The 62,582-nt window shown below is 50.0% G+C and overlaps 3 protein-coding genes and 1 long non-coding RNA gene across 9 annotated transcripts; 2 read left to right on the top strand and 2 right to left on the bottom strand.

Annotated features, from left to right (window-relative positions):
- The first annotated feature begins 5,330 nt into the window (after positions 1–5,330).
- Positions 5,331–14,371, top strand: HPX (hemopexin). Its single transcript, XM_004683632.2, has 10 exons — positions 5,331–5,433; positions 5,576–5,640; positions 5,739–5,810; positions 5,965–6,092; positions 7,905–8,103; positions 8,697–8,909; positions 9,166–9,267; positions 13,519–13,649; positions 13,730–13,892; positions 14,031–14,371. Exons 1-10 carry the CDS (start codon positions 5,351–5,353, stop codon positions 14,288–14,290), a joined length of 1,416 nt encoding a protein of 471 aa, XP_004683689.1. The 5' UTR covers positions 5,331–5,350; the 3' UTR covers positions 14,291–14,371.
- A 4,864-nt stretch (positions 14,372–19,235) lies between these two features.
- Positions 19,236–23,328, bottom strand: LOC105853679. Of its 2 annotated transcripts, none has more exons than XR_001145473.1 (3): positions 23,274–23,328; positions 20,063–20,220; positions 19,236–19,788 (listed from the first exon to the last, which is right to left on the bottom strand). It is a non-coding gene; the product is annotated as an uncharacterized LOC105853679 (long non-coding RNA). The 2 variants fall into 2 exon arrangements; XR_001145472.1 differs by lacking the exon at positions 23,274–23,328 and adding an exon at positions 23,019–23,127.
- On the top strand, positions 22,307–43,422 carry APBB1 (amyloid beta (A4) precursor protein-binding, family B, member 1 (Fe65)). Of its 5 annotated transcripts, none has more exons than XM_012725421.1 (15): positions 22,307–22,399; positions 28,983–29,726; positions 35,058–35,236; positions 35,344–35,400; positions 35,484–35,569; positions 35,683–35,746; positions 36,153–36,302; positions 36,629–36,756; positions 36,861–36,866; positions 37,165–37,279; positions 37,422–37,506; positions 37,762–37,845; positions 42,334–42,449; positions 42,589–42,765; positions 42,845–43,422. In XM_012725421.1, exons 2-15 carry the CDS (start codon positions 28,997–28,999, stop codon positions 43,010–43,012), a joined length of 2,145 nt encoding a protein of 714 aa, XP_012580875.1. In that variant the 5' UTR covers positions 22,307–22,399; positions 28,983–28,996; the 3' UTR covers positions 43,013–43,422. The 5 variants fall into 5 exon arrangements, with proteins under 5 accessions (XP_012580875.1, XP_004683156.1, XP_004683155.1 ...); XM_004683099.2 differs by lacking the exon at positions 22,307–22,399 and adding an exon at positions 22,695–22,803; XM_012725422.1 differs by lacking the exon at positions 22,307–22,399 and adding an exon at positions 22,863–22,972.
- A 147-nt stretch (positions 43,423–43,569) lies between these two features.
- On the bottom strand, positions 43,570–47,922 carry SMPD1 (sphingomyelin phosphodiesterase 1, acid lysosomal). The gene is made up of 6 exons (XM_004683631.2): positions 47,517–47,922; positions 45,875–46,647; positions 45,189–45,360; positions 44,822–44,898; positions 44,487–44,632; positions 43,570–44,345 (listed from the first exon to the last, which is right to left on the bottom strand). The coding sequence occupies exons 1-6, from the start codon at positions 47,796–47,798 to the stop codon at positions 43,936–43,938; spliced, it is 1,860 nt and encodes a 619-aa protein (XP_004683688.1). The 5' UTR covers positions 47,799–47,922; the 3' UTR covers positions 43,570–43,935.
- Positions 47,923–62,582: the final 14,660 nt, after the last annotated feature.

Below are 62,582 nucleotides of genomic sequence, written 5' to 3'. Positions count from 1 at the left end.
GTCTGCCGCGCCATGTGGTCACCTCCGGGACAGGCGGGAATCAAACTCATGAGGAAGCGGCTTTAGATTCTCAGTGCTGTGCTTTTAACCCACTGCGCCACCAGGGAGGGCCTCTAGGGATATTTTTAAGAAAATAATTGAGCAAGTGTGTGCACCAATGTTTATCACAGATATATTTATATTTGGAAAAAATCCCAGAAAACCTAAATACCCATCAGTAGAGAATAGTTATGTAAAGTCTTGGTTAAATGTATAATGAAATAATATGTACTTTTTAAAAATAATTGATATTTAACATACACTGTTAAGGAATAAAAGGCCTATAAAATAGTATCTTTGTATTTAAAAGATTCCAATAATGGAAAATGGCTGGGATAAATAAAATGTTAGAGTGGTATTTTTTTATTAGAATTAAAACTGATTTTTGTCTTTATAGAAGAATTTTAAAAATGAGCATAAGCTGGTCTCAGATGTATTTTTGAAGATTACTGAGTTGCTATGAAGAATATTGTTGGACTACTTGCTATATTATTCTGCTTGCTGGATGGGATGCTGCCTGATTCATGAATTGCTTAATACAACCAGTTAGAGTTTTAAAATTAGAAGGGGAAGAAAGAAGTCATGGAGAGTGCCAGGAAAAGCAAAGAGGCAGAGGCTATTTCAGTGGTCAGACAAGAAATGATGATGCACTGTGAGGGAGGCAGAGAGAATTGGACAGACTTTAAGTCTATCGGGAAGTAGAAACACGCTGATTTAATGTGTATTTAATAGTGCCAATAAGCCCTGTGTTTCAGGCGCTGTTCTAGGTGCTGAAGCTCTATCATTGAAAGCAGCAAATAAGATTCTTGCCCTGTTCATTAAGACAATATATACAGTGGACAGTGGTCTGCTGGAACTGGCTTGTACTGGCACTCTAGAATTCACTGTCAAGTTTTCAAGAATGTTGACCATAGGTTATGAAAACTTAGTCATTCTTTAAATTATGTAAACTTTAAATGTGTTATTAAAAATTGAATTTAATAAATATTCAAAGTGCATCCCTTCCTAACTGCTGTATTGCACTCTCTTATTACCTGTGCTCTTTTGAGTATTTACATCTCTTGTGTCTGTTTAGCAGAAGTACCATATACAATGCTATGTTTCTGTGCATGTCCTGCCGACTCCACAATGAAGACTTGTAGGTCATCTTATACTTAGATGGCTGTGATAGGCATATTCACACGACAAAAACAGCAAGTTCTACAAAGTAGGACTTTTTCTTCCCCAGAGAGCTGACTGTTAAACATTGAGCAGTTTGACCTTTGATAGGATAAAGAGCACCCTGAGGAATTAGGCACGCAGAGCTCAAATGCTTGGTCACAGCTCCACAACTTAATAACAGTGGGTGTGGCCAAGATACCTAATATTCACATATTGGTTTCTTCATTTGAAAAATGGAATTAGTAGTAGCCTATACATAGGAATATGTGTGTATGTGTATTTAATAAAATGATCCATATCAGCATATCCACATGCACAACACCAATGGATATGAGCAAATTATTATTGTAAATATTCATAAAGAAGTAAGAAGTTACTATTCAGGAAGTTCCTTTACAGAGAGTAAGAGACATTGGATTTGTTGGAGGAGTCAGTTAGAAGCAGAAGGCTCTGTCCTGGTGGCCCAAGAGGTTAAAACACAGCACTATGAAGCTATCACAGCCACTGCAGCAACAGTTCAACCCTCAGCCAGGGCGGTGGCCCACATGGCACAGCAGACCTCTCCTGACCTGCCTGCTGTACCCCTCAGCAGTGTATTTCAGTACATCTGCCTGTTCTGCTCCCCACTATATCTCTGGTGAATCCTCTCATCCCCCACCCCCGTATCTCTGGCCTGTACCCCAATTCGGTATGCATAAATAAATAAGTCTTTTAGAAAAAAAAGCAGAGGACTCTTTTTGGCTCCTAAGTCTTACCTAAGTCTTTACCTAAGTCTTCTAAGACTGAGGGCAGGGGGATCCAGTCTCTGCTCTCTGGAGAACACAGCCACAGGCAGCAGGCCTACACAGCACGGTGGGCCTCAGAAGAAACCATTGAAGTCAGAACTCAGATCAATGGCTGGGCAGGCTGGACATAGCCGTTCTCAGGGACAATGGGCACATTACTCCTGACAACACAAATGGAAGTTATGTCCATGAGCTTCAGACCTTTCTGGGTCTGACTCACATTTAGACCCCTTTGGGGAAAACCAAGAAAGCAGCTGATTTGGAACGGAGACAACTATGTTGAAAAAGATAGGCAATTTTTTCTGGGCTTGAAGTTCCCAGGAAATCAAGCAACCGTGCATGTTAAATATCTGAGATTCCCAAACTTGCTGTAGGCAGCAGAAGTCTACAAAGGAAGAGGATGTGCCTCTCATGTCCTACAGCGAGGCTGAAAGGAGTCAGGGAGGAAGACTGTGGAGAGTCAATTTCAGGGAGGAAAATTTTAGAGGCGCTCTGGCCTCAGGTTGAGGATGGGAAGGCACTGACTCATGCGACCTCCAGGGGGCGCCCTGGCCCAAGTGTAGACAAGTTCTTAGGCTAGGCCAGAGAACTGGGAAGGAAGTGGGACAAGCAGAAAGGGCAATGTCAAGTGAGGAATATAGCAAGGACAGCTCAATCCAATGTCTCCTGAGAAGAATTGCCTTGTGCCCCGAGACCAGAAAGGCCAACATATACATCCACGACCTGGGCTTCAAGGGGACACAGTCTATTGCCTCTCAGCTCTTTGCTTAGAACTTGAACTTCAGCCAGAGCTGCTTGCCATGCAGAAGAATCTGCTAGCCCACCTCCTGGGTGGAGTGAAAGGGGAGGGGAAGGGAAAGGAGGGCTCCAATAACAGTGTCCAAGCTCCCTTTGGTTAGATAAGCAAGCATGGAAATAAGAGTGAAAAGAAGCCACTCATCTGGGATCGATAGAACCAGTTCTTTTTTTATAAACCATTTTATTTATTTATACATATAGAAATGGGGTACAGACCAGAGATGCAGGGGAAGTGAGAGGATTCACCAGAAACAGAGTGGGGAGCAGAACAGGCAGATCGACAAAGTACACTGCTGAGGGGAGCAGAAGTTGAGACAGGAGAGGTCTGCTGTGCCATGTGGGTCACCTCCAGGGCGGGGATCAAACTCACGCTGAAGCTGTCACCGCTTGGCTTAACTTCATGATGCAGTGCTCCACCCCACTGGGCCACCAGGGAGGGCCCTGATAGACTCAATTTTGTGAAGGCCACCAGTGCCACGTGGACAGAAGAGGCCAAGCTGAAAACCATGGTGCAACACATGTGCTGTGTGCCTGGGAGAGTTCTGCTGGCCAGATCGGAGGTTGCTCCCCTAGCCCACCCTGCGGGCTTTCTAGGGGGCAGTCATGACTCAGTGGGAAAGCTTCCATCACTCTAGGCAGGCTTAGTGAAATCTGGAGCTAGCAACAGTTGTTGAGGGATTTGTTAGTGAAAGGTCACTGGGTGCTGGGAAGGGGGGATCCCAGGAAGGTTGTATAATGTTTTAGAGTCTGAGAGGGAAAGAAATGGTGAGCGGGAGTCCTGGAAAAGCACACCCAGTGTAGGGTGGAACAGGGCCGGCCAGGGATGTCCTGCATTGGGGAGAAGGTGGGTGCCAAGCACGCAAGAGCCATGGCCTTGCCCTGGAGGCCAAGGGTCTGGGGAGTCCCTCTGCCCACAAACCAATGGGCAGGAATGATGTTAATGAGGCACATGTTCATTTGTAAATAAGGAGAGTACGTTGAACCAGATACCATAGGCCTGGTGACATACTGTTGCAGAGTTTTCCAAAATCTTCGTTTTCCAGTTGGGAGGAAGCGTTTCAGAATAGAAAAGGGATATGAAACCTTTACCAGAGTTTTGAGTGGGGGATGGGAGGAGGTTGGGGGGAGATGTAAGGGAGTTACTCCAAGGAATTAGGGTCTTTTCAGCCTGGGGTCCTGGAACTTCAGCCTGGACCATAACTAGCTGCTCATATTTATCTTCTGTTTCCAGTAGAGGTTGGGCCAACTTTTGGAGTGGCCTTGGGTGGGCTCAAGATAATGAGCACCAGCGGTAGCAGGTGGGACCCCAGGGATAGAGGGGGAAGGGAAGTTGGGGCAGGGAGGCTGGTAAGACAAACAGTACCCTAAGCCAAAGGTACCGTGACAGTGTGCTCACCACGTGCCTCCTATTGTAATACAACTATGATACCTCCTCATGGGGGGGGTAGCATGAAGGGTGTGGTGGGGGGGGTTGGGGTAGGGGTAGGGGGAGAGTTGTCAGAAATGTGGTTGCAACACCAGTCACACTTTTTTTCCCCCTGTTCAACCATGGAGCACCTGTTCTGTGCCAGGCAAAGGAGACAGGGAAAACAAAATGAAGATGAAAGCAACAAATAAGTAAGCAGATGAAGTAATTTCAAGTTTTAATAATTGACAACGGAAACAAGCTGAAATCTGAAATGACAGCTAAGGTGGCAAGGAAAGGCTTCCCTGAGAAGATGGGGTTTAAGCCAGAACTGATATAAATACTGCAAAACCTCAGTTACAGTTCTATTTATTCTGTGATTGGTAAATAAAGCACTTTCCAGTCCGGTGGAAACTACCAAGAAATACGAGTTACTAGCCGTGTTCCCTGGAGCAGAGACACCTCTTCCTGCCCCTTTACTGTCAGCCCTTCCCTCCCCGTGACCTTTGGCCAGTGGGGGTGGGGCCAGGGTGGGACTTGGACATTTTGCAACAGTGAAATATTATCGACCCAAAAGGGCAAAGCTTGGGAATGCCCCCCAAAGTCCCCTGAGAGAACTTAGGAAAAGCTGTTCTCTGAGAGTGTGTGTGTGTGTGTGTGTGTGTGTGGGTGTGTGTGTGGGTGGGTGGGTGAGTGACTACTCAGTATCTATTAAGTAAGTATCAGTGTCTTTAGATGTCTCAGAGTGGGGTTTGACATTTAGTATACACAAATGTTAGTTTCCACATCTATTCTCTTCCCCTATTGCTGAGGGCAATCCAGTCACAGAAAGATGATCCTCCATCAATCTGCACCCTTCCCTTATCTTATGGGCACCCAGACTTCTCACGGAGAAGAGTCATGCTAGGTGTCCCTGGCCTGGGCCAGCCACTGCTCGAAAGTCACTGAAGGGGATGGGGCTTCCTGCCGGGAAGAACTGCTCTTGGACTCAGGTTTCTGTCCAGACCCTGACCTTCCTTACAGTGATGTAATGAGCCAATATTGGCACAATCCTGCGAGACATTGCATTCCCAGCAAGCTTAGCGGTGGGGGCAGTGCTGCTGCGGTCTCTATATAGGGTGTCCGGGTGCCCTGAGCTGTCCTGCAGCCTCTCCAGTTCAGCATGGCCAGAGCTCCAGGAATACAAGTTGCCCTAGGCCTGTGGGGCCTGTGCTGGTCTCTGGCTCTTGCCTACCCTCTCTCTCCGTGAGTAAAGCTGGGTGAGGGATGGAGGACTGGTCTGTACTAGAGTGGGGTATATCCAGTTATTGGTCTGGGGCAAGTCTGTGGTAAGGAGCTCTGGGCAAAGGCTTGGGCCCGGTGGACCAGGCTTTTATTTGTCTTCTAGGGCCGGTGCCCCTCAGAACCAAGCTGAAGGTGGGAATGGAACCGAGTTGACCCCAGATGTGATCGGTGAGGCCCTGACTCCCTGAATTTGTCTGTCCGGCTATGTTAGTGCATTTTGTCATCTGATGGGTCTTTGACTTTGTCACATCCACCTCCACCTCCAGAACGCTGTGCAGATAGCTGGAGCTTTGATGCTGCCACCCTGGATGACAAGGGGTCCATGCTGTTTTTTAAAGGTAGGAGGGACTGAGGTTAGTTGCATTTGGTCCCCCCATGAGTGGATACCCATGCGCAGGGGATCTTAGGAATCTCCAGAGGGTAGCCCCACAGCTTCTCTGTAACTTCTTCTGTTGGCCAAAGCTTGGGTAACTCAACAAGTGCATTTTTCAGGGGACTTTGTGTGGAAGAATCGCATGCACGTGTTGGCCAAGGAGCTAATCACAGACACCTGGAGGAATTTCACTGGCCCTGTGGATGCTGCATTCCGCCAGGGCTATGACAGAATCTTCCTGATCAAGGTACCGCTGGGCTGAGGGCAGAGCTGGGCCTAGAAGTGCAGACAGTAGAGACCCTCCCCCAGGAGGTTCTGGCATGAGTCCCTGACCAATAAGGACCAGGTTTCCTCCTCTTGTCCTTTCCTTTCCCCCACAGCTCAAGCTACAGGTGTGTTTGTGTGGCCCACCCAACACTCAGTGGCTAATTTTCTTTTCTAAGATGTATTTATTTTATGCATACAGAACTGGGGTTCAGGCCAGAGGTACAGGGGTGGTAAAAGGATTCACCAGGGAGCAGAACAGGCAGATTGACAAATACACTGGTGAGGGAAGCAGCAGGTGAGATGAGCGAGGTCTGCCATGTGTGTCAGCTCCCTGGCTGGGGATTGAACTTGTGCTGAAGTGGCTGTGGCCAGCTTCGTAGTGCTGTGCTTTGACCCATTGCACCACCAGGGAGGACCAATCAGTGGCTGTTTTTCAATCCTAGTCTTCATCCAGACAGCTCTGCTCTTCCCATGCTGTCAGTCACTCTCTCCTTCCTGGCCATTCCTTTCCTGGGCTCCCAGGTTCCTGCAGCAGACCATCTTTACGTGATGGCCAGGTGTTCACCTCACAGTGGTGCTGGGCAGAGGGGCCAGCGGAAGATGGAAAGCAGCCCGCATACTCGCTGAGCCGCCTGCCTGGCCCGGCTGTGTCTGTCAGGGGAAGGCACCTTCTAGCTTATGCTGTATGGTTGCATGGCCCTCTCTGCCAGCTTTGTTTTCCATCTGGCCTCTTTTTCTGCCTTTTGTCCTCAGCTAGCCCCTGAATGTTCCCTGGGGATTCACCCGAGCCCTTGTGTTTCCTTCCTGAATGACCTCAACTGCTGCTATGGCCCCGTGGGCCCTCATGCATCTGGGTCTCTCCTCACTACTACAGTCTTCTCTTTTCAATATCCGGGCAGACATCTCTGACTTAGAAGTTCTATAGGCACCTCAAATTCAATGTCTCCCCAAGTGAATTTAGAAACTTCCTTACAAACCTACCTTCCTCCTGTGCTCCCGTTTTGGTGAATAGCACCATGATGGGCCACCCACTGCAGCAGGCTCTGGTGCGTGGGAGTCTTGAGCTCCCTCTGTGGTGATCTTTTCAGGTTCATCCTCTTTCCTGCCTCATTCCCTGGGTCAGAGAGGTCTGTGAGCAGGCGCTGTACAAAGAGCTCCCTCTGCTGGTCGTACGCTCTCCACATTGTTCACCTAGACCTGAATGCATCCGACTCTGACATTCTCCAAAGCTTCTATCTACCGCCCTATATATATTCCAAGACCCGCCCTATATATATTCCAAGACATTTCGTGTGCTTCAGCCTTGGTGGCCGCATGGCAACAATTGTCAATTGTAGGATTTCTTTTTGCTTTTGTACAGTGAAATTGAAAGCAGAGGTAGAGTCTTGTCATCCTTTTATTCCCAGTGCTTCTCACATGCAGTTCAGCAACTGTTTCTGGAGTGAAGAAATGAATGAATGAATAAGTAAATGCATGGATGGATAGATGATGACAGGATGATTATTTATGAAGGCGTTTTACAAGACTGATGATGTGCAGATAAGTGTGCCGTGGGAGTGTCTGGTAGTATGTCCAGATTGTGTGCTAAGGTAACATTGATGGGATTTGCAGTCAAACCGAGGGTAAAGGGGATAAACAAGGGGAGAGCATGTTGTTGTTCACAGATGGATGGAGAGTGTATGGGACTGTGGGTGGATATTGTACAAGTGTAACAGAGTGAAGATCTTGTGTGTGAGCGCAGAGTGGCTGTATGTGGAGTACATCATTAAAAATCAAGTGCTATTGCTTGCAGGGAGATAAAGTCTGGGTGTACTCTCCTGAGAAGGAGGAGAAGGAGAAGGGGGAGAAGGAGAAAGGGGAGAAGGAGAAAGAGGAGAAGGGATATCCAAAGTTGCTCCAAGATGAGTTTCCTGGAATCCCGTTTCCAGTGGATGCAGCTGTGGAATGTCACCGTGGAGAATGCCCAGACGAGGGCATCCTCTTCTTCCGAGGTCAGTCCAGCTGGAATATATGAGTCTTGAGGAATGGGGGGGTTGGGAGTGATGGTGGTGGTGGAGCCAGTATCTGGTTTTCAAGGAGGGGAAGTAATCTAGACCAATTGTGGTCTAGAGCAGGGGCGGAAGTCATCCTGGAGAAGGAGACAGATGGAAGTGTCTCACTGTCCCCTGCAATACTTAGTCTCACATACTCTACACCAAGCTCCTACTGACACTAGGGCCTCAATTCTCACCATACCCTTATCTTGATACAAAGTTCCAGAAACTGTGCTGTACCCCGCACACCTAATTTGCTTCATGCTTCAGACTTCCTCTCTCTGGAGTTCCACCTTCTTCTCTTGCTGCCTTGTAACTCCCTGTTTCAGATTTCAGTGTGTGCCATCTCCTCTGGGAAGTTTTCCCTGGTTCTCCCTGCTACCTCTGATGAGCTGATCATGTGCATTTTACTTCATAATTTTACTGCAAGGTCACTCTCATCCATCTCTCCGCAGGGTGGTGGGCTCCACTGATCCACCTGCAGGCCCCTACAGGCACAAGGAAAGGTGGAGCCCGGCCTCACTGAATGCTTGTTGACTGCTTTGACAAAGGTAACCGCACGTGGTTCTGGGACACGGCCACCAGGACGAAAAAGGAACGCTTCTGGCCAGCCGTTGGGAACTGCACCTCTGCTCTGCGGTGGCTCAGCCGCTACTACTGCTTCCAGGGCAACCAATTCCTGCGCTTCAGCCCCGTCACGGGAGAGGTGCCTCCACAGTACCCGCGGGATGTCCGAGACTACTTCATGCTCTGTCCTGGCAGAGGTGAGAGAGCACCAGCCCTGGGGCCCACTGGAATCTGTCTGCTTGCCCTGAGTTTGCAGACCCCGTAGGCCCAGCCTCCCTCCCCCAGTTCTGTGGTAAAACACCCTGGCCTTTACCCTACCCTGTTCCCATTCTTGCCCACTGCCCTGAGGGAAAAAAAACCCACACCCACACCCTCAGCTGACTCTTCAACCTCCCGCCAGCCTCCGGGCCTCCGGCCTCCCTCTGTGCTCCCCCTTAGCCTTTTCTTCTCCAGGTCATGGGAGCGGTAGTGGCCGCAAGGATATGCGCTGCAGCCCAGATCTGGTCCTGTCTGCACTGCTGTCTGACAACCATGGCGCCACCTACGCCTTCAGCGGTGAGAGATGCCGGACTCCCCCACCTCTGTCCTCCACACTTTCCATCTCTTGCGTGCATTTCTCTCACCTCCCAGCCACATTCCCTTCATTTTCATGACCGCGCTCCTTATTATGTCCCTCGATCCCACCCTCAGCATGCCCCTTGCCTCTCTCCGCTCTGATGCATATTCTTCAGTGTTGTCTTTTATCACACAGGCCACTAGTTTCATCTGCCAGTCCACCCCCCAGTATCAGCAACTCCCATGGCTGGGTCTTCTCTGGACCTTTCTGAGTTCTTGTGACCCTTTATGTTCTTGCCCAATGTTCTGATGACTCCCTGCCTCTCCTTGCTCTCCGGGCCTCTCTATATAATTTTTCACGTCCCCTTTGCTCTTATGTGTCTTTCAGGCTCCCCCCTGAGCTTACTCTCAGTAGCTCCGTATTTCCCCAGTTGCCTGACTCCTATGTCCAGGCCTTGGGGCACAGCATCTCATGGAGATGAGATGCTCTCATTGCTGAGACCCAAGCAAAAAGTTTTGGGTCCTTTAGGCTTTTAGGAGGTAACTTCACTTGAGGAAGTTTCTCATCTGAGTGGCCAGTGCAGACAGTCCTCCAGAGGCCTGGGGTTTTAAGTGATGAAAGCCATCTGACCTCTCGAGATGCTCTGGAGTTCTGTGTCTCGCTCTGTGCTTGCATTCCAGGCTCCACGAGATGGAGTGAGCAACGCTATTAGATTTAGCCTAAGCTACATGAGTGATCAGACACCAGTGTAAAGGAGCAGTGAGGACCTAGAATAGTGAAAAATCCCTTTTAGCTCTTAACCCTTGGGCAACTATGATCAGATACTGGCTTCCCAGCTGTAATTAAACAGCTGGAGCAGTCACAGGAGCGTGAGTCCTCACATCAGGAATGCACACTGTGGTGAGAACATACAGCTGTGGTAAAATACATCCCTGTAGAGAAAACTCAGACTTATACTGAGAACATGTAACAGAGTGAGAACATGTAAGTATCAGAAAAACATGCAGCTGTGGTAAGAGTATGGGACCATTGGGAAGACACACAGCAAAGAGATATGAAGACAGACAGAATGACAGAGAGAAGTTAAGCTCTCTCTCCCGCAACCCACTGTCTCTCTGTCTGTCTGCTGTCCACCTGAGAAAAAAGGACTACACGGGCCACACAGAGATGTAGGTAGAACATCTAGCCCTGGAGATATCACAGAACTTCAAAGTCATGTGACCATGAAGAAAATATAGCTGAACTCCTAAATCAAAGTGTGAGATGTATTCCACAGCTGTTGAGAGAACACAGAGGATGAGAGAACACCATTATGTGGGGAAAAAAAAACCACAAAACCCCCAGCTGAGGTGAGAATGTACTGTGTTGGGAAAAACATCAGTGTGAGCCGCCTACTCGGCATAGGACAGGTCCTCTCCTCTCTGAAATCTTTCTCTCTCCCTGACTTGTGACCCATTCTTTTTGCTTGTGCACAGCTTTGATAGCACACATTCTGTCTCTCTGTTCTTGATCTGTCGGCCTCAGATTTAACTGGTAACTGCTTCAGTTTCTCTCTTTTTCCTAGTTGGATTTCTAGAGAGGGAACCGGGCTGGCCCAGCGCAGATTTTTATTCCAGAACATATTCAAGTGGTTGCATTAACTACTCATGTACTGGAGGCTCGTCGCTTACTTCCTTGGCTCTTCTGCAAAGAACAGCTTAGCTCTGATTCTCAAACTAGGGGCCATGCATAGGACAGTTTCAGTAGGGGTGGGAAGGAAATGGGTGTGGAGTTGCCATGACATACCCAGTAAACAACTTTAAAAAGAACCTGTGACTGCAAGGAAATCGCCACCTATTTATTCAACAGATGTTTATTGAGCACCCAGTAGGCACTGCATGTTGTCTAGGCACTGGGTATAGTGGTTGACTTGGCATGTGAGACACCTGCCCTCATGGTGTCTGCCAGAGCGAGAGAGGACAATGAGATAGGCAGAGAAGGAAAGAGGATACTTCCAGGTAGAATGAATGGCTGTGAGTGTTCTGAGAGCATCAGAATATTTCTCATTCTCAAGCACACTTGGAGCTCATGTGAACACATTTAAAAGTTGTTGAAGTTTTAAAATGTTACATATGTGATGAAAATAAGACAGGATAATAGAATGGAAATGAGCACAGTGAGGGGTACATTTTCTGAAAGATGGTTGTGAGCTGAGATTTCCATGAAAAGGAGGAATTAGCCACACAAAGCACTTAGTGGAAAACATTTTTAAGAAGGATAGCAAATATTGTGAGAGATCAGGAAAGAAGGTCAGTATGACTTGAGCACATTGAAGGAGCAGGGAAGTGTCTTGAAAAGAGGGAGGTGGGGGCCAGACTACAGAGGCCTGGTAAGGGTGTCCAACTGTGAAGAACCCAGGAGGAAGCCGTGAGCAGTGCTATGATAGGTTCTGACTTATTTTGTAAAGATCATCCCAGCTTCTAGAGAGCTCAGGTCATGGGGAAACAATCAAGTACACAGGGCTCCAGAGATGTCAAGATTAGAGTCAGTGACAGCTTGGACTAGGGTAACAGCAGCAGAAGGGATGAGGAAGCACATTTGGAGATTGAACCAACTTCATTAACCAGTGTATTGGGTATTGGTGGGAGAGGGAAAAGGAAAAAGAGAGGTTTTAAGAATGACTTAGCATTGGTGAACTAAGTAACTGGGTGGCTGGTGGTTTCTTTTTGTAAAATTGGGAAAAGACTAGGGGACTGGAGGGGCTATGTACATGAGTGTGTGTGTGAATGGGGTAGAGTTGACCCATTTAGTTTTTGGTGTTAGGTTAGGTTTTTGATGTCTGATGGGGATGTCAGGTAAGCAGTTGAGGTTGAGCCTGAAACTCAAAAGACGGGTCAGAGCTAAAAAGAACTGCTCAGTCATCACCATGTAGACAGTATCGAAAGCCTTAGACCATGTAAAACCACCAGGAAAGTGAGTATAGATGGAGAAGATGCTCAAACCAGGGGATTCCAATATTAGATATCAGACCAAAGAGAAGTGAAGTGAAGACTAAAAGAGGAAGTCTTAGAAGCCAAGATCCAAACAAGATACTTAAAGAGGGAGTCATGAGCAGTCTCATGCTGCTGAGAGTTAGAGCCAAAAGAGGACATGAGATCTGGCAAACGGGAGGGTAACGGTGACCTTAAAAGAACAACTTCAATGGAGGAAGAAAACAGAAGTATAAGGGAAATGGATTGAGGAAGAAAAGGTGAATGGGAACCAAGACAATTGTTTTAATAAGTCGTTATGAAAAAGGGAGAATAAAATTAGGGTGCTGACTGGGCAGCTCTTTCTCTCCTGCCACCTCTGCTGTAGATAATGCAGCCAGAACAAAACAGAAACTTTTATTTTTTAAAAAAGATTTATCGCCCCCCCCTCCCCGGCCCGGTGGTTCAGTGGGTTAAAGCACAGCACTGAGAATCTAAAGCCGCTTCCGCATGAGCTCGATTCCCGCCTGCCCGGAGGTGACCACATGGCAGGCAGACCTCTCCTGACCAGCCCGCTGCTAACCTCAGCAGTGCACTTCATCGATCTGCCTGTTCTGTTCCCCACTCTGTTTCTGGTGAAGCCTCTCACCGCCCCTGAGCCTCTGGCCTGTACCCCAGTTCTGTATGCACAAATAAATAAATCTTAAAAAAAATTTTTTTTTAAAAAAATTATCTATTTGTGCATAGAAGAACTGGGGTACAGGTCAGAGGTGGGGCGCAGAATAGGCAGATAGACCGAAATACACTGTTGAGGGGAGCAGTAGGTAGGACAGGAAAGGTCTGCTGTCCCATGTGGGTCACCTCCCTTGTCCGGATTGAACTCCTGCTGTAGTGGCTGCGGATATCTTCATAGTGCTGTGCTTTAACCGTTGTGCCACACCGGAGAGCCCGACTCTTCTCTTTTTATTGCTGGTCACTGCATTTCAGTATCTACATTGTCCCATGGACATCTGAGATGATAGGAGGCCCCTGCCATTGGCCTTACCTGGCTCCTTGGCCACTGTTCTCTATGCTTGTCTTTCTGTCAGGCCTCTACCAACTGTGGTTCTAACCAGGTCACAATGCCTGGTTTTTCTGAGCAAGTCTGGCTTAATCTCATCTTCTGTTAGGGCCTCTTCCTCCTTGGACTCTGGTTGCACACTCTCCACCCTCTCAGGACAGGACACACTCCTGCCTCTGTCACTAGCCCCTTCATTGCCCAGACTTTTACCACTATACTAGCGATCCCTCTTTCACCCACAGGGTCCCACTACTGGCGCTTGGACTCCAGTCGGGATGGATGGCATAGCTGGCCCATTGTCCATCACTGGACCCAGGGCCCTTCAGCAGTGGATGCTGCCTTTTCCTGGGAGGACAAACTCTATATGATCAAAGTAAGGCTTGGCAGGGAGACTCGAGGTGGGGACTGGGAGACCATCCAGCTCTGTGCTGATTAATGTTCTTTGTCTCCCAGGACACACAGGTCTACATCTTCTTGACAAAGGGGGGTTATCCCCTAGTAGATGGCTATCCAAAACGGCTGGAGAAGGAACTTGGGAGCCCTCCTGGGATCAGCCTTGCATCTGTAGATGCGGCCTTTGTCTGTCCTGGGTCTTCCCGGCTTCATATCGCAGCAGGTGAGGGGGTCCTGGGTGCTAAGAGGTGGCCTGTTTGGAGACCTATTCATGGCAATGATCCCCAGCAGGGCACAAGAAGGGGTAGGTCACGATCCCTGTGGTGCAGAGGCCATGTTATATCTGCTGCCTTCTTCCCAGGGCGGCAGCTGTGGTGGCTGGATCTGAAGTTGGGAGCTCAAGCCACGTGGACGGAGCTTCCTTGGCCTCATGAGAAAGTTGATGGGGCCCTGTGTGTGGACAAGCCCCTCGGCTCCAACTCATGTTCTGCCAGTGGCCCCAACTTGTACCTCATCCACGGCCCCAATTTGTACTGCTACAGTGACGTGGAGAAGCTGAGTGCAGCCAAAGTCCTCCCCCAGGCACAGAGAGTGGGGAGCCTCCTGGGCTGCAGGCACTGAGAGGTTCCTGGTGGACCCTGGCCCAGGCTCTTCTCACTGTTTTCTTTACAATAAAGCCAGAGTGCTGCTCTGCTTAAAGGAAGGGGCCCTGGCTGTGGAATGATCTCATGTCTTTCTTTGAATTGAAGAATTAGTAACATCTCTGTTGCAGCTTTGAAGTTCAAATGAGACTGTGGGAGGCGAGCAAGGGGAGGGCTGAAGGACAAACCTCATTTGTGGATAGATGATTCCTAAATCCAGATTATAAACTGGTTTCTTGCAGACTATAGACACATAGAAGGAAACAGGACCAAAAAGTAGTGAAAGGGATTATCCTGTTTACACAGCAAATACGAGGCAGGTCAGGTTCCTGACCACAGCTTGGCCCTAGGGCATCTGGTGGGGTGGGGGGGGTCAGCTGTGCACTGGTTTAGAGATGTCTCAGGGGGCCATTGGGATGCTCAAATCCCGAGTCCAGGTCATCCAGATAACACCATGTCAGAAGAGGAGGTCTAACAAGTGGAAAGCTGTAAAGGTGGGAAAGCAGAAACATGGCCTCTATCAGAGGCAGACTGGGTGAGGGGAGAAGGAATTATCCAGACTGGCCCTTATGAGGTCCACTTGCCGAACACACCCCTCCCTTGGGGGGAGGGGTGTCTTCTGGTTCCTGTCAGTCCCCTGGGTATCTGTATGTTCGCACAGTGAATGTTACCTCGGTTGAGACTACAATGCTTGGCTCTTTTCTGGTCGTACACTGACCAAGGGTTAAGTTCTACACTTTCTGATGCCTATTTGACTCGGGATTGGGCTGGGCTACAGGTGAGCTGCTATTCTTCCTCTACCATTCCAACCCAGCTGAAGTCGAAGTTTTGTTTATTATTTTGGGGCACAAAAATTAGCCTCAGATTTAGAAGGGACACTCCCTCCGAGCTTCCATGCCCTTGCCTCAATAACGTCTTCTGTGAAATGGGGCTGATATTGCCTATTTCCTAGTGACAATGAATATGAAGTCAAACTCACCACTGGATAGACTCAGCAAGGAGCCCTAGAAATAGACTCAGACCATGGCCCATGGCCTCACCTGCACCTGCTTCTCCTAACCTGACAGCCCCTTGCTTTGTGATGGTTAGAACAGATGACTGACAAACTCTGACTGCACAAGGGCTTTGCAATGGGAGACCAGGATAAATAGTGGTTCTTGATGGGTTTTAGGCCCTATTAGTTCAGAACTAATCATCCGAATTTCTTCATCAGCTTAGATGGCTGGGAGCAGACGCAGGGGTTGAATCTGGGCCAGTTAGATAGGGTTCACCCAGGATGTGAGGGTGGATGGGGCTAAGAATAGAGCTTAGAGGCCAGCACCAGGCCTGTGGGCTCCCACCCCAAGGAATATCTTGAGCTTTCCTTTTCGTTGCTGTTGATATCTAAGATGGTTTGCCCAAGGAAGACTACAGCCCCTCCTTCAACTTGAGGGGTGAGGACAAAGCCAGAATTCAAGCCTGGAACTTACTCATCCCACATTCTACAGCTGGATCACCATTCCAGGGAGCTTAAAGGTGCTGAAACAGCTATCCAGCAAATCTGGCACTCAAGGTTCACTTCCTCCTTTTGGTTAAAGGGGAGTACTAATTCTTTTCTTTTTTCTTTCTTTCCACCTGTTCCATTACAAAAAGCCTCTAGTTTGTCTCCAAAGAACTTCCAGAAAAGGTGCCACTCATGCTTTTCCTATCCACTCATTTAGTACCTCCTACAGGTAGAGCACAGTGTCACACAATGGGCTAAAAAGACTAATCAGATGGCTCCTAACCCCAAGAATCTCCCCTCTATCACAGTCAGGAGGAGCCCACAGACAAGGGCTTTGCTAGAGTTGAGCAGTCAGGTGAAACACATAAACAGGAAGACTATCTTTACAGAGGAGAGTGGAACCAGCAATACCTGGGATGGAGGAGTAGAGAGTGCTCATAAACAGTACAACACTTAAGCTGAGTTTTAAAAGACCAGTAGGATTTCTTTAGCAGATAGGCATTTGCTACCTACTGTGTACCCCAATGCCAGGGAGCAGCATGGGCAGAGGAAGAAACAGGGGCAAAGGACAGCAGGGAGAAGAGCCCAGAGGTGGGCAAGGCAGCTGCTCAGCACACTGAAGCATGAGTGTGAGAGAGGGGCCAGTGGGAAATGAGGTGGGAGGAGGAGGTAGGGGCTTATTGGCTCACAGGGCACCTCCATGTCAGGCTAGGGTTTTTTTTTTTCCTGATCTTTGGAGCTACAGAGGCTGACTGAGAGGTTTAGACAAGATAGTCAAGTGATAAATTTATATTTTAGAAATATAAATTTCTACTACTGGGTGATAGACCTCAGTGGGCATGAACAGCCCCTGAGGAGGTGGGTGCTGTGGTGGAAGGTAGTGCAGGCCAGGATCCTGGGTGGTAAAGAAGATAAAGAGAAGTAGGCAGATGGAAAAATAGAAGATAGTCTTTGGGGCTGATAGGTGGCCCAGGAAGATGTGAGAGAGGTGGGAATACCACCTCCAAACTGCTTGATGGCTCCTCTTCCCTACTCATTATTTTGCCTCTTCCCAAACTTTCCACAATGCCCTCTCAATTCATACTCTTGTTTATGAGCTTTTTTCTCTTTACCTCTATCTCTAATTGAGACCAAGCTTTGCCCAGAACCCTTCTTCCTTTCCCGGTAGCAGCCCAAATGAATGGAAAGCAGAATCATCGCTAGCATGACTCCATAATACTGGTGCTATTACTCTTTCTCTTTCTATTCATTCAATTCCTCCTCCTTTGGCAACATGCAAGCGCATCATACCAGCTTATGGTAATCAACCACCAGCCTCTGATGATATCCTCCCAAATGCCCAAGTGACCATGTCACCTGGCCAAGCTCTGCCCTGTTCATCATTCACAATTGCTCCACCTGTGAATTAATCTAAAATTCTAACACCTCACTTGTGACCACTTCCTCCAATCCATTTCTTTCTGCCTCATCATAATTGCATTCTCACTCTCCTCCTTTTTGACCTCATAGAGATGCTTGATCCCTTTATTATCTGCGAATCTTCCATTCTCTAGGCCATTTTTTTCCTAACCAAACTGAAATTATGATTGACCATCTGAACTGAACTTTTCGCACAACATTTTTCTTTCTCTGCCTCCTTTAATGTCAATTTAATGTAGTCATATAAAAGAAAAAGACAACAAAAACCAAGATATGTCTGAATTCCAGACCCAACTAGGTCACTGGCTAATTCTATACATCTGAACATCTTATTCTCTCTGGGTCTTGTATGTACGTGCACCTGTGTAAGCAAAATAGGAATGGTTATAGTATCACTCATTGTTCATGAAAGTACAGAAACCACTCTACATAGTCTAGGTAGAAAAATATTTAATATAAGGAACTTGTTACAAATGGTGGAGGAGGGAGAAGCTTAAGAGTGAAAGCAGGGTTGCCTAGAAGCTACTGTTAATCTTGGTTTAGAGGAGCATAAGTGAGAACAGGTATTGCTCAACAATCAAGGAAACCACAAATTTGTACTGACTGCTGATGTTAATCTCCATAAAAATGAAGTCTGTGAGCAGGTGTTTCTGAAATTGCCTCCTTGTTTGTCTGCATGTGCCAGAGGCACTGCCAGATGCAGAAGGAGTTCTCCCTTCCTCCCCCCTGCAGACCTCAAGTGAGGGGTCCCACTGGCAGGAACTAACTAGAAGTGAAAAGGGAATTGAGAAATGTGTTTTTCAGATTTCCAGTCCTGTTGGTACAGGAGAAATTATACAAGATTGGATGTGGGCTCTTCTGCCACATACATTCATCATAACTCTTGATTGCAAGTGATAAAACCAACTCAAAGTAGTATGAGTGAAAGGAGATCTATTGACTCATGTGACTTCAGGCAATGGTAAATAGAGATTACACATGGAGATTATCAGGTCTCGATCTCTCTCGACATCCCTTAGCTCATTTTTCTTTGAGTTGGCTCCATTGTTAGGCAGGCTTTAACCTTCCTAGTGTATGTCCTCCCAGGCTACATTCTAGCAGAACATTCAATAATTGTAGGAAAAATCCTGGATCTGATTTTCACTATTCAGAATTTAGTTGCATGCCATTTCTGAATTGATCACTTTGATGCTGATGGGTCAATCCTGGGTTAGCAACAATGAAGGACTTAAGGGACTGAGCTTATTCCCATCTGAACCACATCAAAGTAGAGAGAGGAGGGGATGAGTCTTCAAAGGAAACTGATGTGCTGTTACCTATAAAAGGAGAATAGACACTGGGCAGATAACAAAATAGTAACAATTATAAGTTTTATCTTGCTCTCCACTTAGTCCTCCATTTCCTCAGTTTAAAGACGTTGGAAATATTGATATCACTTGTCATGAAATAACCGAACATCTCGCCTGCTCCCACCATATTAATTACCCCACCTATACCTTCAGGTTCATCCTACCCCTTCCACAGACTCCCCTATATTTGCCCACTATTCCAATGCCTCTCATCACTACCAAGATCTTGCTCCATCTTTTATTTTCTTTTTCATTATTTTCAAATCCTTTCACTTGACTGGTGTTTATATCTATAGTTATCCATTTTGTGTTTATATCCATGGGTAAGTCTCTACCTTAAAAAAAAAAAACAAAAACAGAATCTCTAACTTCATATAAATTTCCAACTACTGACTATTCCTTCTTCAAAATTTTTTTTAAAAAAGATTTATTTATTTATGCTGACAGAACTGGGGTACAGGTCAAGGAGCAGGGGTGGTGAGAGAATTCACCAGGGACAGAGTGGGGAGCAGGGAGCAGAATAGGCAGATTGACAAAGTACACTGCTGAGGGGAGCAGCGAGCAAGACAGGAGAGGTCTGTTGCACCATGTGGGTCACTGCTGCGACCGTGGATAAAACTTGCACTGAAGTAGCTGTGGCTAGCTTGCAGTGCTGTGCTTTAACCCACTGTGCCACCAGGGAGGGTTCCTTCTTTGAAAAATTTTAAAAGGATTCTAAATGTTATTTTACTTCTGGCTTTTGCATTTGCTCAATTCATTGCACTGTGGCTGCTGCCCCTATTTTCTGCTTAAATGCATCATATTATGGGGTCCATGACCTCCATGACTCCAGATTCAAAGGTAGTTTTTCTTTCCTTGACATTATTGGAAATCTTTGCTACACTTGATGCTGTTGACCACTCCTTCCTCCTTGAAATTCTTTCCTCTTTTGGATTTCTTCCATGACATTACCGTCTCCTGATTCTTCTCTTACTCTTCTGTTTCTTCTCGGCTTTCTTCTTGACCTTCTTTTCCTCTATTGGCTTTTCAAATGCTAGCAGTCTCAGAGTTCAGCCTCAGTCCTTTTTCTTTTTACCTTATGCACTCTTCTTGGGAATTTGTTAGAATAGTCCTCTTGGAGGATGAGTTGAGGAAGCCCTTGCCAGACCTAGCATCTGACTGTGGAGTCCACGCCATGTAATATGTGGGATTATTTTACTCCATCCAGAAGAGAGTTTATCGAACCAACTATAAGAAAAATAACAATATGAAAGCAATGCTTCTATGTAGTGATGGAAAAAGCTGTCTTTACTGCTAATGAGGATGAAAACTTTATTCTTTCATGAAGGCGACTTGGGTACCAATTGCCTGCTACTGCTAACTGACTGGTCAGTTAAGCAAAATCACATAAAGCCAGTTCTCTTAGTGAGTGACTCTGGATGGATTTACTTCTAAGTTAATTTTTTCCTCACTCCAATTTAATAATTTTAAAAGGCTCCTGCTGCAGAGGAATTGACCTTACCTCCACATTGGTCAGACTTCAATGTAGCATTTGAGGTGGTTCATGGGCTATTGGTTCTTCTTGGGCCATAGAGAGCATCAAAGGGGAAAAGATACAGTACAGAAAGGATGGCTGATGAGCTCAGGTTGAATCCCGATTGAACAATAGGCTTTGTAGACCTATAAGACAGGCATTCAGAAGATTGTGCATGGGTCAGACTGTACTGTGTAAGAACTGCACACTTTCATTTTGCCACCTGGACTCTTATCTTCCCACTCTCAATATCCCATCTGAGGACCTCTTATACCTGAAGAGATGTCCTTATTACAGCCATTATGCTGAATGGACTTGAGATGGCATGCATTCTGGTTTGCTATCTGTAAACAGATGATATGTCTGAATTTTTTCATTTGCTCAAGCATAAATAAGAAGTCACCCGATTCTCCACATTTTCATCCTCAAATATTCAATTGTAAATTTCTGTGACTACTCCTAACTGAATATTTATTAAACAATGCTGTTTTTCTTCATCCCTGCTCTCCCATTATAGTCAAGTCCCACCTAGATTCCATTCATTGTTTCCTAACTGGTCTCCACACTTCTTATTTTGCTCTCCTTTATGTCATCTCCACTTAGCAGCTGGAAGTGATTTCCTAAAATGCAAGAGTAAGCACACTTCAAATCCTTCATGACTTTCCACTACCCTTAAAGTCCAGACCCTTTAGCCTAACACACAAGACTGTCCTTGATTTGGAACATACTAAACTCTCCAGCTTATTTTTGCCATTCTTCCCCACTATCACACCAGTACTGGTCTTCTTATATTTCTCCTTTGACTCATTCTCTTCTGGCTGACCTCTATTTCTTTCATCCCTTTCCCTCACATAAGACTCATTTCCTTATTGAAAGGCTTCTCAAACCTCCCCCAGAGCAAATTTAGTCCACTCACATAGTTTCCTGTATATCTTCCAGATACTCATCAACTTTCTGATCGTGTTTAATCTTTCTTTCCTGTTATTCAAGCTTTGTGAGGGCAGAGACCACATCTCCTTTCTTTATGTGTTCTAGCACCAAGGACAGTGCCTCACATGCTAATTTGTGGAAAGAGAATGAATGAATGAGACCCCTTTTCTTATTCTAGGTAATTTATACTCATTTTCCAAAGAATGAGGTCAGTTGTCTGCAGGTGGGTTACAGTCAAACATGATTCATCTTTGCATCCATTGGACCTAGTTTGAGACCTGATATATGTTTCACATATCACAGAGATTTGTGATTCTAATGAGCACTTGGCTGGGAGTTAAGTGTTGAAACGGAGTGATGAGTATATGAGATTTTCTTATATCTCGTCTCCTTTTGAAATGTTCCATAATAAAAAGCTAACAGAATTTTATTCGCCTTACATCAAGAGAAGGTAAGGTTGGAGATGATCTTGAACCTTCTAGTTCATGCAAGCCAGCAGGTAGTGGTGCATTCACTGGTACAGATGGAGCTGCATCTTGTGTGTGTGTGTGTGTGTATGTGTGTGTGTGTGTTGGGGAGGATTATGTCTCACCCCAGTGAAACTACTTAAAATGCCAATAAAGAGATCAAATAATGAATTTATGTTTGGATACCTTTAGATTAGGTACTTTGAGGGCACTGTCAGTCAGTTGTTCAAATATATTAGCAGGATTAATAAATTATAATCTCTGTCTTAGAGGAATGAACCATGAGAGGGTTTCTAGATGGAAACACTTCCCCTCATTGTCCTTGATGGCCGCTGGGTCACTGATCTGTCCACTGGGAGCTACTCTGCCACCCGGGGAGTCTGCAGTAATATTGCACCCATCACCCCCTCCTTCACACTTATCCCATTTCTCCCCTTCTTTCTTCCCCCCTTGAACCTCGATGGGGGAGTAATTTTTTCTTGTCATTAGTGAGGGCTTGGTGTCTCAACTTAATGTTCAACACCAGAGGAAGGGGTGTTCAGAGACATCTGGGTTCCAGTCTGATTTCATCACTTGTGACTGCAGGCTGGTGGCTTCATCTTTCTGAATCTCAGCAGCTGCCTTTGAAAACTGAGGATAAGAGTGGCGACTTCACAGGGCTGATGTGAAGATGAATACGTATAAAGGGTTTAACACGGAGCCTGGCACAGTGTAAGCGGTCAATAAATACGCGCTATTATTATCCCCTACGCCGCCGTGTCCTCATTGCCTCGACACCAGGACGTCAGGGAGGGTTGCCGCAAGAGCGGAGCAGCTCCCCGCCCGGCCCCTCCCCGCGCGGCCGCGGCCCCCGCGCGGCCACAGTCGCTCTGGCTCCCCCCTCGTCCGCGCGTCGCCCCTGGCGGGTGCGGGGCAAGGGCTCAGCTGGGTGAGTCTGCGGCCTCGTCGTGGGGGTGGTGGTGGTGGGACGGGCCTGGGCAGGGGTCGGCGGGGGCTGGATCTGAGCTCTGGGACCCAGAAAAACGGGTGGAGGGACGTCAGCTGGCGAGACGGTTTGGTCCGTGGGGCTCCCCAAGACCGACGTTCGGCGGGGTGCGGCCCTCGGGCCAGTTGCGGCAAGGGCCGCCCCCAGGGGCTCGCGCGCCCGTGCCCGCGTCCGGCCCAAGATGGCGCCCCGCCCCCGCCCCCCGCGCGCGCCTCCGCCGCTCGGGGCGCGGCCCCGCGCCCGCGCGCTCCTGGGCGGGGGATGTTGTGATGGAGAAGCCGCCGCGGAACCCGAGCCCCGCAGCCTGAGCTACCTCCGCCACCTGGGCCTGGGGCCTCCCCGCGCAGGTAGGAGCTGCCCCTGCCCGGAATCAGCCCCGGCGACCCGATCCTGACTCCCAGCGAGAGTGGACCCCGAAGCCCCTTCCCCGCGGTGGACGGGTCCCCCGGCCAGGCCCCAGCCCCACGGGCGGCCCTCTCGCAGTGCGCGTTCTGACCGTCCCCCTGGCCTCGCCCGGTAGGCGCCATCTCGGTCCTCACTTAGCCCCCTCCCGGAATCTTACCTCCTGAGCCTCGGAGTGAATAGCGGGCAGGTAGAGGGGACGCGGAGCCTGGGGTGGTGGGGGATGGGGAATGGGGGAGGGGTGGTCAAGCGCCGGGAAGGGGATGAGGAGTGAGATTGGCTGAGCGGCAGCTCGGATTCCTGCGGGGTCCCAGGCCTGGGATCTGTCAAGCTGCAGTCTGTTGCCCTCAGCGACCGAGGGGTGTGCCTTGGGGCCGCCCGTGTTCCCAGCTCAGCCTGGAGGCCTAATACTCACAGGAGCAGTGTTCCTAGCGCCAAATCAGAGGTTATTCCGAATCTTTGGAACGTGCCTGTGTATTTGCTGGAATTCTGAGCCTCTTCCTCTTAGCCCCAGCTCTTCCCTCTCATCAAAGTCAAAACATCATCTACAATTGCAGTCATTTCCTCGCTTGCCATTCATTCTTAAAACTACTCCACTCCGTCTGCTCCCCTGACACCAACTGAAGCTGCTCAAGCCAAGGTCACCAGAGACCTCCTGGCGGCCAGCAGACACTCTCCCGGTATCCCCTGGTACCTTGTTCAGTGGCTTGTGTCAACTCTTTCTCCTTGAAACATTTTCCTGTTTGTCGCCTATGGCATTGTCTCCTTCTTTCATTCTCATTTGCTGCCTCCTCCTGCCTTTAGATTTTGGGGAGGATCTTGATTTTATCCTAAATTGTCTACTCTCGTTCTACACTTTCTCCTTGGGCGTTTTATTTATTACCAAGACTTCACATTTCATATGCTGGCGATTGTCAAATGTATGTCTGGCCCCTACCGCTTTCCTGAACTCCAGATTCAGAACTCAAGTCCAACAGGAATTGCAGGCTTGCAGGTCTCAAGCTGAATTGTCCTCCCTCTGTTCCCACTCTACCTCACTGCTAAATCTCATTTGTCCCCAAGGAGCTGACAATCTAGGAGGGAAATAGAATAAGAGTAAGATGACAAATATGATTTGTAATTTTATCACGAAGCAAAGGTGTTTGATACCTTGAGAACATTCAACAGTACAAGCTGAAGTGAGCTGGGGTATAGGGAGAGAGGGTCCAGGAAGGCTTCTCTGAGAGCATGAAATTAGAACTAAGATGCAAAGGATGAGTTGTTGTTAGGCTGAGAGAGTAGGGGAGGAAGGTTCCAGGAGACGGGAAGTCATACGCAAACACCTTCTGGAGGAAGAGAATGTGATGTCTTCGAAGAATCAAGAGAAGACCAGTGAGGCTAGAGAGCAGAGTGCCAAAGCTGAAGAGGAAGCTGAGGTCAGACTGAGCAGGAAAGCTTAGACCACATTAAGAATTTTGATCTTAAGATCTTGTCTTGATGTAGATTGTTGAAGGTAGTGAATGCGGAGAGTAACGCAGTCCAGATGTTTTTCTTGAAAAGTGTGATTATCTGAGGATGGACTGAATATGGGGAATGAGAGAGAGTGCAGTGTCACGAATGGTAAATAGAAAATCTATGACCACAAGATGGGTGGTCATAGTCCTTTAGCCAGGATCTTCAGAGAAGCCCAGCCAGGGTGTGGGGGAGAGAAACGTGGTAACGTATTAGTTTGAGGAGTCTTTGAGTTGTTGAGTGAAAGGCGAATGTACATGCCTGGAGCTTAGCTGAGGGGTCTGAAATGGAGAAGTCAATTTGGAAATCATCAGTGTGTTGGTAATAACTGGAGTTCCAGTCATGACTGAACGTTCAATTCAAGCTCTCTAGGATGGCAGGTGTGGAGAAAGAAGAGAGTATACGCCAAGCCAGGAAAAGCTGAAGCCATGGCTGGCCAGAAGATGAACCAGTAAAGGAGTCTAAAAAGCCACAAGCAGTAACGGGAGGATAGGAAGAAAACCCAGATACGAAGCAAGGGGACACTACGGATGAAAGTTGGATGAGAGGTCCTTGGAGTCAGATGCAGCTGAGAGGACAACCAGGTGTCTGATGGATGAAATGACTTAGGGGTCATGTTGATCTTGGTAGGAGCTGTGACTGAGGTGTATCGGGAGTGGAAGCAGGACTGGGAGGGAGTGAGGAATGGCAGCCATGAGAGGCGAGCTCCTGGCATCAGTGGGGAGAGGCACCGCTTTCAAGAAATTGGCTGGTGCGGGACAGACAAGAAAGCAGCAAGGATGCTGGATGAGTGTTGGGTCAAGAAAGATTCTGCTTTTAAGCTGGGAGATAATCGGTCCCATTTAGAAGAAGAGTTTGATTACATAGAGGAGAAAATGGAGAAATAGTGGTTTACAAGGCCTGGAAAGACATGAGAGGAAGTGCCCACCTGGCAGCCGTTGATTTTAAGCAGAAGTTAGGTACTGAATCAGTGATGTTATGTGTTGGAGGATGTTCCCCAACCTCTGGGGAGCATTTCCCATGTGAGTGAGGAGTGGGGGATGATCCTCGAGAGGCAGGAGTGGTGAAGGGGGTGGTCCCACTACAGCTGTAGTCTTCCTCAGCTTGAAAGTTACCTCCTAGGGCAGGTCTTTGTTGATGTCTAGGCTGGAGTAAGCCTCAGGCTCCTGTGGTTTTCTGTTCTTCCCTCCTCATGATACTCAGTCACTCAGTGAACCAACAGGATACTCTCCCTGTATACTGATATTTGCTGCAGTGTAGTGAGTTGGTCAATGACTGTTTTACCCGTAGACTTGGCTCCACTGGGGAAGAGCCTTCTCTTCACTATTTGTCACTGTCTTCCATGCCTAGCATGGTGCCTCACAGATAGTTGGTAGTCAGGTTAGAAAACCCTTGACCTTGAGCAGAACTCACCCCACCCCTGTGGTCTGATAAATCTTCCTCCAGGCTTGGTGGCTGTTGTTTCAGTTGGCGCTCCAAGGCTACCAGCCAGTTCCCTACCTTGAATCAGAATCTGTTCTGCTCCTTTGAGAGGCTTTAGGTCTTGATACCCCCAATTAGAGGAGAGATGTTGGGTCATACACTTTTTGGAGATACTTGGCACCCTGCGCTGCTGCTGCTCATGCTCTGGCTTCAGCACTCATAAGAGAACACGCTTTCTGGCCTCACTGGGACAGAAGAAGGGACGGTTAGGGTAGCCTTGAATTGGGCCCGACTCTCGCCGTGTCAGCCTCACAGAGGCTGTGCTGTTCCTGGGGCACGTTTCCAAGTGCCAAGGAGGTCAGTCCAGTCCTAACTGCTGAGAACCTGGCTCCCCAGTGCTTGAGAGAGGGGATCATTGTCCTCTGCCCCTGAGCTTTGCAGAGATCCGGGGCCTTCTGCCTCCAGGTACTCATGGAGATGCCAGTGCTGACCAGCTTTCCAGCCAGGATGTGAGCTTAAGCTAATTTACCCCTTCCCTTTTCCTTAGCGTTGAGCCCTCACCAACCTCTGCCCTAGCTTACTTCCGTTCAGGGAGCCCTCATCATTCTCCAGCATCCTCTCTAATACTCCTGTTGCCCATCCCAGCTTGTGGGGCCACATCAGCCTTTCTTAGTATCTTCTCCCAGCTAGTTCCAAGCCACCTCGCTCCTCTCACCCTGTCTCTGTGTCCTCCAGCCTTCCCTCCTTCCTTCCACATGGAGGCTCACTCTGCGGCAGATCTTAGCACCCGCTCTCCTTGGTAGCGGGACTGCAAGTGGAATGGGGCCTGGTCTCAAGTGTTCTGATAAAGTGGTACTGTGAGAGATGTGGGAGGGGACGGTCACTTGGAGATGGGGAGGGAGGACTGGGTGGGAAAGACTCAATGCTTAGGAGCTGTGACCACTGAGCTACGTTTTTAAATGTGAGCAGAGGTTCTCACAAGAGGTGACAGATTCTAAGATGAGCGAGCAGTATAAATAGGGAGCCAGGGCTGGTGGTGTATAACACGTTTTAGAATCTACTTTGTGAATTGTGTCTGGTAAGGTATGAAGGGAGACTGCGAGGAGGAGGTGCGATAGGTCATAGGGATTGGCTCTGGTGGCACTTGGGCTTCCTGCTAGTGAGTACAGACATTATCCCAAAGACAGCAGAGAGCTTTCTAATTTTTCAAACTGGGGAGTGACACAATCTGGTTTCCATTTTTGGAAGATCGCTGTGGTTCTGGGGAGAGGCGGAGCCATCTATTTTTTCTCATTTATTCCAGTGACCATAGGTTTCCTTATTGTCTAGGTGGAGCAAAACTAAGCAGACCAACACTTACACATGGGGCAGACACCCGGCCAGGAACCTTTTATTTGTTCCATAGCTACAGGCATTGTGTTGTGTTGGGGTCTGAGGAGCTGCAGGATGCAGAGGGTGAGCTGTGGCCTGCTCAGGGGCAAGCAGTGCCTCTGAGTTTGGCAGAGCCTTGCTCGAGGAGCCTAAAATACCTAATCTGAGCACTAGCCTGAGGACGCAGAGAGAACTGGGCCAGTGACCACGGGTTAGGGAAAGAACTCATCAGTGGGCAACAGGGAGAGGGAGAACTCTCAGGTGAGAGGCAGAAAAAATGGTAGACGGGAACCAGAGAGAAAGGTGTGCCTTGCAGGTATGGACAGGCAGCTGGGCAAGCTGTGTCCTGGGGAGAGGCCAAAAGGAAGAGAGAACTTGGAGGGTGGGGCTCAGTGAAGGGGCAGTGAGTGCTGGGGCTGAGCTGTCTGGGAGGGTCAGAGTGGGAGAGAACTGGCGGTGGCTGGTCAGGGAGAATGAACAGTGAATGGGAGGAGGGTTCAGGGTGCAAGCCCTTCCTTAGGGTAGTCCCGGGAAGGGCAGAGGTAGAGCACTGGGATGTGAGAGGGGGCAGGGAAGAGGGGTGGGCCCTTGGGGAGGGTCACGGAGGCAATGGGGCTTGTGGAGAGGTGGTCTAGGAAGGGCTTGTGAGGAGGGATGGGGGACTCTGAGGGGTAGGGTTGGCAGTGAGCTGTCATGGTGGAACTGGAGATCCCCTCATCACCTGAAGGGTGGGTGTGTTTTGTGGGGTACCATGAGCAACCATTAGGACACAGCAAAGTGTGCTGTCTGAAACTGAGGAGATGCTAAAATGGCCCTGGAAGAGCTGGGGCGGGGAGGCCTCCATTAATTCAAAAAGCACTTGCTGAGTTCCTGTTCTGTGCCAGGATGGTACTGCTCTAGGCATACTGCATTGGGGAAAAAAGACAGCCTCCCCACTGCCATGGAGCTGAAATTGCACTTTTGAGGAGACATCCATTAAACAAAGTGAATAATGACAGCTTGTCAGGTGGTGCTTGGTGATGACCGACGGGTCTGGTGGTCCACAGTGTTACAAGGGTATGCAGTGAAAGGCCTCAATGAGAAGGGGCCTGAGGGGCCAGACCACAGGCTTCTGCAATGGCCCTGGTCTGGGGGCATTGGAGTTGCTGCCAGAGATACTTTATAAAAGCAGTCACCAAAACGTAGGTTCAGCAGGCCAAAGAGCCTCGATAGGAGCTGAAGACCCTTCCTTTGTGACCTGCCTTCCTAGGGCCCTGGCCTAAGGCTGGTCTGCTCTGCTCGCCTCACTCCTAGTGTGGGGTGGCTTGGAGAGTGGTAGAGACTACTGATTTGCAATGATGGTGCCGCAGCCTGGTTGTGCACTGTGGCGGGGCTTTGGTTAGCACGTGGCAGGAGGGAGGAGCAGGCCGTGTCCGGCACCCAGAGCACATGAGCCAGTCCCACGCTGCTGTGTCCTGGCACAGTGAGCAGCAGTCGGATGAGCGGGGGTTGGGGAGGCACAGGGAGCCATTGTGTGGAGGCTCTGCAGTTGGCAGTGAGGGCAAGGCAGTGGCCAGCTGTGCTGTCCAGAAAGCTTGGGCCTGGGGAATTTGGGGATGGGTGGGCTTCAGGCCTGGCCCTGGTCTTTCGGGGGTGGTGACTGAGGGGGTGACAGTGATGGGGGACAGGAGTTAAGCCTAATCATTTATGTGGGGAAGCAGCTCAGAGGACATGGAGCAACGTGCGCCAGCCAGCTGAGTGTAGGGAGACGAGTAGGGACAGGACACAGCCTGAGACAGAAGTAGGGGTGCTGCTATCCTCACCTGGCAGCTCAACTTGGTCTCCCCTTCCCGCCCCACAGGATCTACCAAGGCCATGTCTGTTCCATCGTCACTGAGCCAGTCGGTCATTAACGCCAACAGCCACGGAGGTCCCTCGCTGAGCCTTCCCCTGCCCTTGCACGCTGCTCACAACCAGCTGCTGAACGCCAAGCTGCAGGCCACAGCTGTGGGGCCCAAGGACCTGCGCAGTGCCATGGGGGAGGGTGGTGGGCCTGAGCCAGGCCCCGCCAATGCCAAGTGGCTCAAGGAGGGCCAGAACCAGCTCCGGCGGGCTGCCACCGCCCACCGTGATCAGAACCGCAATGTGACCTTGACCTTGGCAGAAGAGGCCAGTCAGGAGCCTGAGATGGCACCCTTGGGCCCGAAAGGCCTGATGCACCTGTACTCTGAGCTGGAGCTCTCTGCTCACAATGCCGCCAACCGAGGGCTCCGAGGACCGGGCCTGATCATCAGCACCCAGGAACAGGGGCCGGATGAGGGAGAGGAGAAGGCAGCAGGGGAGGCCGAGGAAGATGATGATGAGGATGAGGAGGAGGAGGAAGAGGAGGAGGAGGAGGACTTGTCTTCTCCCCCAGGACTGCCGGAGCCCCTGGAGAGTTCGGAGGTGCCCCCTGGGCCCCAGGCCCTTGCAGATGGCCCCCGGGATCACAGCAAGAGCGCCAGCCTCCTGTTTGGCATGCGGAACAGTGCAGCCAGTGATGAGGACTCAAGCTGGGCCACCTTGTCTCAGGGTAGCCCCTCCTATGGCTCCCCAGAGGACACAGGTACCTTGTGGAGCTTAACGTGTGGGGGGTGGGAGGGCAGGGGGAGAGGTCATCCTCTGTGTACAGAGGCCAGGGCATGAGTCAGGAGGTCATGTCCTCAGTCCTCGGCAGGCCCTGCTCAGGCTGCCTAAGGAAACCGTTCCCATGTTCAGAGGGTGCGGGAACAAGCTGATGGACCATCTGTCATGCTCACCCTGCTGGACAGTGGACACGTCTGTTTATGGAGCATTGAGCAGGTCTGGCCCCGGGCTCGACAGTGTTTTATTTAATCCTCACAGTAATGCTGTGAGCTTGATACTGTGTCCTGTTACAGATGACAAAAAAGAGGCCTGAAGAGGATTAGTAGCTTTCTGAAAGTCACAGACCGTCTGAGGTTACAGTAGAGCTGATATCTAAACTGGGCCTGAGTCCGTTCCTGAGCTCTTGGCCCGGTTACTGTGCCACTGATGCCCAGCATGATGCACCGAGGTGCGCTTGGGCCAGGTTTTAACAGGCCAAGCCTGGGGGGAGCAGCAGTGCACCCCCACGGAGGTCTGTTTGGAAAGTGTTGCTGTGTGCTGAGTACCACAGTGGTATTGCCAGGATAGTGCTTTACCCGGAATAGGATAAGAAGCAAATGAAGAGTAATTAGGAGACATAGGGAGAATAAACATATACTCATGGTGGGGAATAAGTATCAGGAGGATGAAGACTGATCATTAAATACATCCCACTTAAATAAGTTGAGTCTCCACATCTGGTAATGCCATGCAGTGGTGTAGACAGAACCGAGGTCAGCTGATGGCCGTGGCTGCAGCCCAGAGTTCTGTGGATGGTGAGTAAACAGAGGTCAGGGAAGACCTGCCCTGCTGCCCCGCCTGGCAGCCGACACTCCAGGCCCCAGTGTGGACTTCGCATGGAGCGTGCAGTTGGATGAGCCAGAGGCAACACGCCACCCCCTTTCCAAAGCACATTAAACGTATTGTGGACGTTTTCAGGCATAAATAAAAGCAGAGGAAGTAGAGTGAGGCGCTCACTTTACCCACGACCCAGTTTCAGCTGTTGCCACACAGGGCTAAGCCTGCCCGTCCCTACCCTTACCTGCTCCACACCCAGCCTCGTTGTTTGGAAGCAAATATCTTCATTTGTAAATGTTGACCCACACATTTCTAAAAGATAAAACTCTTGTAAAAAATCCACAATACTGTTGTCATGCTTCCAACAATTTAACAGTTTCTTAATATCATGATGTTTACATTTCCCCAGTTGTCGAGTAAATATCTGCCTGGCCCCTCTCCCCACGCCCTGGCCTTTAGAAAAAAGTCTTGCTTATTCAAATCCTTCCAAATAAGTCCTAAACTTTTGATTGATAGAGCTGTTAAAGTCTCTTTCCACCTCCAAGTTTTCCATTCATCTCTATTAGTGCTTGAAGGTTTTGTTTTTTTCAATTGAAGCTACAGTGCTGTTTGTCCTGAGTTTCCCAGGTCTGATTTGCAGACTTCCCATGGTGTGGTGTTGAAAACGTTCCTCTTCCCTGGGTTTCCTGTAAATAATTGCCACTAAGTTCTAGAGCCTTGATCAGATCTAGTCCGGGAGTTTATGCGTTCTGTTTTGCGGAATTGTGCACGTCTGTCAAAGGCAAAGTCTCACTGCCTCTCTTGAATGTGCTGGTGACATTGCCTGGGCTGCCTTGAAAGAGAAGAGCTGCCACTCCACTCTGCCTGCTTATTTATCATATCAGATGGAAGAAAATACTATCTTAGTGGAGCCTGTGTAACTGAAAGGGAAACCAAAAAGTAGGTCTTAAGAGGAAACACCCCAATTGCTAATATTAGCCATAATTTTGCCTTTTAAGAAGCATTGCATAGGCCACATACCATCTACCTGAGGCTTGTGTTAGTGTGCAGGATGCTCGTTTGCAACCTCTGCCCTAGGGGGTGTAAGTTGAGGCCACATCATACCTGGTCTGGCCACTCAGTGGTGCCTGGGGTTGTGGTCACTGGTTCTGGGCCACGGAGCCTCTGGGAGTAGCAGGAGGGGGCTGCTCAAGAACTGGGAAGTGTGTGTGGCACAGGCCTCAGCATGGGCAGGGGCGTGGCAAGAAATGGTCAAGGATTACTCTGGTGGTGGCTCTGGAAATTGATGGCAGCAGTGTGGGGTCGGCCAAGGGAAGAGGGTGAGTCACTGCCGACTCCCCTGATTGTATTGACCTCACCATGAAGCCACAGGGGAGGTCTGGACTTCTGCATGGGATAAAATTGATAAAAAATTATTTCCTCCTCCCCATGCGAGGATCTCCACAAGGTTTTCGAATGCTTGAGTATACACTGCAGGAATGGGTGGTGAATGAGGATGAGTGAATGGACTTTCTTTTGATGTTGGGGTCACTCTGGGTGCCAGTAATGCTAAGAATGCTCTCCCGGGTCAGTTGTTATGCCCTCATGGCTCTCATGGTCTAGTGGGAAGATGAGAAGCGGGCTGCAGTCATGGTCAGCATGATGAGCACTAGGATGATGAGCTAGGGTTCTGCCAGTGTGCCTGGGGTGGGAGGCAAGGGGTAAGAGTAGCTGCTTTGGGAAGAGACCCTTGCAGTAGCCTGAAAGTGGGGGGGGTGAAGATGGAGGGGAGGGGGGCTGGGCTTGGACAGTGTGAGGATCAAGCAAGGGAGAGGAAGGAAAGTAGAGAGTGGTCCGCGATAAGACTGACAAGCAGCCAAGTTAGGGACTCGTAACAGTACACAAAACTGTGTGGAGGAGTTTGGATTCTAAACTAAGAGCAAGTGGCATATCCTTAAGAGTATTAACCTGGAGAGTAACTTCATTAGTGTTGCATTTTGGAACAGTCCTTTGGCCTACAGGGTGTAGTCTGGATTGGAGGAGACTAGCCCGGAAAAGGGCAACTATAAGGTTTTGCGATGACCCAGGTGAAAAACATGAGTAACCTAGACTACAGTAGTGATGGGATGGAGAAAAAGGGAGCAGTAGGTGATTCACTAACTCCAGAGCAAACCCTGCACCTGGCTTAGCCATGGAGGGTGCATGCATATGTGAGTAATACCTGTGAACATATGGCTGCAGGCCTGATGGAATCCATGCAGGCCATAGATAGTGCTCCTGAATAAATGCACACATGGGCCTGGATGGGTCTGTGCTCCAAGGGAGATGTGCCAAACTCCAGAAGGGCCTCCCAGATGGTCAGGGGGAAAGGCAGCCCCTCCAGGACAGATCGGAAGGATGAAGCGCTTTGAAGCAGGAAAGTACAGGCTGACAGGGATGGCAGATGGATGGGTGTGGTGATTCAGTGAGGAGACAGTAAATTTGTCCCCTTAGCCTCAAGTAGTATAGAATCCTCCATGAGGACTGGCTTGGCCATGGAGTGCTCGCTCAGCTGCTGGGGCTGGTGTTCCCATCAGGTTTGGCAGGAGTGCCCTGAACCCCAGGGAGGTCTTTGGGGGAAAGAACAGGTACTCCAGTTCCCTAGGGCCTCAGGTGAGGGGAGGAGGAGGGTGAGAAGAGGCGGTAATGGCCACCTAAAAGGCTGATGGGTAAAAAGGTGCCCCCCAGTCCCTCCTACCTTGACCACTCTCCTTTGGAAGCTGAGGATGGTGAGACACCTTGCTTTGTCCAAATATCTCTCACATCAGGTGTGAGGCCTGCTTGGCATAACCACACCCATCCCTGCCCCGTGCACCCGCCCTGGTTGCTCAGCAGCCTGGGTCTGGGGACCGCCTCGCCGCCTGTCCCTCAGTGCTGCCTCTTGGACCAGTCAGGATTCCTGGTTTCCCTGGTAACGGGAAGCACGTCAGCAGTCTGGGCGCTCCCAGCCGGTCCTGGTGCTGCGGTTGCCGAGGAGACGCTGCAGCCTAGCTGGGCCCTGGCAGGTGAGGGGGGGCAGTGCTGGGAAGCCCCAAGCCCAGCCTCAAGGTTGCTGGGACCCAGGCCCTCAGGGTCCCTGGTAGGCCCAAAAAGCTGGGCAGGTCCTGGGCCAGGGTGGATCCCTGGGAGCCTTGAAGCCACACCCTGTTTGTGCTGAGAGCTCTAGGCTTTGCAGGGCCCCAGGTGTCTGGGGTGTTCCCGAGGGAGCCAGTCTCCTGTGTCCCTAAGACTGGGCTTGACTGAGGCAGTGAGATGACCACAGTGGGCTGGAATGGACACTCAGGGTTGGGGGAGGGGAGCCAGGATTGGAGAGTGCTGTGAGCAGAAAGGGCTGGGGTGCTTCAGCACACTCTCCCCACCCCAAGGACAGGCCTGCCTGTGGTGGTCCTGGCCCCTCCCTAGTGTGCTCCTGGCGGGGGAGGATCTTGCCTGGCAGGCGCTCTGCCCTGGTGAGAAGGGGGCGGGATGAGCTTTTCTCTGCAGCCCAGCACCAGGCTGTGAGCCCAGCTGGCTGGACTGGAGGGACCTGAGGAGGGAGGGTGGCGGCAGGAGGGGCTGGGAAAGAGCGCCATGTTCTCCCAGGACTTTTTCCTGGCCATCATCCTGCAGGACAGCAGCCCAGGTGAGGGGAGCAGGGGCTGGGCATGACATGGGTGGGGCAGGCTGGGAGAGCAGAGGTGGAGGCAGCATGAGCTGGTCTGTGGGGCTGAGTGGTGAGTCCCTCCCCTGGGGAGGAAGGGTGCATGTCACAGGTGCATGCTGTGTGTGTATGCACACAAAAGGTTCGCCTGCGACCGTGTGGCACGGTCAGGGTGTGAGCATCTGTGATGTCTGCACACACATGTCAGAGGTTGGCATATGTTGTGCATCTGAGTGCATTCATGATGTGGTACTTATACATGTGTTGGGGGTCACAATAGGTGTGGTCTCTGCACATATGTCAGGTGGGGGTGGGTATCTGTAGCTGTGTGAGAGTGCACCTGTCTGTGTTCAGTGTCTGCTTTACTGTATGACTGGAGCTGGTATGTTTGTCCCTGCATAAGCCTTGGCACCATTATGTGATACCTGCCGTTCAATATTTTCTGGGTATGCACACCATTGTGTTTGGGATGGCTGCACAGGTGTGTAGTAGGGTATGTGCTATGTATGTGCAGGTTTGTGTGCAGGAGTGGTAGGTGTGCACCTGAGACCAGGATGTGAGTGACAGGAGGTCATTTGGGTTTGCCCACTCCCCTCCCTTCTCTCTGTGGCCACACAGTCTGGGAGCAGGGCCCAGGAGGAGCGCTCAGCCGGCCCCTGCTGCTGCTGTTCAAGTTGTCACTCAAGGCTGTGGGCTCTGGGAGGAAGCAGAACGATGCTGTGCAGAGCCCTCCTCCACCTCTTCTCAGACGTGGGGTCTTGGGTGGGGGTACTGGGCTGAAGCAGTACTTTCTGCTTGTTGGGTAAACAGACCCTCACCAATCCCTCCACCTGGCAGATTCCTTCTGGAACCCCAACGCCTTCGAGACGGATTCCGACCTGCCGGCTGGATGGATGAGGGTACAGGATACCTCAGGGACCTACTACTGGCACATCCCAACAGGGACCACCCAGTGGGAGCCACCGGGCCGGACCTCCCCCTCACAGGGGAGCAGCCCCCGAGAGGAGTCCTCCCAGGTGAGGCTCTCAGGCCTATTGTTTTTAATCAGGGGAAGAAGGGGTGTCCTACTGGAGTAAGATGAGCCCTCTGCCCCCTCCATCATTGCTCCTCTTCCTCTTCTCAGCTCACCTGGACAGGATTTACCCATGGAGAAGGCTTTGATGATGGAGAATTTTGGAAGGTGAGTGAGGGGATCTGCTTCACAGTGGGGATGCTGGAGAAGAGGCAGCGTTTTGGTCCTGATTCCTCTCTCCTCTCCCCAAGGACGAACCCACTGAGGAGGCCCCAATGGATTTGGGACTAAAGGATCCTGAGGAGGCGACATTGACCTTCCCAGCTCCGAGCCTCAGGTGAGTGGGCAGGCATGACACAGTGGGGTAGTAGTGGCTGGCTCTGTCTGAAGGGGCCTTGGGAAAGCTCAGTGGATGGGGCCCTGTACCCAAGTATTTCCATCTGCCTATAGCCCAGAGCCATTGCCTCAAGAGGAAGAGAAGCTGCCTCCACGGAATGCCAACCCAGGAGTCAAGGTTTGTTTAAGATTGATACCCATTCCTCAGGCCAGAGAACCTCTTGTGTCATGTGTCAGGAACGTCTGTGTTCTCAGGACAGCTCCCCAGGTCCTGAGCTAGGGGCTCTCCCCCTTCTCCACACAGACCCCTGAGAGAGGCACTGCAGTTTTATACTGACCAGTTCAGCTGCCTGGTCAGGGCCATTCCAGGCCTGGCTCAGATGCTTCCTTGTACTCATGGGGCTCTCCTCTGACACCAACTATATGGGGGTGCTTCTTGGTCTCAGCTTGGGACACCCTCTCACCCACCACGTTTTGAGTCAGGGACGTCTCTGGTCTCAGCAAAAACCCATATCCTCCGCTAGGGCCTCCTTCCGTTTTAGCTCAGACCCTTTCTCCCCAACCCCCACTTCTGTGTCTGGCAGTGTTTCGCCGTGCGCTCCCTGGGCTGGGTGGAGATGACTGAAGAGGAGCTGGCCCCTGGACGCAGCAGTGTGGCGGTCAACAATTGCATCCGTCAGCTCTCCTACCACAAAAACAATCTGCACGACCCCATGTCTGGGGGATGGGGGGAGGTGAGGAGCAGAGCTGGGGGGTGGTATGCAGTGAAGAAGTGAAGGAGCTGAGGCGGGAAATCTGAGCTGCCCAAGAGAGGGCTGGGCCTCCCACACGACAGCCCTGTGAGATGGGAGCGCCACTGGAGGTTGGGACCCTGGAGATGGTTGGGTAACAATGGTGGGGATGAATACAGATGTCCTGTAAGAGAGGACACATGCAACCCCTACCAGAGTGAGGCCTGCAGGTTGGAGGTCCAACTCCAAAGCCAAGGGCCCCAGCCGTAGCTAACGTACTTGCCTGAGGTGGTGTTCACCGCCCTGAGTGCCGCTTCCTGACCCTGCAGGGAAAGGATCTGCTGCTTCAGCTGGAGGATGAGACGCTAAAGCTGGTGGAGCCCCAGAGTCAGGCCCTGCTGCACGCCCAGCCCATCGTCAGCATTCGTGTGTGGGGCGTCGGGCGGGACAGCGGAAGGTGGGAGCAGGGCCTGGGATCCCGGGGTGGGGCTCACCCAGAAGTCAGAGGGAGACCCTCCTCCTTAACTCTCTTCTTTGCCTCTCTTGTGCTGCCGGAGCCAGAGAGAGGTACTACTCTGCCTGTTTACCTTGGCTGTCCCTCCTCCTGCCCCTGGAGCCCATGCCTTGAAGCACCCGGTTCCCTGACTCTTGCCCCTGTCCCTTCTTGCCCGCTGTGCGCACCCATTCTCCCAACCTTGGCATGTTTGCCTGTCTGCCCTCCAGCCAGAAGGCAGCACCCACAGGACACCATCTGGAGGACAGAAGCCCTGGAGGAGCTGCCAGGGACGGGAGGGCGTGGGTGGGGCGGGGATGAGGCTCAGCAGCAATGGCACTGGGAGACACTGAGGTGCCCCTCCCCCAACAGGGATTTTGCCTACGTAGCTCGTGATAAGCTGACCCAGATGCTCAAGTGCCACGTGTTCCGCTGTGAGGCACCCGCCAAGAACATCGCCACCAGCCTGCATGAGATCTGCTCTAAGGCACGGCCCCTCTGCTCCCTGGACTAGCTGCCACCTTTGCTCTACAAAGAAGTGGAGGAGGGGAGGGACTGAGGGGGCGTGGGGGCTGCAGGGCTGTGAAGTCCTCACATGTTCTCCCTTGCCACTCCCTTCCCTTCCTCAGATCATGGCCGAACGGCGCAATGCCCGCTGCTTGGTAAATGGACTCTCCCTGGACCACTCTAAACTGGTGGATGTTCCTTTCCAAGGTCAGTGTCATAACCCCACCAATGCCATTTCAACATTCTTGGCAAAGATGGGGTGACCAAAGAAGAGGCACGAGCTATTGGACAGACAAGCTGCAAATGGGATACATGGAGAGTAAATTCTATCAAATGGGTAGAGGCAGGCAAGGGATGGAGGAAGGGCCTCGGCTGGGCAAATGTCCAGTTTATGCACTGGTAGGTGGGGCTGGGAGGGAGCAATGTCTGCACCACTGTTGGATCTTCTCTTCTTTTCTGCAGTGGAGTTCCCAGCACCCAAGAACGAGCTGGTACAAAAGTTCCAAGTCTATTACCTGGGGAGTGTACCTGTTGCTAAACCTGTCGGTATGTGTGCCCTGCTTCACCTACAGACCACCACCCTGACCTCAAAGCGCTGCCCTCACCCTGTGTCTCCAATGCCTTCTGTTTTTTTTTTTTTTTTAAAGATTTATTTATTTATTCATACAGAACTGGGGTACAGGCCAGAGATGCGGAGGGTGAGAGGCTTCACTAGAGACAGAGTGGGGAGCAGAACAGGCAGATCGATGAAGTACACTGCTGAGGGGAGCAGCGGGGGGGTCAGGAGGGATCTGCCACGCCATGTGGTCTCCTCCGGGGCAGGCGGGCATCGAACCCATGCGGAAGTGGCTTAAGCTTCTTAGTGCAGTGCTTTAACCCGCTGCGCCACCAGGGAGGGCAGCCTTCTGTTTTTTACCAGGCCTCCTCATGGTCACTGTCACCTGTTCTTCAAAATGTCTCCCACCTGCTGTGCTTCTGGCCACTTTAGTCTGTGTCCAGCCTGGAGCGGCAGTTGGCACATAGTCACCAAGTGTAAACTGTGTGACTGTGCTGAACAGGGGTCACTCTGGCATCCTACAGAAAGCTTTGCTTGGGTCCAGAGACAGGCTGTATGTAACCTGAAACATCAGGCAGTAGCCTGGAGCTAGGGTTTACAGCACCAGCCGTGGACTGTGAGCACTACAGAGGGCACAGTGACTGGAATAATTGTGCGCTGTATTCTTTCTAACGTACTTCCTCATGTATGATATCCTCGGTCCTAATGATCCTTTGAAGCTGGGAATAGGATAATACCCATTTTATAGATAGGGAAACTGGGAGTGGAGACTATCTGGTTCACTCTTACGCTTCTGGAGTTTTCACTGTACCTGTTACTTATTTGTTCACTCAGTTAGTTAACATCTATGAAGCCTACTGCGTGCCAGGCCCTGGAAGAGCAATGGCCACTGCCTGCTTTTGTGGAAGTTACAGTAGGGAAAACAGGAACTAAATTACACAAATCCATATGTAATAAAATTGTCATTCATTGGAAGAAAATAGCAAGGGGCTATGAAACAGAGGAACTTTACCTCATACAGGGAATCAGAAAAGACTCCTTGAGAAAGTGACATTTGAACTGAGATTAAAAATAAGGAGCCAGTGTGGTAAAGTGGGATGGAGAGAGGAATAAGGGAGAGAAAGCACCCCAGGCAGAGTGAACCGCATGTGCCATGAGAAACCACGCCCTACGGTGCATCAGTGGCCCTGGGTGACTGCCATTGTGGCCTGGAGCTGGACTTCCAGTCAGCTCTTTGGGCCTCTCAGGCCACCCTGGCCATCTGTTCTTCGTCCTACGCGCAACAAGAGTTGTCAGATAGTTTTCAGGAAAGTGCTTGGCATCATCATGTTTGAATTTTGTAAAGCTCACTTTGGCTATGCCTTGAGATGTTTGGTGGTGGGTGGAGTTGAGGAACTCAGTGAGGAGAACCTTGTGATAGCTGCGGCCAGTTGTGAGATATCTTACGCTATGGTGAGACTGAAGAGCAATATATAGTGATTTTTAGATGATTTAAAAAAAAAACAGGCTTAATGACTGATTGAATGTGGGGTGAGGTGCACAGGCATAAAGGGATAACTGGTCGCCTAGATTTGGAACTGATCATAGTGCACTGTTCTCTCATGGAGCAGAAAATAGAAGAGGCTGTTTTTGGAGGGTGGAGACTGTAAGTTCTAAGTGGACAAGCTAACATTCAGGCACCTTGGGGAAGCTGAGTGGCAAACTCAAGTTGGCTGCTGGATTCAGAAGAGAAGCCTGGACTGAGGATACCAGTGTGGGCATCACTGAATCACAGGATAATCAGTCATGAGTGTGGGAAGGCTGCTCACAGTGAGAAGGGAAGTGATATAATGCTGAGGCCTCCAGCATTGAATGGACCACCCGCTGGGGAGGAGGGTAGTGAGAGCAAAAGGGGAGAGGCCAGAGGAAAAAAGAACCTGATGTATCATGTCAAGACTCAGGAAGAATGTAACCTGTCTGGTGATGAATAAGCAAACGAATGTGCGAATGAATGAGACTGACCTCAGATGACATAGCCAGCAGATGGTTGACCAAGACTTAGGGCATTTCATCTTCGATTCTTCTCAAACCAGGCTGCCCTCCAGCTTGCTGAACTTCTCTGTTTAAGCTGAGCTTTCACACCAGGGGTCTCTAAGCTTAGCTCCAGCTTTTGGTTACGAATCATTGTACACACTGGCAAGTTCACATAGGCCCCTGCTGAAACTCCATCAGCCATTTATTATTTATTTCGCCCTTGGCTATTACTGAGTGCCCCATTTGTGCCAGGCACTATTGTAGGTTCTTGGTGTACATTAATGAACAAAACTGACAAATTTCTGTCTGCAAGTAGTTGACATTCTAGCTAGGAGAGACAATAAAATAAGTAAATTATACAGGATGTTCGAAGGTAACAGTTGATAAGGAAAAATACGCCAGAGTGGTTGGGAGTGTCAGGTTCTGGTTGGGGTGTAATTTTTGCTCCTGACCTGACAGACTTTCCAGGCCAGTTGTTCCACTGCTTTCCCCACTTCCCTACTCGTGCTGCCCACGAGGTCAGCTTCCAACCCCCAGCCCCATATTTGACCTCTGATGTTCCATCCACATTCACGATCTTTGATTATGTGATAGACGTTGGTGCACTTCTCAGCCTGCCCTGTCCCGCCCACTCCTGCCCTCGCTGCCAGCCATCTCCTGTGCTACCTGCTCTGCTTACAGAATTTCTTGAGTCAGTAGGTGGCTCTGCACTACCACTGGGGGCAGAAATTAATTCAAGCTGGCTTGTCTTTGAGATGGCCACAGCCACGTGTGGGGACATTTTTCTCAGCAAATACAAGATGTTGCACTAGGAGATGTCCCAGCAATGTTCTCTTTGCTTTGCAGCAGAGAAAACCTCCCTGCACGGCATGCAGGAGCCATGCAGGATGAGAATCAGGATGCTCAGGGAGCAAGGAGGGCACTCCACAGAGGCATTTCCCTCAGTTACAGTCAGTGTCCCTCGAGGGCATCATCTTTTCTTACTTCGTATTTCCCAGCTGCCTGGCAGAGCCTTTGCCAAGATTAGATTTTGATAATTGCTACATAAATCATTGGAAGCTCAGGGATCAGTAAAATATGAGGCCAGATTTTGGAGGCCTTGCATGCCAGGAAGAGAAATTTGGCCTTCACCCAGCCAGAGGTGAGATGAGGAAGGCCTCAGTGAGGGACACTTTTGAGGAAGACTTTTGCCCTCTGCCCACAGAGGGTCCATGTGGTCTGCTCCGAGTGGGAGCTCAGAGGTGCTGGAAGGGGCAAGGGAGCCGGGGAGCAGACCCCAGGGCTCTGTGCTTTCCGCGTCGGTGTCACTCTGACCTCTTGGCTGCAAAGGCGGAGGCATAGTGGATCCATAGCCAGCTCACGAGTGGCACCTCGGCTGGAGCCCACGGCCCCTCACCGTAGAGTCTCTCTGAGTGTGGGCACAAGTGGTCCGCAGGAGGGAAGTGAGTCAAGGCAGCTTGAGGTGAGGAAACCGTTGGTTACAAGGGAAAGTCAGTTGATGTAAAAGTGAGGAACCTTGGGGCCCTCGGCCTTTGAGCACCTTATAGAAATTGAGAGCAGCTAAGAAGTTGACAGGTCTCTGGAGCTAATCATGGGAACAGAGAGAAGGGGCAGGGGAAAGGCCTGGCTACAGAATCAGGTCTTTTTCCTTAGTGTCATCTGAAGTTTATTTATTTTTTAAAGATATATTTATTTATGCATACAGAACTGAGGTACAGGCCAGAGGTGCAGGGGCGGTGAGAGGATTCACCAGAGCCAGAGTGGGGAGCAGAACAGGCCGACTGATGAAATACACTGCTGAGGGGAGCAGTGGGTGGGTCAGGAGAGAGAGGTCTGCCACGCCATGTGGGTCACCTCCGGGGTGGGAATCGAACTCGTGCTGAAGTGGCTTTAGCTTTTAGCTGTGCTTTAACCCGCTGTGCCACCAGGGAGGGCCCTCAAGTTTATTTTTTAAGCTTCAGTTTCCCTATCTGTAAAATGGCGATAAAAGAATCTTCTGTGAGATTGTTGTAGGGTGTGAAAGAGACACTTAATGACTCAGTACAGTGTGACACAAAGTTATTTCTCAGACTGGTATTTTAAGTAAAATAGGTCAGCTGTTGATTCAGGAGAGGCCCGTAGGGGCTGATTTGGGAGTCACTGTGGTGAAGCACTGGGATGTCTGAGAGTGGATGAGCACCGAGCACCAGATCGGGGCAGCCAGACTTCTGGCCGGGGGCAGTCAGTTCATTTAGGAGGCTGGCAGAGGCCGTCAGTGAAAGGGACCCAGCCTAGGGTTCCAGATGGAAGAAGCCAGAAAGAATACCAGGTCACTGAAGCCAGGGGGAGCACCCCCAGGAAGGGGCCCACATGGGACCATAGGCTGCTGAAGTGGGGGTGCAGCGAAGACCTTGGTCTTGACTAGCAGAGGTGGGGTGCCCTCTGCTAACCCCTGGTGGTGCCATGCTTGTGTTCATGTCTTCTAGGGGTTGATGTGATAAATGGGGCCCTGGAGTCAGTCCTGTCCTCCAGTAGTCGCGAGCAGTGGACCCCCAGTCATGTCAGCGTGGCCCCTGCTACCCTCACCATCTTGCACCAGCAGGTAAAGACTGGGGTAGGAAGGAAGCGTGGTTGCACCTTGGCATGAAGGGGAGACAGGGATGGGAAGAGTTGGCTGTGGGATGGATGTGGGCTCCAGAGGGCTGGGGCAGCTCTCTTGTAACTGGCTTCTCTCCCCTCAGACGGAGGCAGTCCTGGGAGAGTGTCGGGTACGCTTCCTGTCCTTCCTGGCTGTGGGCAGGGATGTCCACACGTTCGCATTCATCATGGCTGCTGGCCCAGCCTCCTTCTGCTGCCACATGTTCTGGTGCGAGCCCAATGCCGCCAGCCTCTCAGAGGCTGTGCAGGCTGCGTGCATGGTAAGTGGGGAGGGCGGTAGGGTGGCACACTCATCCATGTGGGGCAGGCCGGGAAGTGACTGCCTACCTGCCTCTGCAGCTCCGCTACCAGAAGTGTCTGGATGCACGTTCCCAGGCCTCCACCTCCTGCCTCCCAGCACCCCCTGCTGAATCTGTTGCCCGGCGTGTAGGGTGGACCGTCCGCAGGGGTGTCCAGTCGCTGTGGGGCTCGATCAAGCCTAAAAGGTTGGGGTCCCATACCCCCTGAAGCCCTTGGTTCTCCCTCCACCTGCTTGTGCTGAGCCCCAGGGAACTCAAGAGTATGGGGCAGGGAGGGGCCCTAGAGGCTCTTCTTAGTCCTAAGGCCCCCCCATCAAATCTGCCCCTCCCCAGTATCTGGGGTTCCCTGCCTAGGGGCTGGGGAAATCTGGGGAAATAGAGATGTAATCCTGCAAGTAAGTGACAGTGCTGGGTCAATGACAGGAGGAATAGGATTCAAGAGCCCAGCCCGGGGCTCTCCATCCCCATTTCAGGTGGAGCAGGAGGAACTGGTTTGGGCCAGGCCCATCCTCATAGGGCCCAGCAGGGGTGGGAGGGGACTGGTCCAGGCATGGGTCCCCTCCCCCTGCTCCATGGGCACCTCTATTGATATCACTAATAAAGTCTGTCTGCCCTGCTGAGCTGTGTGCTTCCTGTGCCCACACCACCCCATCATTGTGTCACCCCATCATCGTGTCACCTCGCCCCTCAGCGACGATCTGGTCCCCAAGGATCCCGTGCCCTGCCTACCTTGAAAGAAGGAAATGGAACAATCACAGAGGGGTTTGATGGTGCAAGTGTCTTGTCTTTATTTTATCAGCCTGGTAATCAGGTAGCAGCAGTACAGGTTCTGGGTGGGCCAGCACAGGTGGGAGGTGACAGCTCCCATGTGATCTGCCCAGGGTGGCCAACTTAGACCTGTATTCTGTGGCCAGGAAAGGACAGCATCCCCGGGGTGGTTAGGATATAGGCAGAGCCAGAGCAGCCAGCCCTCATCCGTATCTTGCCAAGCAGCTCCAGAGAAGGAGGTGGTCCTGTTTCCCTAGAGTGCTTGTGCTCGGAAATCACCTTACTCCTCTCTTCCCAGTGGCTTTCTGGGCTTCCCCAAGCCTTTCCCAAGACAGAACGTTCCCAACTCTGGGCCCTCAGGCACTAGCAGAATGGTGGCCGAGGCCGCAGGCTCTGGATAGCAGGAAGGCTTGCTTCTGGTACCAGGTGGCGACAGAGAGCAGGGCTGTCAGAGCGGGCAGAGAGCTGGGCACACAGAGTAGCGAGGCGGCAGGGTGTGCCACAGGGTTCTGAGGGCGGGTGGCCCTTGTGGTAGAGAAACCAGAAGGTCTGGAATAATTTTGTGTCACCCCGCATGCGGTATACCAGGTCATGCCAGGTAGCAGGCAGCGCGTTGGGCAGCCCATAGGTCTCTCGGGCCCGATAGAGGCGCTGCCAGTGTGGTGTGGCTCTGGGCTCATTCGCCTGTGTCAGGTTCAGGATGTAGGTCTCATGGTCCAGGACCACGTGAGAGCTTCCAGAGTAGTTGCCATCTACCTGGTAGACCCGGTAACCTAGGAGGAGGGAGGGCTAACTGGAGAGGGGAAGACGAAGGCCACCCCACAGAGGGACCCAAGTCTGGCCTGGATCTTGTTGGCCTCACCCATATCTGTCCTCTCTTCCTGTGTCCCAAGGATCCCCTTCTCCTCACTTACCAGGATTAAGGCCAATGTAGGTGGTAGCACTGGGTGCCAGGAAGGCGACAGATAGCGGCCGGCTTAGAGTCTCCTCATCGTAGAAGACCTCAAACTCATCCACGTGGGTGTGGCCAAAGAACTGACCAGCCAAGGTGTTCTCATACCTGGTCAGAAGATACTATATTCAGAAGGTTCCAGGGAGAGGGAGGAAGAGATCTGGAGAGAAAGGCCGCTCTCTCCATCCTCTTCAAGCACCCAAGTGGGGCAGCAGGGATGGTGAGATGCTCAAGGGAATTTCCACCCTTTGAGTTCCTCAACCCCCCACCCCATATTGATCCCCACTTTCCTCCTACCTGGCTACAATTCGGTAATAATTCCAACTCCAGCTCTTTAGGCAGTGCCCTGGGGGGATGTGGCCAATTATATGCACCTGTGGGGAAAGTTAGGGACGTTACCAGGGCAGGAGGGTTTCAGGTAGTCCTGGGCAGAAGAGGGGGTACTCATTTCTCCCACAAAGGCTGTGGTTCCTGGCTGGGAGAGGGCAAGGAAATGATAGGACTTCTGAGAGTGATGGTGAACTGAAGCCCCAGGAAACACGGTTACTGAGAGTGACAGAAAATCTAACATCTCTGCTCACAAGTGCTCTAACTTCCAAGTCTGCCAGTGAAGGACCTGCTTCCTGTCAGCCCTTACCCCGGGGCCCACTCTCTTCTCCCTTACTTTGTCTCCTCGATCCTCAGCAGCCTGAAGCTCCCCCACCAGCCACTGGAGCTGTCCAGCTGGATCTGTGGAGTTGATTAACAGCCAGAAGTTCTCACGGGAACAAAAGTTCATATTGAGAGAGATGAGGCGGAGGCCAGGGCGTGGGGAAAGGGCATAGAAACCCCCAATTCTGCAATAAATTGAACATGGAGGTCAGCACTCATTCAAAATTCTGCATTGGCAAACCTGTGGCAGGCAGCTGGAGGTGGGCAGATGCCATCCTCACCCACAGGGAGCTCACACTAGCTGAAGCCACTCACCATGGGCCTGTGTGATGGGGGCATGTCTCAGAGGGCTAAGGACTCTAGCAGTTCTGGGGACTAACAATGAGTTAGACTGGGAAGCAGAGGCCAGTCAAGGGAAGGTGACCTGGGTCTGGGGGAGCTGGGGCAAGTCGTCAGTTTAGAGGAGGGTAGGTGAACGTGAGCAGAGACACAGATGAGCAAAAAGGGCGTGGTGCCCTCCTTTGAAAGAGGGTAGCTGGAGATAAGGGTGGTGATGGTGGCTGGGCTTCAAATGGGCAGGTTCCAAGAAGGCCTGATGAACACTCACACTAGTGTAGTCACAGATAAGGCCGGGGTCCCTGCTCCCTTCACTTTCGTACCCTCCTCTTCCCTTTCTGGGTTTCTGTGCATCTCAAGTACCTGAGTGTGCGAAGCGCCTCAGCAGGCAGCCAGGGCTCCCAGGCCTTGGCCATGGCCTCATAGAGCCAGCCTGAAGACTGGTTGCCCTCTATGAAGGGGGGAGGGAAGCCATTGACAGGTGTGCTCTCGTGGTTGCCCACGGCAGGGTACACAGGCACCGGCCCCAAGTACTTCCTCACTAGGGCTGTGATGTTGTTGAGGGCCCGCAGCTGATCCTGTCGAGACTGATGCCAGACGTTGTGGGCAGGGATGTCTCCTGTCCAGTATACCATATCAAAGGGGCCAGCTGGGCCCAGCCCACTTAACATGCTTTCCAGAGTTCGCAGGGGCAGGTCACACTTGCTGTACTCCCCCCAGTATCCGGCACCTGGGCGGGAGGCGGGCGGCAGCCCAGAATCCTGGCGGCAGCAGAGTGGGTTCTCGCAGTCAGGGTCTGCGCCCTCCAGGTAGTCGTGATCCCAGTGCAGGTCAGTGAGGAAGAGGATGCGGCTGACAGGGGCTCCTGGGGCTGGTGGGCTGGGTGGGTGGGGGGCTGGCTTTGGCACAGCTGGCAAAGAGATGTTCCAAGATGAGAAGATATCCCAGTGCCCGCAGGAGGAGCCCAGGAGCAGACCACAGGCCTCAGAAGGGCTGAGCACTGAGCGTGTCCACACCTCTACCACATCATCCTGGAAGAGCTGGACAGCTGACTGGCACACTGCAGGCGGTGCTATCTTCAGCATCATGCACATCTTGGTGGCCACAGTGCCCACCCAAGCCACACTGGGCTCCTTCTGTGGGGGGTAAAACCAGCAGTGGGAGGTCAGAAATAGAGTGCATGGCTCAGCCAACCCCTGTTAATACCCTAGGGGCTTGCTATCCAAACTAGAGCTGGACTCGTGTCCCAAAGGCGAAGAGACCTCAATGCACCCCTTGCCTCCTGTGGAGCATTTCCAGTGACTGAGGCAGCACAGGTACTTCCTCTTCAGCTAGTGGCACTCCAGGCCTTTGCTTGCCCTGGCTGGCTTTTGCAGGCATTGTCTGCAGAAATTGAGCAGGGCAGAATGACAGGCTGTTCTAGGTCTGAGGGCATAAACGGAGAGGGCAGGGACCTGCTTCCCTGAGGAGCCCCCCTAAACACCTCCCAATGAGCACTCGACCCCACCAGGGTCAGAGACCTCCCACTTGGTACCACACTCCTGCATATTTCTTAAGTACCTTATGAGTAAGTAGTGCTAGGCAGGATGTCTGATCTGGATATGCCAAAGGTAAGGCCTATGCAGGGATTCAGACTCACACCCCCCAGGGTGGAAGTCCCAGCCCCACCCCTATGTGCCCTTGGGCAGGTGACTTCAGGGCTCTGGGACTCAATGCATTTGTAAAAAGGTGATCACAACTGCAACGAAAACAGCTCATGGGTTTATTTCCCCTGTATAAACTAAACAGAGCGCCCAGAACCTAGTTTCCACTCTTTACTGCACAAGGTCAAGTGGAGTTAGTCACGGGTGTCCCTAAAGACGAGCACATTCAGTAAAAGCTCGCGGGGCCAATCTCTGTCGCGGGATGCCGGCTAGAGTCCAGAGCTCAGTCCCAGTCCCTCCCCCCTACCCCTCCCGCTCTCTCCGTCGGGTTCCTCCGCAGCTGCAGCGGGTTTAGCGCTCACCTTCAGCCCATAGTCGATGGCAGCGAACAGGCCTTTGCAGGCCGGGCAGGTGAGGTTCCACCACCCCAAAGTGTGCCGCAGCTGGGGCACTATGCGACTGAACGTGACGAGACTGTCTTGCTCGCGAAGAGGGTGAGCCGCGGCCGGGACCCAGGGAACCAGCGCCAGCACCAGGCCGGCCCACAGGAGTCCCCGGCTGGGGGTCCCGCAGGACCTGTCCGGTCCTTGCCCATGGGCAGACTCGAGGTGTCCCTGGGCGGGAGAACCTCCGTGGCGGAGCATTGCCCGGCTTCTTGGACACGGTTGCTTCGCCCGTCCGACCCTGCAGTTCTCCGCCCTCAGGGCAGCGGGCGGTGCCAGGGACAGCCGCCCCGCCGCGGTCGGCTGACTGCTGGGCAGCGAACTGCAAAGCAGCTCCGCCCCTTCCTCTTCCTCCGTTCCCCACTGCAGTTTGCGGCCGCGGTGAGGAGCCGATCAGCGCCGGCGAGGCGGAGTGGGCCGGGCGAGCCCGGAACGTGCCCGGATGCCGAAGCCGGCCCCGCCCGACCCGGAGCAGCCGGCTGCGGGGCTACGAGAAGCGCCCCGGGTTTCGGTCGCAGGAGGCCGCTCCAGCCGCCGCGGTCTTGTGGGGAGGATGCAGTGTGGTTGGGGAACGGCCAGTCCGGAGCTTCTACGAGCCTTCTTCCGCCAAAGCTGCGGGCCGATTTCTGGAATAGCTAACTGCCAGGACCTCCAGGGCCTGCAGGAAGGGTGGGGGAGCAGGGGTTCCCTACACTGGCCTTTGCCTCTGCCCAGAGGGCACCTCCCTTTCATTTTCCACTCTCGGCTATGTCACTGTCCCGGCCCTGACAGAATGTAAAGGCCTCTGAAGCCCCTGAGAGGACACCCATGCCTACATGTTATAGATGAGGAAACTGAGGCTGAGAGATAATGAAGTAATTAAGGAGAGGTAAAGACCATCCACACAGGAGAGCCAGGAACTGCACTAGAACTTGGATCCCTGCTCTCCCTTCCGAACCTCCTCCCCAACCCATGATGGTAGCAACTAGTGATTACTGTTCTGTACCTAATCCAGGCTATAATTTAGAATCCTAATCTCCGATTCTAACAACCCTAAGAAGTAATTAGAACACTTTTACTACCTCCATTTTACAGAGGGGGAACCTGAAACATGGGAAGGCTAAGTGGCAGAACAGCATTAAACTGTAAGTTGTTCAGCTCAGTGTTACTCCAAACTCTACACACCTGTCAGACCTTTGAGAATTTCTTCCAAGAGACACTTTCCTCGGTTCTGTGGACATTGATGGAGGAAGTAATTCAGGGAGGCATCACAAAAATGAGTCACACAAAAGGGGATGGGTAGAACGGGCTAGCACAGCAGCTGACACAGCCCTAACATCAAGGTCAACTGCTCCCTGAATATCTGCATGAGTTCCCAGCAGATAACAGACTGTAGGTGGCTGTGTCTAAGGCTCAAATTCAAAAGGTGAAAGATAAGGACATGGAGAAGAAGGTCATCAGAAATCTCTTCAGATTCTATTCATGGTCAACCAACCTACGTTCACAGGGAGTGAGCCCCTACCAGGGAAAGAATGTCTATATCAGGGTAGTCCCTCCACCAGCTTGGGGCAGCCACTCCTCTGCCCACCTGTGCCTATGCAGGTGCTTCTCTCCCTCTGTGGGGTAGCAGCGTCTTGCCTGCCCATGACCTGTACCATGCCGGGACTTCTCTGCACTGACCTCCCTCAGGGAAGACCCCTCTCCTAAGACCTCCCGCCTGCAACCATGCAGGTCTCTTTCTCTGCAAACCTGTCCTTTTTGGGGCAGCTCTTCCTGCCCATTGTGTCTATGCAAGTGTCTTTTCTCTACTGTCTTTTTCTAATAAACTTCCTCTTTAAATATAACTGAGTCTCTGCCTTGTGGAGAATCTTGCCGAGTACTGCTGAAAGGGGAGCTCTGGCGAAACCTTTCCCAGGGTGAACCCAAGGACCCCGAAGTCAAAAGATGATATCAAGCATCATCTCTGAAAGTGTAGTTGTTGAATAGTAAAAAATAAAATTGGTCTTTATCTCCAGTTTCTGGCACAGAGCTTTTAAAACCTTTTGAATTTCCTGAGTGATAGGAGTGCCTTATTGTTTATGCAGCACCCTCTCAATCATACCTGAATATATGCAGGTTGAGGTGATTTAGGGTGTGTCAGGGTACCATTAAAAGCTAAGCCCACTCCTTGCCCAGCAGGTAGGTTGGGGAGGCTTGAATAGATAAAGGAATAGATAAGATTATAAAACAGACCACCATGACCAGAAAAACCAGCCCAGCTCCAGGAAAACAGAAGCAGCACCAGGACACATTCTGTGTCAAAGGCCAGCACCTGAGAGGGACATCCCAGCAGATAACTTATGCAAACTGGCACCGAAGTTAGAAAGCCCATGAAACCATACACAAGGGAACCTCAAATCCTCCACTATTGCAGGGTGTTTCAATAAACCCTCATTTCTTGTTTGTACTCATCTCTGATCCATACTCCTTCTTGTCCCCCACCTCTGGCCCCATATGACACCCTTATGGGGTTTCTGGATGGGACTCAGGAGGGCCTGGTCACTAGATAGTAAAAGTGATTAGAGGGTGAGAATTTCAGCTCCCACTAACCCCCAGCCTCCAGGAAAGGCAGGAGGGCTGGAGATTAACCCTGCAAAAACTCTTGGGAGACCTTTGAAGTTAACAGCATTCTGGGAGGGTAGGAGCCTGTAAATATCCCCTGTGCCTTGCCCTATGATCTCTTCCATTTGGCTATTTCTGAGATGTCCCCTTTCTAGTAAGCCAGTAAATGTAAGAAAGGTGTTTTCTGAGTTGTGTGAGTTACTCAATCAATTATCAAGCCCACGGAGAGGGTCATGGAAGTTCAGAATTTACAGTTGGTTTTACAGAAGCACAAATGACAACTGAGGATTTATAAATGTCTGAAGTAGGGGCAATCTAGGGGAACTGACTCCTTTTATTTATAGCATCTGACACTAAACATGGGTCTGATGTTGGTTCTGAGAGCAGGGTCTCTGGGCTATCTCTGAGAAAAGTTTTGGCAGAATTCCCCTTTTAGTGGCATATAGCGAGTTTACCCAAGAGATGAAGACACAGTCATTTTGAAAAGGAAGGGCTTCTTAGGAAATGGAGAAGGGGAAAAGAGGGGCATCTGCGTAATCACACGTAGGCAGGAAGAGCTGCGTTTTGCCAGAGCAGAAATTGTACTGATAAAGTGTTTTGCTTGGGTAGGGGTTCATTCCTTTGTGGAATTGTTATCTGCTATTAAATAAATCATTTCTGGGGGTGTGACTGGGTTAATTTGTGAGGACTGGGGATTCTCTAATGGCCCTCAATCTCTACATCTCCTCCTCCTCTAGTCTGCCTGTGCTTCCAGATTTTTTTTTTAAGGATTATTTATTTATTTATGCGTACAAGAACTGGCGTACAGGCCAGAGGTGGGGTTGGAGGTGAGAGGAGTCAGAGAGAGTGGGGAGCAGAATAGTTAGAGTGACTGATATACACTGCTGAGGGGAGTAGGTGGCGAGACAGGAGAGGTATGCTGTACCACATGGATCACCTCCCTGGCCTGGGATCGAATTCTCGCCACAGTGGCTGCAGATAGCTTCACAGTGCTGCACTTTAATATGTTGTGCCACCAGGGAGGGCCCTGTTTTGTTTTTGTTTTTTTTATTTCTGTAGCTGGTTTAACAACTATGTTCATCATTTCTACCCCTAACCCGTTTCCAGTCTTCTGAGGCCTTCTTCTCCAATTTTCTACTCTTAGCCTCTCAAGTGGCCAGTATCAGGATTTAAATGATTTATTGCATATTCAATAGGTGTTGGAAAATTGGAGAACTGACTGGTGTCAGAGAAAGTGCCCGAGTCAGTGTCTGAAGTAGGACCTCCTAGTCTGGCTCTGAAAAACGCTAGGGAAAGGAAAGGATGAAAGGACAAAGGATGAAGAACCGCTGATTGCTGGGTAGCCACAGAGACACCCATGTTGTGGAACAGTGATAGTGCTGCTTCCCATTACTAAGGGTACAGTTTATGGAAGGAATTCAGCAATGGACTGAACTCGTGGGGAGTTGGTTCCTTGGCTCTGAAAGGAAATGGAAGACAAGATCTATAATTTCTTGTTTATTGTTATCTTTAGAAGTTAAAATGAAAGTTAAGAGAGATTGTTGGACCAAGCAAGCTCAGACAGCTAGTCTCAGAGCCACCCTCAAGAGGGAAACTGGGAACAACAGACAGTACCTATTAGATTCTGGTCACCAAGAACACAGTCCATGTGGGGAGAGACAAAACCAAGTCACAGCGAAAACAGGAAAGGAGTTGTTTTATTTCATAGATTAGTATTAGAAACTCCCAGAAGAACCTTTACTACATTAGATTGTCAGACTGACTTGCATAGGGGAAGTATTGTTGTTTTCAAGTACTGCACAATGGCAGGGCTTGTTTGCACTGATCCAGGACTTCACAGCTCACTATGGGACATTCACAGAAGGCCATATGTGACCCAGCAGGTTATTCCTGAGTGAAGAGCCAGGCTGTTGGGTTGGGAAAAAGTCTCTTTGTCAGCTGTTTACCCTGACAAGGGTGACTGTCCAACTTTCCCTATAAATGCCAGGTGGAACACCTCAGGTGAAGCAATATACCTGCTTGGTGTGCAAGCCATGTGGGACTAGCTTTAGGGTAATGGATATTTACCTGCCGAATATACCCAGTACCCACAGTAACCATGTACTGTGTTTAATGGGGCTGTTTTTGCCTGGGCTTTGCTTTTTGCTTGTACACTCCTCAAAATACCATATTACTACTGCAAAGCCCAGCTAATAGTTCAAGAAAGCCTATCAAATGTGGTGTTTAGGTTCTCTTCCTGGGTCTTAGAGATGATGATAAAAGCCTTCATTAAGTTAACAAGAGGATGTACTGACTTCAGGGGAAAATCTAGGGGCTGCTTCCAGCAGGGTAGACAGTCAATTATTGGGATAAGTGGAATGGACTTTGATGAAGGTGAACCAAAGGTGTTAATACAACATATTGAAAATTTGGGTAGAGCAGAGACCTGTTGACTCCTATTGCTTCAGGCTGTGCTGAACAAATGATGGGAGACCCAGAGCAGTCTGTTCTCACAGGATACTGCTGCTCAAGAGGAGGTGACCCTTTCATTGGCTCAATAATCCTATGAGACTGACCATGCAATATAGGAGAAAAATGATTGTGGGAGGTATACAAGAATACCTGGGGTCTACCTGGGGAGGAGGGCAGGGTGGAGTCTGTTGGCCAGTGTTAAAATCATAATCTTAAATTACTTTCCAGATCCCTGGATGTTATCTCAAAGCATTTCCCAGACTGTCCCCAATGCAGAGCAACCTCTTAAATCAATGGCTACCTAGGTGTCCCCAGACCTGCCTCATGATGGGGACTGTTTTCCTTAGGACAGTCATTCAGGAAGACCTGGTACAACTAGATAGGTTTAAGTAGGACATTTCAGGTTAAGGTCCAAAGCGGTCAGAATATTCCAACTTATTGGCTGTGCCTTCACTGGGGCAAAAAAGACCCAGGCATGGTACCCTCAGATACCGATATGTTAAAGGTCTTAAATGAATTTGTTCTATTTACCCCAGTTTGGAGAAAATAAAATATCCAGCAGGCAAAAATTATAATGAGAAATATGATCTGAAATCTTCTGGAACAATAGGCTAATGGATTAATTGTGATATAGACTGACAATGGGGCGCAGGTCCTTTGGCTTTACTCCCCACTAGGGACTCAGAACCTTTTGTGTAAACACCAGGTGGGACTATGACCAGGGATTGTAGTGTGGCTAACTCGACAGGACCTCAAGTATACCTGTCCACCTGGCTGATGTTGTGCATGGGAGAGTACACTCCCCAGTAAGGCCAACAAACAAGCCAGCAGAGCACAGTATACTCTGTCCTGTGAACAGCTGCCGCCCACTACCTTGTTTTTAGCAGAAACTGCAAGAAGCCAGCAGGCCCTGTGTAAACATGCACCCCACCCCCGCATCGGGTACACTTCCCGTTTTTCTACACGTACAAGGCACGTCAGACCCTATATATACTCATGGGTCATCCTAATAAACAGACTCCAGACTCCTGTTTCACCTTCTTGCAGCTCTGAGTCTCCTATGTTCGTAGTGGTCAGCGCGGCCTTTGGTGGGTCGGGAGGACAGCAGGAACACTGGAGGTGAGGCAGTTTCAGTAAAGGAAGTTGGGAGTCTGTAGGATGAGTTGTTCCAAGTCTTTCTTGAAGGGGTAGACTTCACTTGTTTGAGCTGGGGTCTGCAAAAGACACATGTTGAGACTGACTCAGGGGCCACATGCACTTAGGTGTCAAAATGTATGGGTGAAGTGCTAGTGGGAGGTACAATGTGATGGAGGGAATATAGGAATATGAGGGCTGATAGGACTTAGAGGTTGGGATGAAAATTGGAATGTTTCACTATGCTTTATATAAAGAGGATATGTTTCCTTTACATGAACGTTTTATAGCAACGGCTATTATGTCTGTGAAACCCCTCTAACACCTAGTCTTATAAAACCCAAACCTGTTCATGAAGTGCTCACAAAGACTGCAATTGGGAACATAGGGTAGGTGGGGTCAAGGAGACAAATTGATATGTGAAGTAGTTGCATCTCTTTCACCCAAGTGTGTCATGAGACTGGATTTGTTTTTTCTATAAAACAGAAAATATAAACCCATTCTCCAAACACTCTTAATTTGCTCTGCTAAATGGATGGGGACATAGGCCCTTGCAGAGCCCAGCCGGAGGAGCAGAGACTCCCGGTGCTGGCCTGCATGGTTCTCTGTGCCATAGTTCTGTGTGGAGCACCCGCTGGAAAAAGCCAGGGAGGTGACCCAGCAATGACTGGGACTTGCGATGAGAGAATTTCCATTTCAGAGGTAATGACTAGTTTACTCTCAGACACAAACTATGATTGCAGGACCAAAGAGAATCTTCAAACCTAAAATATCCATGATGTGGTGGGTGACGTCTGAGAAATGCTCGATGGGGAGCCCAGAGAGTTGTGCAACAGGATGGAAATGCTTGTGCAGGATCATGCTGTCAAGAGAATGTGGGGGAGATAGATATTCATGAGCAGGGAGGCTCTTTCCCTCTAGGACTGACTTTGGACTCTGATGTCACTGGTCAGCTTCCTATGAATGGCTCTTGACTGACTGACAAAGAGCTGCTTGCTTTGTAGACAGCGGTTCCAGGGGGACCAGGCAGCACCCTGCTTGGAAGGCTGCTACTCTGGCGGCGGGTGGGGGTGGGGTAGGCAGAACCAGACCAGTTCGGTGGCTGATTTGCCTGCTATTTTCTGTGCAGTGACGAAGAATGGAACTAAGCCAGCAAAAATTTGTTTTCATTTTTATTATTTCACAGATGATAGAATTCTAAAGAATTCTTGCAGGGGGCATGGATTATATGGAGGTTACCCTAGGAATTTGAGGGGTGCATAAGTAGGACACATCAATGCCCATGAGAAATTTGAATACTCTTTCAGGTTTGCACTGTGATTGGAAAGAATGAGTAGACTTCATGATGTGGGGACTTGATGGGTCTCCGGGGACATTTGGGAGCTGCAGTAGTGCAGAGGGCTGAATCCAAACATGTTTCTCTTGTTTCTCCAAAACCCAAAATGTCACTAAGAACTGTTCTGTCTGCCAGTAAGAACGACAGAGACTGCAGATGGCTATGCAATGGGCTCCGGGTGGGGTAATAGCTGGCAGGGGCTATAGCTCCAGGGGTGCTACCAATAGACTTGGAGTACTCTCTGACTCTGTACTGGGCTTTGCTTCCTGGGTGATAGATGAAAGTGTCAGGGTGCTATAGAAGAGCTGGAGCATCCAAGCACTAATTTAAAAGGAAACCTGCACTCCTGTGTTTACTGAAGTACTGTTTACAATAGCAATGATATGGAAACAACCCAAATTCTTAAAAACATATGACTGGATAAAGAAGATGTGATATATACACACAGTGGAATACTACTCAGCAGTCAAAAAGATAAACTCATGACATTCCCAGCAACATGGATGGAGCTGGAAGGGATTCTGTTCAGAAGGAAAAAGAAAAACATCAGATGATTTCACTTATAGGAAGAATATAGGGAAACAGAACAAAGGATCAAAAGAAAAAAAAAAGACAAAGCTTGCAGGCAAACTGTAGATCTGAGGCATACAATATGAGGGGTTGTGAGAGGGGTTAAAACAGGGGAGGGAAAAGCCCAAGGGGCAAGGTAATAGATCACTGGTGATGTGGTGGTGGAAGATTTATGGGGACTACACCTGAGGGAAGAAATCAAATATTGTACAAAAGTGAATAACAGTGTAAGAAAATAAAAACATCTATCAATCAATCAATCAATCAATTAATGAGCTGGAACAGAAAATAATGTGCCAAATTGTATCTCTAATTCACATTTCAGAATAGCGAACACACTGTGTCAGAAGTGAGCAGAGTACCTGGTTGGGATAATTGGATAGATTGTAATAGGTAGTAGAACCCTAGGTGGGCAATGGGGACCAGGACATGGGTGTGAACGGCCAGCTTACCCACTTTCATGAGGAGGTGCTCACACTCAACTTTGGGGCCAAGGGAGCATGTCTACTGGATGGATTCCCTGTTTTGTCTGGAAAAGAGGGAGGAGGGGAGGACATAAGTATGACGATAATTCTTCTCAAGTGGGAGGGACACTGGTGTGAAAAATATTTTTCTTCTTCCTACGTCACTTCAGCTTTTTCTTTTCTGTCTGAGGCAGTGGTCAAGGTTACAACTTTAAGTGTGAAAAGTGGCGATGTCCATATTTGTAAATTTTATGTCAGAGTTCCTAAGGGCCTAACTAGGCAGGTTGTACCTTCACCGATGTGTGGAATTGGTGCTAACAGTGAAGGCAACTCTGCTGCCTCAGGGTTGAAATAGCCCCCCAAGTTCTAATTCTCACCCTGTGCAGACGACAGTGGACTAGGTTGGGAGGGACAGATGAGTACTGCTGGTGGCCACCTAGACCAGCAGTGACCAAATCTAATGTCCTTTCCAAAGGGGGAAAATTTGAGGTATGAATGGAGAGAAGATAAGTAGCTGAGGGTAGATGAGTGAATACATGGTTTATGTGATGAGGGTGTTACAGTGACCCTGTTATCGGACAGCAAATCTGTTTCAGGGCAGGGGGAGAGGGACACCCCTGAAGCCCCAAACCTGCCTGTTCTAAGTGGGTTCTGCCATCTGCCACGTCAAGACAAAGCATATAAAACTTTAATGAAAAGGGACTTTAATACAGTGATTATACTGTTAGGGTCCGAGAACTCGATTATCGCGAAAGACAGAGCGTCATGCAAGAATGCAATTCGCAAAGTAGAGTTTATTGGGCTGGCTAGCCAGGGTCAAGCCGTTCCCTGCCGGACATGCAGGATTCAGGCAAGACCCCGACCAAAGGAAAGTCAAGGAATATATTGGTCTTGTTGGCCGTTACATACATCAGAGCCCGCGCAGATTCAACTTAGCAAATGGATTCAAGGATTAACAGACATCACAGCTTGGGTCACAGTTCAACCACCCAGTGACAGGTTTCCAGGAATAGTTGTCTCATTTCCTGGTGCCTCAGATCCAATCAGCCTGGGCCACACCATTGCCATTATCCAATCAGTTTTAAATGTACATTGTCCCTCTTCAACCTATCCTGCATTCCGGGGGGTGGGGCAGGGAGTGGGTGCTTGCCTGGGTTAGTCTAGTTTTGCTCAGGCCTGCGTTACTTCCTCCATTCCTTCATATACAATACAGAACACAAAGAATATAACTTCTAAATCAAACACCTGAAGTTACCCATCCCCTCGTGGGCAAAAGTCAACCCAAAAGGGGTTGGCCCAAAGCAAGGCCTGAAAGCTGCCACAAGACTAAAGCACCTTCTGGCTGGGACCCATGGAAAAGGATCAGAAATGGCCAGACAAATCTGGGAGAAAAATAGCAAAATCAAAATCAATATAAACACTGCCATAGTCACTTCCCTACAGGTATCTCACCCACATCTGCCTTAACCAGTCCAGGGCCAAGAAACAAGCACGGTTTCTTCATCACATGCTTGCTGCTCCATGTGGCTTCCTCAGTCTCCTTCTGGTTCTCCATCCTGCTTCCTTCTTTTCTTCTCTCTTTTTTCTCTGCTCAGCTCCACCCTTCTGGGTGGGGCAGGGAACCTGGAACTTCCCCTTTTCCTAGGGACCACCCTGTTACAACCCCTGAAAAGAGACTCAGAGCAAGAGGTGAAGTTTCTTTACTCTCTTACACCAGATACCTGCATAGTATGCAAATCACTGTGTTGCACACCTGCAGCTAATATAATGTGTATCAAATATAGTTCAATAAAAAAAATGATACCAGATGCTTCCTCCCCCTCTGCCTCTCCCCTGCAACCCCCACCCCTTGTCCCCCCAGCCCCCGCCAGAGTGCTGCTGGGTCTAAAGCTTTGTGGCAAGCCCTGGACTCTGGTGCCTATTCCACAGGATGAGGTTTGTGCAAGTTGTCAAAAATAAGTCCTACTCAAGGCCTAACAAGTGAAATTTAGAAGGCAAGAGGGCAAAACTGATTACTATGCTTGCAAATACATGTTTGGGAATCCAGGATGAAAATAAGTATAACATACACAAATACAGGGTGATGGTGTAGATGTCCTCTGTCAGATTGCTTAGTAAGATAGTTTGTGCAGCTTATGCCAATGAACCCCCAAATGGAGTGAAGGTTGACCTGACATATGATGCTGCAGTAGGTTGTACTGGCTGCTGCTGGCCTGCAGGCTTCTCAATAAGTTTGGCATGGACACTATCTATGACAACTGCCTGGAGGCGACTAGACATAAGTGCAATGCGGTCAGCCTCAGTGGCCAATCAGATGCCTTCAATTGCTGTTGGGAGGATAGACTTGCCAGAACTACTGTAAATAAAGCTTTTGGTGCCCTCAAGGGAGCTGTGAATGGAGGCTCGTCTGTTCTTCAGAGTATCAAATGATTTCCTGGTTATGCTTCAGAAAGCAAGGAGTTCGGTGCAGAAATTGGAAGCACATCAGTGTCAGAATATTGCAGATGACATGCATGACTAATAAGAAGATGAAGATGATCTTAAGAAATGATTCTGTCAATACATAAAGAACACCGTAACCCCAGACATGGAGATGTCTCAGAAATGCTACTAGGAGAGAATCCAGTACGTGAGAAGCCTAGGAAGTTAAAGAGGTGGGACTGTGACAGGTACAGGTTTCATGGACTCCACCTCTACTCGATGCTGGAACTCCAAATCCCATCAGTACCAAGAAGAAGCACGCAGGGACGTGAGGGCGGAGCTGAGCAGCCAGGTGGGGATAAAACCGGACATGTGGGCTCTTGGGGTCTCTTGGCCTGGTGGTTCGCAGCTGATCGTTTTGGCGCTCCATCGGTTTTCAGCGTGCCGGTGGAGTCCACGTCAGCAGAACTGGTAGGACATCCTAGTTAACCTGTGTTTCTCTCCCTCTTTCCCTGGGTTATTCCTTTACCTTTCTCCTTATAAATAAATCCATTATTTAACCTTTTTGAGTGTGTCCATAATATGATTGAATCGTAAGTGCACGGGTGAAGACCCACAGACAGGCAACCAAAGTCACATTGGAGTGCCCTGTAACAGGACTAAGCCAAAACATCTCTTGCCCAGAAGAAAGACCAGGTAGCTCGAAAGGCAAGCGTCCTCAGACCTCAGGAGTGGGCTGCTGAGAGATTTACTGACTGACAGCAATGATATCAGATGCCCGAAAGGGTAGCATTGATTGAGGCCATGCCCACATTTGGAAGCTGACAAAACTGAGCGGAAGCCTGCAGGTCTGAGTGGCTTTACCTGGGATACATTCTTGTACAGTATGTCAATGGCAGGACTGATGATTAGTGACCGATTGAACATTGGTTGTGTGCCAACATCTTGTATCTCTTATGATTCCTTTGCTTTAAGACATCTGTGGTCAGAGTAATCCTGATAATAATCAACATGCATTTTTTGGAGATTATGTGCAAGGTTTTTTTTTTTTTTTAAAGGACTGTCTCCTTAATCCTTGCAACAAATTTAGGAGGTAGGCGTTAGAATTAATCTCCATGTCCCAGAGGAGGGAAGTCAGAGTCAGTCACTGATTTGAGAACCCACAGTTTGTAGGACTTGAATACACCGAATCCCGTACTTTGCTTCGTCTACATTATAACTTTCTGTCTGGATCTCTAGTGTCTGCGTTTTCAGGGCTAGAATCTGTCCTGAAGGAAAGGAGGGGAGAGGTGTTATGTATAAGAAGCCAGAGCATGGTTAAAAAGATAAGGAGATGGAATCTAGCCAGAGGAGAAGACCCTCTGGGGTAGGCCTTGGAGGGCAGACAGAATGTGGGTGCTGAGTCACAGGTGTCTGCCTATGTAAGCAGGTCAGCGACTCTGAGCACGAGCAGCTAAAGAGTCGAGGACGGCCTTCTGCCCAGCCCCCCACACCTATGGAAGGCAAGGAAAGGTAGCAGGACTGGGCCCGCTGCTGTCTCACTAGAAGCCTCAGGGGACCGTTTGGGTGCTGGAGCTGCGATGACACTTGGATTTGTCCTGGACTCCGGTGAGCAATTCCCTTGCGTCACTTCAGAAATCCCTGTAGGGGACAGAGAGTCCAAGGCATTCTGTTGAGAGCACTTCTAGCGGCCAAGGGAGTCATATCTGTAAGGAGATCCAGGTGGCCACAGAGTCCATCCTCTACCCACTTGGACCCACTTCTCCATGTAAATTCTGGGAGCAGCTTCTCAGTATTCTGCTGAGTTTCTCTTTACGGCAGAAACTTAGAAAAGGAGAAATACCAGGAAGGATAGCATTTCACGGTAGCAGCTCTTAGGCAGCATTGGGTACACATTTGTCTCCTCTGCCAAGCATGCTCTGTTGTTTTTGCACTTAGTTAGCTCCTTTGCTGATTTCAGTGACTTCCCTGAGGGTGTGGCTGGTACTTTTACCCCTGTAGGGTCTGAGTTTCCTCCAGGCATGGCCCCTGTACTTGCCATTTTACCATAAAAACAGCAGGGCAGTACCAACAGGCTCCCAAGTGGAGATCAGCTGCTTGCCCACCAGGTCTCTTCTGCCTGCCTCTTCTTGAGACCGAAGTCCCTGGTAGCTAAGATGGTGCTGCCTCTCTCGGCTTGCTGGCCCCATTCACACAAGGCTCCCAAATCTTCTAGGCAACAGTCATGCTTTCACCTTGCTGAACACAGTCTCCCTTTGGGAACCAGGCCTCTTAGCTCACAGAGCCTGGGCACCCGGGGAGTGGCAGGACGGTACATTGCTTTCTCCCCGTGTTTTTAGATTTGTTGTCTTCCATTGGGACTATGGCCCCTTGCAAGATTTTTTTTTTTTAAATATTTATTTATTTATGCTTACAGAACTGGGGTACAGGCCAGAGGTATGGTGGGTAAGAGGTTTCACCAGAGACAGAGTGGGAAACTGAACAGGCAGGCTGACAAAGTACACTGCTGAGGGGAGCAGTGGGCAGGTCAGAAGAGGTCAGCCTGCCATGTGGGTCAGATCCCTGGCTGGGCATTGAACTCGTGTTGCAGAGGCTTTGCAGAGCTTCATAATGTGGTGCTTTAACCCATTGCACCACCAGGGAGAGTCCTATATATTTTATTTTAATATAATAGTTTATTTTACATCATTTTGTGCCTTTTCCATCTCAGTTGTAATCCCTGTGGGCTTCCCATCACCAAATCACCCATGTGCCATCACCATAGTCCAGTGCACTCTCCCCCTCCCATTTTTGATCCCATTCCCCACCCCACCGCCGTAAAATGTCTCTGGTCTAGTTGTTCATTATTATTATTATTGCCCTCTGCCCTTCCCAGTCCTTTATGCTCCTGCTATGAATGAAACCGTCATTATTTTTCTTTTTCTTTCTAGCTTATCTCACTAAGCATGATCCCTTCCAGCTCCATCCATGTTGCTGCAAAAGGCATGTGTTTATTATCTTTTTGATTGCTGAGTAATATTCCACCATGTATATGTACCACATCTTTTTAATCCAGTCATCTACTTTTGGGCATTTGGGTCGATTCCATGTCTTCCCTATTGTAAGTAAAGCAGCAATAAACATGGGGGTGCAGGAGGACATATTAATTTTTTTGGGTAGAAAGTCGCAAACATATTCTGGAGGCTCCTGGGCAATGGGTCCAACTTGGGGAAGAGGATGGGAGCCAGTGTTAAAATAGCCAAGGCTCACAGCCCCTACCAGAGGGATAATATGGGCTGCCTTGTTGGGACAGAGAATTTTCTAGTTAATTTAGGCTAATTTGTTCAGGTATCGGCTTAGTGTTTCTACCCATCATTCTGTCAGGAAACCTGTACAAATTCTATGCAGGTTATCAGCCAACTCTCCTGTTGCCTATGAAATGGCAAATTAAATCCTTAATGCCAATCAGCAACATGGAACTGATGGGGAAAGGTCTCCCTCTTGTGGAAATTGTAGGGAATAGCAGCAAGCTTGTAATTGAAATGCAAGCGGGCAAGTCTTGAAAAAACTGCATCTACTAGACCATTCCAGAAATGTACATAGAAACTTCCGTGGAAGAAGCAGTGGCTCAGGAGATGGGATTTAGATTCAATCTCCTGGGTTATGGCTGTGGCTCTGCGACTCACGGGTGTTTTGATCCTGGACCATGCAAGCCACTTTTTGTCTTTACATGCCCTCCTGCCTGATGTGGAGGGAATAATAGTACAAGCTTGGTTTTATTGAGGTAAAGAATACTGAGAGCAACAAACAGTGCAGAGGATACCTATAGTATCTGGTGCAATCTCCTTAAGTGCCTTTGAGTGGTATTGACTTCTGTGATTTAATGTGGTCCAGCTCCCAGTTCTTCTGGCTTCCCAGGCCCTATTCATTTCTGCAACCCCACAGTCTAGCTGTGGCTATACTTTTTTTTTTTTTTTAAGATTTATTTATTTGCATACAGAACTGGGGTACAGGTCAGAGGTGCAGGGGAGGTGAGAGGATTCACCAGAG

The sequence above is a fragment of the Condylura cristata genome, unplaced genomic scaffold (genome assembly GCF_000260355.1).
Source record: "Condylura cristata isolate star-nosed mole 26May11 unplaced genomic scaffold, ConCri1.0 scaffold00015, whole genome shotgun sequence".
NCBI lineage: Eukaryota > Metazoa > Chordata > Mammalia > Eulipotyphla > Talpidae > Condylura > Condylura cristata.
This window is presented reverse-complemented; position numbering and strand designations above follow the sequence as displayed.

Excerpts from the sequence above, each read along its gene's own strand:
- HPX (XM_004683632.2), top strand. The coding sequence starts at position 5,351 with ATGGCCAGAGCTCCAGGAATACAAGTTGCCCTAGGCCTGTGGGGCCTG. Across the intron at positions 6,093-7,904 it reads ACAGAATCTTCCTGATCAAG|GGAGATAAAGTCTGGGTGTA; the intron begins GTACCGCTGGGC and ends TATTGCTTGCAG. Across the intron at positions 8,104-8,696 it reads GGGCATCCTCTTCTTCCGAG|GTAACCGCACGTGGTTCTGG; the intron begins GTCAGTCCAGCT and ends GCTTTGACAAAG.
- APBB1 (XM_012725421.1), top strand. The coding sequence starts at position 28,997 with ATGTCTGTTCCATCGTCACTGAGCCAGTCGGTCATTAACGCCAACAGC. Across the intron at positions 35,401-35,483 it reads ATGATGGAGAATTTTGGAAG|GACGAACCCACTGAGGAGGC; the intron begins GTGAGTGAGGGG and ends CCTCTCCCCAAG. Across the intron at positions 35,747-36,152 it reads ATGCCAACCCAGGAGTCAAG|TGTTTCGCCGTGCGCTCCCT; the intron begins GTTTGTTTAAGA and ends TGTGTCTGGCAG.
- SMPD1 (XM_004683631.2), bottom strand. The coding sequence starts at position 47,798 with ATGCTCCGCCACGGAGGTTCTCCCGCCCAGGGACACCTCGAGTCTGCC. Across the intron at positions 45,361-45,874 it reads GAGGCGCTTCGCACACTCAG|AATTGGGGGTTTCTATGCCC; the intron begins GTACTTGAGATG and ends AATTTATTGCAG. Across the intron at positions 44,633-44,821 it reads TATTACCGAATTGTAGCCAG|GTATGAGAACACCTTGGCTG; the intron begins GTAGGAGGAAAG and ends TCTTCTGACCAG.